Here is a 72089-nt window from a genome sequence, read left to right as displayed (position 1 = left end):
GAACCTTTGTTTAATGCTCTGAGTAACTAAAATAATAGCTATATCTGACAAATGAACTCTTCTGTTGTCCTAATAGCTGCTTTGTGAGATAACTGGGCTGTACCCTGCAGCTGCTGTTTATTCATTTATTGGGACAATTATCCTTTCATTTATGAAGATCAGGATTGGTCATTTGTCTGTATGTCGGCATGCTCTTATAAAGAAATGTCTGGAATGTTGTAGTCCTGGTGTTGGACTCGGTCCATTGGTAGTGTGCTTTCTTTTAATTTAAGGCTGGAACAGAATGTTAGTCTAGTTTATCACCCCCTGACACTTTGTATTTTAGTTCTAAGGTAGGCTGCCTGTTTTTGAAAGTCAGGCATTTTGTATGAGCCGATATGGACCATTCTATTCCAGGTGGGGGAAGCCCAGAACAGCAAATCAACTAAGATTCAATTATTGAAATAAAAATCACCATTCGCTACCATTGGTATCTGTAAAATGCAATGCGTTCATGTTACTGAGCCTTAACTACACACTTAAAACTAGATACACTGGATTTGGTCAATTCTTAACTATTAGATATAAGCAACAATTAATCTTAAAAACATTTCGTAGCGAATTTAAAAATGATTAGAAATCTCATATAGCTGCCCGTCATGTGTAAAAATGAACAGCATTTATTGGAGTGTAAAATAATCACACCTCTCTTAAAATGTCAGGATGAATATTAATCCAATGATTTCTGTGAACATTCAAATGAGAAGGGAACAGATGTTACCTGTGAGTGTTGGATAAGGAATCATTAATTAGTTTGTATTTGTGTTATCCTGGAATAAAAGAACTTTTTTAAAAATAATGACACTAAGAAATACTGGATTAAATTAAAATGTGAATTTGACGATGTTTGTAACAAAACCTAAACTGTGTGATTTTTGGAATGACAATGAATTGATAATTAATTTTAGAACTTTGGCAAAGTAAATGATTCAATATGTCTCAATGGGTTTGCTCTGATGTTGGATAGATATTTCTTAATCTGTCAGCCGAGAATGCAAATTCCGGCATGATGATATGGAAAGACATTAGACATTCAGTGAACATTGATCAGAAATGGTTTGTCATTCAAAATTCTCAGATCTTCACAATTTCTATACTTGGTTTCTCTACTTTTCTTCTGAAGAAATATATAATAAGAACAAATTCTGCATTGTACTTAATTCATGCAATTTTTCATCTCATCAATATTTAGACATTTGAGTCAGAATTATAAAGAAAGTAAGTCATAAGGGAGATTTATTTTCACAGAAGCATACAGTCAACAGCATTTATCAATGTATTTGTTTCGATGCTGTCTCTGAATAAACAGGTAAATACATTTAATGGGGATCTTTTGACAATGTAATGAGCCACAATTCAATTTTTATCATAATATTTGGCTTGGAAATCAGAAAAAAATCCTATATTCAGGACTTGCTTCATCTCGATACATGTTACGTGTAGTATCCTCAGTCATAAGAAATAAGGTGTCATCATGGGTCTGGGAAAGATATAGTGTGTAAATTATAATAAGGTTTCTCTTACGTATCTTTGGATCTGGTGAGACTGTGATGTTTGCTGTGATTATTCATCCTGAAAACAATAAGGCACGTACAAAACGTATTTCACCGAACAGTAATTTGGTGGTCTTGAAGACCATTACGAGTACTTTGATTTCAATAATGTTGAGCTGATTTCCATGATCTGGGAAATATTTTACAATATTTTACCAAAATTCTGGATTCTCAGCATTCAATGGGTTTCATGAAAACACTCTTCATTAGTCGTCATTATCAAGCGAGGTGTATAATGCTCAGGCACTGGCTGCAAGTCAAGGTGCCAGGAAGTCTGCATAAAACTCTTCAAAGCTCAACTCTCGGGCTGGTTGTGACTGGAACTCTCGAACCTTTGTGACCTCTTTGACTGGTCTTTCCACAATTTTCTGGAGCTGATTATTTTGTCTAATGTTTGCTTTAGTTTGGCCTTTTTAGCTCCGATTTCTCCAGCGGTCGGAATATTTAGAATGTTCAATTATGTGCGACAGGTCACTTGACGTTACTAGACAGGGAAAATATGATTGGGAGATGCCGGTGTTGGACTGTGGTGTACAAAGTTAAAAATCACACAACACCAGGTTATAGTCCAACAGGTTTAATTGGAAGCACACTAGCTTTTGGAGCGACGCTCCGTCATCAGGTGATCACCCGATGAAGGAGCATCGCTCCGAAAGCTAGTGTTTTTCCAATTAACCCTGTTGGACTATAAACTGGTGTTGTGTGATTTTTAAATTTGTACACCTCAGTCCAACACCAGGATTCCGAAATCAAATCAACCATGAGTTCATTGAATGGTTGAGCAGACTCCTTGCGCTGAATAGCATACTTCCACTTGGTTTAACATTTCGTCTAACGCCTTATTTTATTCATAAGTTCAGAATTGTGAGGAGATGGGATGAAGTGACATAAAAGGTTTATTGAACAGATCAGACACAGCAGGAACAAGGCTCATAAACTCAGGAAGAAGAAATATTCTGTGGCCTGGGGCAACAAATGACACTGGGCCCAGCACAGGTGGCTGTGTACAGAAGCTGTGATTGCTGAAGAAAGTTGCTAGATGTTATACAGTTGGCAAGTCAGTGATCACGCTGGATGATGGATCGTTGTATGATTCACACACAGCAGAAAGTTGTGAAAGAATGAAATGTTTGTTTCATTGGAGACATTTTCTGTGGTTCCAATTCCGATTGACTGTTTGAAATACTGATCAGATTTTTGTGTGAAGTGTTAGGTCAAAATACTCATGAACAACCCCACTAGATAAGCCTGTGCTCCCGATCTGTAGGTTTTTTTTCTTTCTTTCGATGTAAATTCATAGAAAGACAAGATGGAATGTAGGGCGGAAAGAAAAATGGGTTCTTTCTCATTTCACCAATTTCATCTACAATTGAATAGAACGGCTGCTCTCACTCTTCATTTCGACTTTAATGTGGTGTCGATTATTTGTGAATCTCCCGTGCAGTGAAGGGCAAGAACAAGATTCTCGATCCAGTGTATACCAGAGTGTGAGCTGCAAATAAAAACTGCCAGAGAGGTACATAAAGTTAGCAACCAGAGTGTGACTCGAACCTGTGAATGTAGAGCACAGCGGTATAATTACCCACCACCATAATCCCTCGGTCCCCACTGCACATTTTGTAGAGGGGTGACATATGACCACACCATTGTGATTCTGCCTTCACCAGAATTATAATAACAGCAAATTCCAATAAATAGCCATGCTGGTCAGAATGAATAACTGTCATTGATACATTCTGAGTCGCAAGAATCGCTGATTTGTTCGTTTCATTTTAATTTTGCTGAAACCTCACCATGTTCATTAATAATCAGAAGTGAATTAGATATATCTCATTGGAACGATTAATGTTGTATTCAAATTTGCTCGGACTTTATTTCAGCTTAAGGAAAATACTGCTAAGAAAAACAGAGGGTTAAAGTGCAACAGAAAACCCACCAGTTTTGTTGCTCGTTGCTTTGGCAAATTTCACAGAGAACTACATGGATCAAACATCATGGTGTTTGTTCTCACATCCTGACCGCATGTGATGAAAGCAGGAAGTCGTTCTCCAAGCAACTGGTCACTTCCTATTCATTATGTAATATCTTCCATTCACAATAAATTAAAAAATCCACTCAGTTCCATTTACAATGTTTTTGGAACCAAATCTTATTCAGCTGCACACATTAAAGGAATTTCTTTACATTTAAAGTCAATTAACTTAGACATTGTTTCCCCACAACGTCCGACCGACTACACCCCATCCCTACACCTTTACCTACCCACACGCTGTGTCTCTCCTTGTGAAATTTATTCCTTGCATGTCAACAAAAGTGCCTTTCCAAATATTTTGAAAACCAGATTCTCGGAGTGACAGCGATTCTGTTCTCATCATTTCTTTCTCCTTCAAAGGTTTGATTAAAGGTATTGAACACCTGATATCTAGATGTTTACTTACTTGAAAGATGGAATTTTCCACCTATTTACTCTGACCAAACATTTCATAACCTGCAAAAAAAAACATTAAGTCTTCCTTGGTTCAAGGCTAACTGTTCTCAGTTTTCCAAGAAGACAAGTGAATAAAATCTCATCTTCAGTACACCCCCATCAGCATCTTCTCTAATAGCTTTACACCCCAGTAAACCCCGTCATTATCAATTCATGGAATCACAGAACCCTACATTGCAGAAAGAGCATTTCAGTCAATCGGGCCGGTATCGACTCTCTGAAGAGCATCTCACCTAGACCCACCTCCCCTCCCTATTTCCATATATTTCACCTGAAGAAGGGGAATCCATCCCCCTTATGATTTCAAATCAACCTGTTGGAGTATAATCTGACGTCCAGTGATTTCTGACCTTATCCCACATTTCCCATGGCTAATTCACTTAACTTACTTAATTCACTCCCTGGACACGAGAGGGCAACTTAACTTTGCCAATCAACCCAACCCTCCCTCTGAAAACCAGTGCGAATTACTGAGAAAATGTTCCATCATACTGAGTAAATGCTGTATCATTTTGCAATGGTTTTATACCCTGGTAACAGTCTCATCAGAATAAATGAACCCAAATTCAATGTATCGAAATGGTACTCTGTCCTTTACAATTTCATTCGTGCTGCGGGAAATGTTTCTGCACTCATATTTGAATGTGTTTACGTTGTTTCTTCCTCAGCTTCCTGCTTCTAGTAAACACTTCAATCCGGAACAAGGCTGTCAAATACTTTTCATTCCAACACAGTCACAAGGTGAAGTTTGCAGAAGGCACATGTTTGGCCGTTCACTGACACACAGCCTTCCTGAGAGCTGCAGTCCTTTCCCACCTTTATTCAGGCAGCACTGTCCTTCCTGCGACATGCCCCATCTAGAATAGAAGGACAGGTATCAATACCCGCACTTGGGAATGGAGCGACAGTTTTAAAATATTTACACTGTCCCCAGTGGAGAATTGAGCCCTGTGACAGGCGGGGATACTCACTACTATACTACCGAGAACAAGAGTGTCAAAGGAGGCCCTTCAACCAATTGTGGCCACACTTCTCAAATACAAATGCCTAATGAACTGAATCACATTTCACAATTCTTACTCCACAGCCTTATATGTCTTGGCATCACAAGCTCACATCTGAATATTTATTCAGGTTGTAAGGGTTTCTGTCGCTCTGAACAATGCAGACAGTATATTCCAAATTCCAACCACCCACTGGCTGATAAAGCTTTTTCGTACATCTTCGCGACTGCGCCACTCAGTTCCTCTGATTCTGGGACTGGGAATTGGGACTATGTGGCAGCAGTGGTTACTGCCTTGTTTGGGGAAACTGGTGAAGTAGCCAATGTTAAATTGCATTACGATTGAAGCATACATTTCAACAACACCTGCACTGTCCCCGGAGTTTTTGATGTTTTGGAGAAATCTACTTATCTCAGCCTTCAGCATATTAATGATGGAATCACCACAGCCACTGGGGGAACTGATATTAAGCGGTCAGCCCATTCTGAGTTCCCACATATCTGCCACTATTCGCTTAGCACTGATATTGTGCATTTGGTGCGCTGCCTAATATGTCCTATGAGACTGTACTTATTACGCAGTGACAGCGCACTCATCTGTGCGATGCTGTGATCGTATAGTGGTTAGTACTCTGCGTTGTGGCCGCAGCAACCTCGGTTCGAATCCGAGTCACGGCAGTAATTGCTCTATCTACTCCAGCTCTTGGGAAACACAAAGGAATCATTTGTTTGGATAAGGTAACTTTTTCCAAGGTGATGATCTTTTCCCTTCAAATTCTGCTCGCTCACATCTCTGTATTTCATATGTCAGAATTCAAATCCACCCGTTCTCAAAGATTTCACTCCCCCCTACGATCACTAACTGAACTTTTCATCCCACACCCCCATTACATTAATTTAGAGATGCCGGTGTTGGACTATAGTGTAAAAAGTTAAAAACCACACAACACCAGGTTAGAGTCTAACAGATTTAACTGAGCACTGGTTTTCTGAGCGCTGCTCTTTCATCGTGTGGTTGTGGAGTCATTTCCTATTTCATTAATGCACTGCAGAATCCAACACAGACTCTCACATTGATACCATTCAGTCTGTGCTGCTGCGGTCACTGTTGCTGGGTGAACGTGTCCCAACCCCACCATCGGGACCTGCAGATCAGTTGATCCATTTGGTTACGGCTGTTGTGAGGCGAATCCTCAGGAAGCAGCTTTTACTGATATGGACTTGCGATTATGGGCGGTCAAGCTCAGGAAAATGATACAGGACAATATCAAGGAAAAGCGACTTCTTTCAGAAAGATTAGTTTCACGGGTTTTCTGCAATGGCCGAGCGCTTTTACCACTGGACTGTTAACTCAGATACCAAGCAAATTAACCAGGGACCCGGGTTTGACTCCAGCCATGCCAGGTGTTAGAATTGGGAGACAATACATATCTGGAATTACGAATCTAATAACACCTATAAATACATGGCCAATTGTTGAAAAAAACAAAACCATCGTGTTCACTGAGATCCTTTGAGGAAGGAACCTGCTATTCTTACCTGGTCAGGCCTCGATGTGACTCCAGACTCACTGCAATACGGTTGAGTCTCGACTACCCGCTGTGCAATTAGAAATCGCAATCAATACTCCCGAGACAGCGACGCCCTCATTCTGTAACAGAATAGGAAAAAAAGTTAATTTAGCTCTCGCTAGATTACTGTGTGCAGTTCTGCAATTCACAGTATAGCAATGATGTGATGGCACTGCGAACGTTGCAGGAGAGATTCAATGGGATATTGTCTGGGCTGAAGAGTTTCAGTTAAGAGGAGAGATTGGACAGACTGGGGTTGTTTGTCACCGAGCAGAGGAGATTGGAGAAGACATGACTGAGATGTACAAAATAATGAGGGATATGGACAGGATGGACTGAAAGAAGCATTTGTTATTGATGGAGGGATTGAACACCGGAGCCAACAGATTTTGGGAAAAGGCAGAAAGATTTGATTGTATGTGCGGAAACGGTCAGAGAGGCGGAAACTCTTTTCACCTGAAAAAAATTCAGATGTGAATTTGTGATGCCAAGACATATCAGACTATGGGCTAAATCATGGAAATCTTGTTTCAGGTCGTTAAGCAGTTGTGTTGGACAAGTGCGGCCACAACAGGCTGCAGGGCCTCCTTCGATGTTGTTCTCTTCCACAGTATCGGGATTAGTGTCCCCGCCTGTCACTGGGCTCAATTCTCTGCTGGGGGGATCGTGAATGTTTTAAACATGTTGCTCTGTTCCCCAGTGAAGGTTATTAATGCCTGGCCGTCCATTCTCGATTGGTTATGTCACAGGAAGGACAGTGCTGTCAGAATCAGCTGGGGAAGGACTGCAGCTCCTGGGGAGAGAATGTGTCAGTGAAAGTGCAAACACGTAACTTCTGCAAACTCCACATTGTGTTTGTGTTGCAATGAAAACCATCATATAGAGTTGTTCCTGACTGTGTGTTTATATAAAGCAGCAATCTGAGGAAGAAAACAGAGTAAACGCATTCAGATCTGAGTGCAGAAACATTTCCAGCAGCACTAATGAGGTTGTACAGCGCAGAACCGCGTTTGGATGCATTGAGCTCGGTTTGAGGTCGCAGCTTGCTTTCACTCGGCTGAGTTGCAAGTGTATAAAGCCATTAAACATGATACGGATAGTGTTCAATATGATGGTACCTTTGCTCATTGGTTCGCACTGCTGGTAAGTCTGTAGGTTAGTGGATTGGCCGTGTTAAATACGTTGATGTGTTCAGGGAGTGAATTCAGTAAGTTAAGTGAGTTTGCCATGGGTAACGCAGTGATAAGGTCAGCAGTCACATGATGCCAGGTTTCATTCCAACAGGTTTATTTGAAATCACAAGCCAGAGGCATGCCAGGATAGAGACGGGAGCTAGGTCTGTTTGAGATTCTGTTTCGACTGTCCCTACAGACCTGATCGGCTGAATTGTACTTTCTGCATTGTTGGGAATCTGTGATTCTATCAGAGAGGACACTGCCAGGTCTTACTGGGCTGCTAAGACATTAGAGACGATGCTGACGGCGTTTCGTGGGGATGTAATTTTATTTATTTGTGTGTTGAAAAATTTGAAACTGAACCAAGGAAAACCGAATGGAAGTTTTCCAGAGTATTTGAGGTTTGGAGAGAGTAAATAGGTGGTAAATTCTCTCTATCAATTTCGCAAATTTCTGAAAGTCAGGCTTTCAAAACCATCGATGTAGAGCAAAGAAATAATGAGAGCAGAATTTCTGTCACTCTGAAAATCCATTTCCAAATATTTGGAGAGACACATTTCGAGACACAGAAGCAGTGAGTTACACCAGGAGAGAGAAAGCCTGTGGCCAAGTAAAAGTTTAAATGTGGTGTGTGTGTGTGGGGGGGGGGGGGGGGGGCAGTTGGGGGGCAGTGGAAGGTGTGAGGAAACAATGTCTAATTTGGACGACTTTAGATGTAAAGAAATATCGGAAACGTATACAGCTGAATAATATTGAGCAAAGAACCATCGGAGTTTTGAAAGATTTATATTAATATTCTACATGAAACATTATAAATAGAACTGAGCAGATTTTGTATATTGTCAAGGAAAGATATTCCATAATGAATAGGAAGTGACCTGTCTCTTGGAGATCGATTTCTTGCTTTAATCCCACGCCTTAAAGATGGGAGGACAATCGGCATGATGTTGGGTTCATTTGATACCCACTGAAATCTGCCAACGTAACCGAGCATCAAAACTGGCATCTTGTTTTGTAGTTTAACTTTCTGTTTTTCTCAACAGTATTTTCTTTAAGCTGAAATAAATTCGGAGCAAAACTGAATGCAACATTAAACGTTCCAATGATATAAATCCAATTCACTTCCGATCACTGCAATGAACAGAGTGAAGTTGCAGCAAAATTAATAAAATGAAACGAAGAAAACTGCATTTCCGGAAATTTTACCCAGTTCAGGTTCAGCCATATGAGAAAGCCCATGGAGCTAAAATATCACCTTCACTTCTCTCTCCATATATACTTCTTCACGTGAGAGAGAAACTGTCTGAAGAAATTATGCGTCAAGACTAAATATGCGTGTGAATGTGACGGCAATTTCATGTTTGCTGTTTCATTCTGAGACAGTTCCGACTCGGAATGAATCAAGCACAGGTATTCCTTCCAAGGACGAGGTCAATTCTTTGGATTTTGCTGGTATTATTATTCGGTAAAAGCAGAAACATTATGGTGTGGATTCGATTCCTCTCAGGGAATTTCTTATCCCTTGGGTGCACCATATGTAATCTTGATGTGGTCACATGTGAGCCCCTTTGCAATGGGCTGAAGTGGCCCAGAGGTGAAGGCGACGGGTTGGTCTTTCATTGCGCATGTGTGGATTTGAATCCTACTCTGGCTGTTACTTCTATCAAAAACAGCTGTGGTTTTCGTTTGTGCCTCGTATCTTTAGTTTACATTGGATGGAGAATCTTGCTCTTGCCCTTCATTGCACCGGAGATTTGTGATAAATTGAAACCTCATCAAAGTCGAAATAAAGCAATTTGTTTCCGTTGTAAGTTTTATTGGGATAATGAAAAGGAGTGCAAACGTTTCTTTCCTCCTATCATTCCATCTTGACTTTCTATGAATTTACATCGAATGAAAGCAATACAAATAAGGAGAGATCAGGTCCAATATTTTATCCAGTTGGATTGTGAATTTCAATGTAACACACCACACAAACTTTTGATCAGTATTTTAAACAGTCAATTGAATTGGAACCGCAGAAAACTTTTCCAATGGAATGAGCCTTTCATTCTTTCACAACCTTTTGCTGTGTGCATCACACCGGCATCCGGCATCCAGCGTGATCACCAAGTTGGCAACAATATTAGATCCACCAATTTACTTTAGCAACCACAACTTCTGCACATACACATCTGTGGTGTGCGCAGTGCCATTTGTTGTCTCCAGGCCACAGCACATTTCTTGTTTATGAGCTGATGAGCCTAGTTCCTGATCTGTCTGATCAGTTTGAGAAACCTTTTCTCTCACTTCATCCCATCCCCTCAAAATTCGAAACTTATCAACAAAGTAAGGCATTAGACCAAATGATGCAGTTGTGGAATCGGCCATTCAGACCATCGAGTCTGTTCGAACATTCAATGGACTCATGGCAGATCTGATGATCTTCAACTCCATTCTCTTGCATTGCCTTGACAAAGCGTTATCGTCTTTCTGATCTGTCTGGCACAGTTTGAAAATACACAACAACTCAGCCTCAACAACAGCCTCGGTAAGGAGTTCCACTGATTCACTGGCCCTTGAGCAAAGAAATGACTCCTCATTTCTGAATTAAATAGGCAAAATCTAATCCTGAGTTCATGCCCTCTGGTGTTCTCCTCATACCAGAGGGTAAACCATCTGCCCATAACTGCCTTGTCAAGATCCCATGAATATTGAACGTTTATAAATGTTATCATGTGATTATACAGGTCCCTTCTGCCTCCTTTGTTTCAAAGAGGATAATCCCAGACGAACCAATCATTCCACGAAGCTCCGTTTTCTCCTGTGTTGACAATATAACAGAGGCGGAAAGATTACAGTGAATGCGTGGAAATACGTTTACAAGCAGTGGGTGGCTGAAATCTGAAACACAGTGTATGCAAGGATCGGAGAGGCTAAATCGACATAACTTTCCGAATTATTCAGATGTGAATTTGTGATGCCAAGACATACAAGGCTCTGTATCAAGTGATTTAAAAAGGAGTTCAGATAGCTAAGCGATTGTGTTTGAGCAATACAGATACTCAGTTACAAGAGTGGGTTATTAATACCTGTCTTTCCAATCTCGAACGGACATGTCAGAGTAAGAACTGTGCTGTCTGAATCAGCGTGGGGGAGTGCTGCTGCTCCCGGGGAGACACAATGACAGGGACTGTGCAAACACGTGACTTCTGTAAGCTGTACCTAGAGTCGGTGTTGGAATGAAAATCATTAGGTAGTTTTGATCGTAGTGAGGTGTTTACTTATAGATGGTAGCTCAGGAAAATATACATTCTACTGCCCTTTCCCCACTCGCTCATACCACTGAATACCGCCACTATGTAGGACAATTTCTCTCTGAGCACCATCATCCAGTCCTCCTTGGCCCCCAACACTTCCCCATATGGCACAATTACACGAAATCTCAGAAGATGCAATGCTACTTGTTTACGATGTCTCTCATCACTGTGTAAAGTTCCAGTGATTTATCTGCCTCTCACTCAATTTAGCAAACTGCATTTCCTGCTCACAGTGTGATCTCGTCAAGACTGGGGAGAGAAAAACAGAATGGGTGACAAATTCGAGTACACCTATATTCTGTCTGCAAACAGAAAAAAGAACTTGAGCTTCTAGATTCCTGTCACTGCAAATTCCCACTGTGTTCCTATGCCTCCATGTCAGTTTGGTCTGCTGCAGAGCTCCGCATGGCCTGTACAAGTTGGAAGAGTGGCACATCATTTCCGAATGAGAGACCGTGCAATCTTCAGTACCCAACATGGAGTTCAATCATTTTAGACCCTGCCCATCTTCTTTCACGTTCCTGCCCCATCTACACATACCATTCATTCCAAAGGCGGATGGTTTGGCTCGAAAATTTCTCCCCAGATGCACTAGACCTGCAGCTTTTGTTCCGATATTTCTACATTTCTTTTGATAACTTTATTCTGTTGTGATTGCCAGCCTTCAGGAAAAGTGCGTTTGGACGGGATTGTGGTCAGAGGAGATTTATCAACGTGGTGCCTGAGCTCGACCATTGCCCCTGCGAAGATAAGTGAAAGTGAGGGCTGCAGGTGCTGGAGCTCAGAGTCGAGAGTGTAGTGCTGGAAATGCACAGCACGTCAGACAGCATCTGAGGAGTAGGAAAATCGATGTTTCGGGGAAAAAAACACCGACATTCCATTGTCGGCCGATGCCTGGAGGAAGAAAATCTTTTGTTCCACCTTAGGACCCTGCAACCATACGGGATAAATGTGTATTTCAACAGCTTCCTTATTTCACCTCCCCCAACATTATCCCAATCCCAAGCCTCCAGCTAGCCACTGCTCTCTGGACCCGGCCATCATTGCCCCTCCGAACTACCACCTTCTACCTCTCTTCATCCATCTATCGGTTTCCCAGCTACCTGACCACCAACCCCATTCCCCTCCCTCAGCCCCGACTCAAAAGCCTCATTCCTGATGAAGGGCTTATACCCGGAACATCGATTCTCCTGCTCCTCGGATGCTGTCAGACGTTCTGTGCTTTTAATGTACTACACTCTCGCCAATGCAAAGATAGATGAGCTCGACTGGGGCTCTCTATCTGAGAGCGGAGAAAGCTGAGAGAGAAATTGATTAACGTACACAGGAATGGAATTGATATGTTTGACAGGAATAAACTTCTTATGGGAAGGGTAAATAACCAGGGTTATAGATGAAACGCTACAGGGAGGATGTTCAGTGAAGATTTAGGAAGAATATTTACATCCGGAGAGGGTTGTTTGTCTGGAACTCACTGTTTGAACGTGTGGTAAAGCTAAGAGTCATCCAAATACTTCAGGAGTATTTAGCTGAACACTTGAGGAGCTAGAGCATGCACGGATAAGGAGCAGGTACTGGAAGGTGGGGCGAGGATAAACAGATATTTATTGAAAGACTTGAATACTGTAACTTTTGGTGCAGTAAAATGGAGGCTAGCGCAGCTCAGTGGCACAATGAAAGACGTGGTGGACATCTACTGCATTGTTAAGATCGCGATTCACAGTTTGTGGGTTTGATTCCCGCCAGAATCGCAATTTTGTTCAGATTTCAGTTGATTCAATTATTGTTCTGCTGCTTCATCGTCAGTTCCCATCGTCTGCAGTTCTAGTCCCTGCTACTGACCAGAGAAGGTTCCTCACTTTCTTGGTGGTGAGTTTTAAGAAAATCATATCAGTTGAAATATGATCAGCCAGCAATCGGCTGCACATTCACAAAACCCACTGCAGATGCCCACTGTCTTTCAACACAGTTCCCTCCCACGGTTGCACAGAGTGTTTCGATTTATTCAGTGTCTTTTTCCCTTTGGGTGATAGGTTGATGTAGATGGCTGGGAAAAGACATTGACCTGTTCGATCAGCTGTAATTATGTCAAATGGCGGGGTAGCGCTAGCGGGTGACATGGTCCCCTCCTATTCCTCTCAGTCTGTGCTGTTTCTGACAGAGGGTTTTAAACCATAGCATGATGTGGACAATGTGAATCTACACCACGGAATACCAAGGTCCTCCCCTTTATCCCACCGCTCTCACAGCTGCTGTTGTAGCTTCAGATCAGACAGTGGAGGATTCTCCCAGGTGCTCTTTCAAGCTGCATCCTCCTCCACACAGGTTTCCAACTAGACACATGGAGCAAACTGCCGGTTACATATTGGGGATTCAGGGACAGATTTTCCCTTTTTCTGACTAGAGTTCTGACCACGATAATAAACATGAATTTCGGGCGTTCTGTATTTTAGTCTAGATTCTTATCCCTTTACAATTTAAACTGAAATTCAATTTACTCTTGCATGTCATTCTTATGTCTTCAGTATTAATGAAAACTGTGCATTATGTCCTTGGATGAAGCCATGGTGAAGATTAATGATGAGAGCAGTGTGTTTCATATTGTCTGTAGGATCTTACAGAAGCATGTTCATGAAGTGTGGTTGAATCGAATTCTGTGCTGAATTGAAGCCGACCGAGTGAGAAGACCTGTGATAATGTAACATTTTCTGTATACAACGCAGCGACCCTTGGAAACCCAATTTTCAATCAAGTCTATTTTCACAACATTTTTTCTGTATCCCATTAAATCAGTGAGTATTAAAAGGACTCAGTCCCGTTCCTGGTCATTGTGACCAAACGACCAAGGCAATCGATGGCAATGACAATGATGCTTGACATCTACAGGTGCATTACTACTCACTAGAGTCACATTGTATTACAGATCACGTAAGCAGAGGAGATGATAATCCTTCTGGCACCCTGAGACAGTGCGACAATTAATCCCATGTTGTTAATCTCACTCTAAACCAAAAACCAGTTAGCCAGCGGACTGAGCTAACCAGCTTCCATTTCATGTAAAGCTAAAACAAACAGCTCAGCACATCAACAATCTGTAGTAATTCACAATTGAGTGGGTTGGTTTCTGAAAATTAAACGTACCTTCTGAACAATGAGTGAGGCTATTCCAAGATTGCCTTCTCTGACTGCACTGGGACATGACTGATGTTCTCTATGCTATGGAACTGTCAGTGTTCGAATTGGATAGACAAAGTTAAAAATTACACAATATCAGGGCATAGTCCAGCAGGTTTGTTTGGAAACACTAGCTTTCAGAGAGCCGCTCCTTCATCAGGTGGGTGTCTTTCTGCAGAAACCTGATGTGTGTGTCAATATGCGCGATCTCTTGGAAGGTCATCTGTACTTTAACTGACCGTTCGTGGTGTCGATGGTATTCATGACTTAGATGTGTTGGTGTTGGACTGGGGTGGACAAATTTAAAAATCATACAAAGCCAGATTAGAGTCCAACAGTTGACAACCACCTGATGAAGAAACAGTGCACTGAACACTGGTGCTTCCAAACATGCTTGTTCGATACAATCTGATGCAATGTGATTTTTAACATTGAGAGCTCTTGGTAATGTTTAACTGATCGAAGACAGAAAACGAATTTTCGTTCGTGGAGATGAAAATTTCAAATATTTTCCACCTCAGTGTAACAAAAAAAAAGGTTTGGATGTGTGCTGAATCTCCACAATGCGCTTGCACCAAGCAAAAGTTGAACCAGCACCCGCCTGATCCGTAGCCAGCTATAAGAATGGCTGTACCACTGGCCAGATGCGTAGCTGAAATTTTACACGCTGCAGAGCTGTGGTGCTGACAATGACACGAGCAATAACAGTAACAGTCACAAGGTGAACAAAGAACAAAGATAATCACCATCAATGATCTATTTCAAATTGTCTTAAAAAAACTACCATTCACAATTTGAGCAGCCAATCAATGAGGTCGCAGCTGATCAAGAAAATTGCAACTTACTTTGATGCATTTTCACCATAATTAGAGGTAAACTCCAGTCTAATCATAACATCGCATATTCCCATTAATTTTCAGATTTAGATTACGTTAATGACCTGTCCGTATTTCCAGGAAACTGAACAACATGAAACGAGTGAAAACGTCCTTTCAGTGATATAATCCAATGCATAGTCGGCCAGAAAAGAAAAGACAAAGACATGAAACATTACTCCCATTTCTCTCTCTACCAATGCGTTTTCCTGAGTTGGATATTTGCAGGACTTGCCTTTAGTCTCGAAAGTATTAATTATTTTCTTGGGAAAGTTTCTTCATAAATCAATTAACATCTGAGTTTTGAAACCTGTTTTACTTCAGATTAAAATAGTTGAATATCCTTTCCCCAAGCCTAATGTCCCAATCCTCCCTTCTCTTCCATGTAAATACCAGCAGCTCCAGGTGAGGTTGGAGCCCCCAACCTGACGTTGCAATGCTCCTTGCTGCTCCATGTCAATAGGAGATTCTCCAATTTAAGTTGGAGCTCCCAGTCTGATGCCTTAATGCTCCCTGCTGCATGCCAATAGAAGCGGTCCAGTTGAGGTTGGATCTACCACTCTCATGCCCAAATGCTCCCAGGTGCTACGTGTCATTAAGAGCTGGTCCTTGTGAGGTTGGTGCTCCCACTCTGATGTCCAAATGCTCCTTCCTCCATGTCAATAAAAGCGGTCCAGTTGAGGTTGGATCTATCACTCTGATGTCCCAATGCTTCCCGCTGCTACTTGTCATTAAAAGCTGCTTCAGGTGAGAGTGGAGCTCCCAGACGGATCTCGCAAAGCTCCTTGCTCCATGTCGACTGAAGCTGCTTCAAATTAGGTAAGATCCCGCAGTCTGATGTTGCAATGCTCCCTGCTGCTTCATGTCAATACAGGCTGCTCCAGGTGAGGCTGGATTTCCCAGTCTGATATCTCAATGCTTCCTGCTGCTCCACGTCAATAGGAGCTGCTCCGGGTTAGGTTGGATCTCCCAGCCTGCAGCCCCAATGCTCCCTGCTACTCCAAGTAAATAAAAGCTGCTCCAGGTGTGGTTGGAACTCCCAGCCTGCTGCCCCAATGCTCCCTGTTCCATGTGAGCAGACGCTGCTCCAGATGAGGTGGGAGCTCCCAACCCTTGCAACTCACACACCTCTATACCAACTTAGAAATAGTGCCCATTGACCATTTCCACCAAAGTAGCCATTGGTGGAATATCCGCATCATGTGAATTTAATACTGGTTTTCGTCAGCACCGAATCATTACTTCCAAAAGACATTCTTTCTTAAATATTGTTTATCATGTGCATATTGCAGTCGATCCGAAGTTAGATAATGGTGCTAATTGATGTATGCTCAATAAACATTACATCATGTTTTTCATGTTTAGTAACTGCCAATTAGCAAGGGCAATGTTTGAAATGAAATCACACTTTTCATCCAGGTGAGGGAATGTGGTTTGTATTATTTAAAATGAACTTGTCCACTGTGTACAATGATGAAATAGATCTAACACTTTCAAAGCAAACTTGGTTACGTTGTCATCCGTCTTGACATGTGCTGTCCTCTTCTTTCAACCACACGGGTATTAGAACGAAACGTCTGTTAATGACATGCGTATAAAGACACACTAAATCATTTTTCATGCTAATGCTGCATGAATTTGCGATTATTGATCCACAGTTTAGGTTCAGTCCCTGCAGTGAACATGCTACTTCTCCAGTTGTTCATTGTTCAATGTGATGCATCCAGTGTGTGCATAACGTTTTGAAGCTTGCTTCCCACATCTTTTGTTTACCTGTGCCTTGTTCCCAGCCTTCATCAATGGCGAGAGCAACGGGCGAGGAAGAGACCAATGTGTAAGTCTCTCCGTATCCATGCATGGCACCCATATCTGCAAATCTCTTCTGTGCATTTACAGCCATTTCTCGGTGCCCCAACACCCACGCCCTGCCCCTTTTGAAATATTTCCATTATTTTGTGCTGTCTCTCTGTGCTTTTCTCACCACGATGAATAACTTCTACTCAACATGCTCCAGATTTCATTAAGAATCCCATTACATAAACATGCCCATCGCATATCTTGTATTTTGGTTTTCCTGGATCTCTTTCATATGATAAAAGGTCACAGCAGCTTGACTTGAAAAAGAAAATCGCGTTACTTTTCATTATCCCAATGCAATCTACGTTTCAATGCAGTTTAAGCAACTGACTCAAATTATTCTTTGAGATTTTATAATAGCGTCGATGCATATAAATTGACCAATGAAGTTCCAATTTCAATAAGACAGGAGTGAGCATGCAAGAATAGCAACAGTGAAAACATAGACGAGAGTGGGACTCGAACCCACACGTGTAGAGCACAAGAGGTTAGCATTCCATGGCCTTAACCTCTCGGCCACCGCGTCACATACGTAAACGCGTACATGAACTTATGAATAAGTGAATTGCGTAAATTTTGCCGAACAGCAGATATTTCTCCCTGGTCTGGTGAAATGTTAAATAGCACAGTACGGTCCCAAGACTATGGTCTGACCTCTGGGTTGTGGGGCAACGGCATTCCCACTGTGACACTCTGCTCACAGTGATCTGAACAAAAATGAAGAAAAGACTATGGAACAAAGTCTGTTGAACTTTGTGAAGATTTGAAGTCAACGGAATGAAGAACCCGAGAAAGCAGGATGTGTTCCTTCAAGAAAGAGTTGGATAGAGCTCATAAGGATAGTGGACTCAAGGGTTATGGGGATAAGGCAGGAACAGGATACTGATTGAGGATGATCAGCCATGATCATAATGAATGGTAGTGCTGGCTTCGAAGGGCAGAATGGCTTACTCCTGCACCTATTGTCTATTGTCTATTAAATTGCCTGTGAGGAATTGTTTTCCAGACTGGAGGAGAGAGCATAGTGATCAATGTCATTGTTTGGAACACCTTTCTTCTGCTCAGATGTTTTTGACACGCACCTCTGTACAGAACAGTCACTTTCAAAATCCTAAATAAGACTAAAGAGACAATTGAATTCAACAATGCAAAAACCTTGATCTGTATCATTTTCCTGGGTCATGCAACACCAAGTATGATCACAGCAACACAGTGAGCAAGTGTCAGAAGGAAAATGAGTGCAGTGCCAGAGAGAATGCTGGGAGCAGCAGTTGACACGCGGGGAAGTGCATTTCCCACAACAGGAACACGACCAAAAAGCGGACTGTGGTGGAAGAATTCAGAGCGGTTTTACACTTTGGAATTTGATACCAGAGACACAATGGAGATCTGCCATGGAGTCTGTTAAAGATGAAGATTTGAAGATTTCTACGGATGAAAAACAAAATAAAATGTTCATTGCTTAGTGAAGGCAAATGTTGCAATTATATATTTCAAAAATCTACCCATCTTTGCAATGAGTAGCTCACCATTTTCCCCACTCGGGGTCAGAACCATTGGTGAAGATGATCGTTTAATCCCCGTTACTAGCCATGGAATCAGAGAACTTCCGTTTCCCAAACGTTAAGGTACAACCAGGAATGTGGAGGTTAGCATTTATGTGTTGCTCCTGTGATGCAGGTGACAGTGCATGGTATCTCTGTGCCAGTATCGTGGGCTGTGCTGTGCCGAAGTTTTAAGTTTGAGCCTCACATGGAGCAGCTTCAATTATTCATTGTCTTGACGGGTCCGGATAGAAGGTGATATTGAGCAAAGCCAAGTTTATGGGAAAATACCCCTGTTTGTGGATTGAGAAATGAACTTTTTTGGATAATGACTCCTTGATCAACAAACATACCGCAAGTAGTTAAAACGTGAAGAGACATGTGTGGAGAGAGAGCCAAAGATGATTGTTCTGCAGGTGGATACCGTTTCCCATGTGCATTGCTTTAAATTTCGGTAAAATACATGTTGAACTGGTTTTATGTTACGCATTTTGTTGCAAAGTCACAAAGGTTATTGCAAAAATCAAAAAAGAAAAATCACATTGGACCGATTGAATATTGTATTGAATTGAATTTTGGCCTGAGCATATTTTATCTTCAATGGCGTGCTGCAGAGAAGTACAGAGGGTTAACAATACAATACGACAGAGTCTTCTTGGTGCATTTCTTGGGTGGAGTAAAGAATGTACGAAATATACATAACATCATGTGAATGTGATCGAATCTTTAAAGTAGGTGTTGCAAATCCAAGTGACGATTCAATTCCGTCTCATTCGGATATAACTTCTGTCTGCAGTTATTTTAGGACATCAGCTCCGTTTACAGAGTTTCACCTTGAATAACACGCCACACCTTACCAATCCATGAACTTTTTTACTCAAGCTTAATTAGTTCTCCGTGTTCATGAAATGTCTTTGTGTCTGAAGTCAACCAAATTCGAAATTGTTACGCAACCACACTGACTTTCTCTCAATGGTAAATGCCCTCCTTGTATGTTTGTTCGTGTATCTTTTAAAACATTGTGAAATCAGCTTCTACGTTTTATTTCTGAAAAGTCGTTCACGATTTAACTAACTCTATTGATGGGAAGAAACTCTCATTCAAACTTTTCTTAATCATTCACAAATGGTTTTGAAGCTCTAACTAAAGTTATTGATTCACTCGAAAGAGGGGATTTCCCTGATTTAGTCATTCAAACCTCACGTTATGTGAAAATCTCATTTGTTGACTTCAAACTTGGGTGTTTCTGCTCCAGCATTTCCAGATCTCGTGAATAAACTCCCTCATTCTTTCCATCATCCCGTTTGCATCCTTTCTGATATTTTTATGTCTCAGTAAACAACGTCACTTGGCTTTCTAATATCTTGCTATCCAGGAAACAGCGTCGGTGTCCTTTCTAACCTCTTTACATGTTTTTGGTGGAGCATGAGGACAAGGATTACACACAATGCTCCCACTGAGGGTGACCTGAAGATTTTACAGTTACACTATGAACTCTTTGCTTTTTAAATATGACGTCACTATGTATAAACTCCACTCAGGTAAATTATTATCTATCCAGTTCATGAACATCATCTCCGTAGGATCGAAAATTATCTATCACTCCCTTTATTCTTCCATGAAATGTTTGAAAGTTTTGTAAGGCCAGCATCTCTAACTCCCCGTGCCCTGAGTGAGCCTCAACTATTTCTAAAGGCGACTCAATTTCAAATACTTCATAGTGTGTCTCCAGTCATTCCAGTGCAGACTGGTTCTGGACAGTAAATGTCATCACCAAAGGCCACCGTGGATCTGAAATCAAAGTTTTTTCACATAGTAATTGTCTTAGCTGTTGTGTATCGCACGTCCATGTTATTTTTCAATGTGTTCATCATTTCATGGGTCCCTGTATTGAATTCTACTGAATGATTAATTTGTGAATGGAGACTTTCCCTTCACCACTCATTCGAAACTCCATGGAACATTGAAAGATTTTACTCATATGCTTCCAGAGGACAGTCCTGCCATCACTGGGATGAATCAGTGAACATTCCAGACGTATTCTTGAAGGCAAGGATTTCCTTCTCCAGTTTAGGGGATCATTACTGCACTGAATCCCATGTGTGCCTTCATTAAGATCAGAACAGTTGCAGCAAGATTTTAAAACTAAGATTTGGCAATCTGCTTGCATTGGCAAGAATAACATCGCATCCTTTTGGTTTTCTTTAAATCACTGACGAGAAGGAAAATGTAAACGGGGAGAGCGAGTGGGAAAGTGAGGCAGTTGCAGCTCTGGTGAAATTCCTTCTTTGTGAGTCTCTCAGCAACAAGAGATATGCAGGTGACTCATTCGTGAGAGCTCTTCACATCGAGAACAAAAAGCAACCAAGTGCAGTTAGCACCACTTCCGGAGTGGGGGTGGGGTGAGCAGTAACTTCTGTCACTATGTTCAGAAACTGCCTTTTCGATTTACTTGGACACAAACTGCATTTCTAAAAAGCACCATGGAGTTTAGCAAAATTTATTGAGTCGCTTCTTGTCGATTCCCACACAGGTTTCCAACTCAGTTGATATCCATGTGGCTCAAGTCCAGGTGTGAACATCTCTGCAGTAAATTGGACGGTTAAGGTAAAAGGCAAGGAAAGTGGCATCTCGAATAGAAACAGTTACTGAAACTATGCTGCACGGTATGATGTGGAACACGGCCTGCTCAGCTTTGTGCATTTTCCCTGTAGTCAACGAGCTATTGGAAAAAGAAAGGTGAAACGTAGAATGGCTTCAACTTTCAGTGCTGGATGCCACAGAGCCGCAACGCGCTCGGCTGAAGCTCGTTTCTGTAGTGTAGTGGTCATCACGTTCGCCTCACACGCGAAAAGTCCCCAGTTCAAAGCGGGGCAGAAACTGCTTTGTTCTTCAATTGCAGCCTTTTACACGGACAAGAACGGAGCTTTCTTGCTTGCTCTCCCATCTGCAAATCTGCCTTCGAAAATGCTCGAACAAATCTGCTCTCTTTGTGAAATGTGATGCACTTCCATTTAATTAGTGAGCAAAGCATTGTAAAGGCTTGTTCTGATCAGAACCATTGTAAAACCTGGTTCTGATCATAAGTCATTCTGTTTGAGAGTGTAGTTACCGCGTTCTGATCCCTTCCACGAAAAACTGTCCCGCATTTGCATTCCTTGCGCAGGCGGACCGGTTCAAAGACAGGGAAGAAGCTGATGCGCTGGTGCTACTGATCAGCGCACCACTGATTCCTGAACTAGTCTGTCTGTCAAATGTAAACCAAAGTCGTCTCTGCAAGGCCTCATTTGGAAACTCTGTGTCGTTATTCAACGTGCGAGAATTGGCAGCAGAGGTGCTGAATCATGGTTTGGATCAGTTCGCACGTTAGTGACTCATTCAATCAGCAACAGCAATGAAAGAAATTGCACTCCCAGAGGAACCTCTGGACTTGTGGTTTCATAGCGTCGCTAGTATTAAGGTGAGCCCCGAGATCTAAGCCATGTTGGAACTGAAACGGAGGAATTGACAGAGAGGCTGCAGAATAACATCGCAACCTTTTGGTTTTCTTTAAATCACTGACGAGCAGGAAACTGTAAACGGGCAGGGCGAGTGGGAAAGTGAGGCAGTTGCAGCTCTGGTGAAACTCCTTCTTTGTAAGTCACTCAGCACCAAGAGACGTGAAGGTGACTCATGCCTGAGAACTCTTCACATCGAGAACAAAAAGCAATCAAGTGCAGTTAGCACCTCTCCCGGAATTGGGGTGGGGTGAGATAATTAGCTTTTGATTTCAGTTACTATGTTCAGAAACTGCCTTTTAAATTGAGGTGAACAGAAACTGCATTTCTAATGAGCACCATGGAATTTAGCAAGATTTATTGAGTCGCTTCTCGTCGCTTCCCACACAGGTTTCCAAGTCAGTCGGTATCGATGTGGCTCATGTCCAGGTGTGAATATCCCTGCAGCCAATTGCACGGTTAAGGTAAAAGGCAAGGAAAGTGGCATCTCGAACCAGCCCCGAGGTCATATCATCCTCACAAGGTGATCTGTCGTTCTCGGATTGTAATGCTACCTCCGGTTTTAGGGTGGAGAACATTCTTTGCAAAACAGACACAGTGACTGAAAATATAGTGCACGGTATGATGTGGAACACGGCCTGCTCAGCTTTGTGCATTTTCCCTGTAGTCCGGTGTGTTTCGTGTTCCGTGTAAACGTGAAAGTTGTCCTGTTTCGAGCAATCGGTGAAATCATTCAGCAAAGCAAGAATCGAAATTGAAGTAATGTCAAGCAGCTCATGGTGATTTGACCAAATCATTACCGAACATATATTCTCACGCAGTCAAAGATACATTTCTGGCTGAAAAGAGTCTGAGAAGATAGACACAGCTTACCATTGCTTTTTGTCTGGATTGATGGGCTTTCATTATCTGCTGCGAAATAGACATTGTAGCCGGGCACATACCAGCTGCTGTGCGAGTCGGACAGGGACCATGGAACCCTTTTCATGTGACTTTGCATGTGTGGTTATGCAGGAACACAATTCGAAATGCAAGAAAATGGGCGCTCAGGCTGTCTGGTAGTGTGGCCGAGCGGTCTAAGGCGCTGGATTTAGATTCCAGTGGTGAAAAGGGCGTGTGTTCGAATCCCACCGCTGCCATTTCAGCTGGTCAACTCGAATGCTGCTTTGATCCCCGCTGCATTGATGTTCTCAGAGAATTAACTGTGGACAGGTGCCGAGTGTTGTCAAGTCTCTCAGCTACCATGATGTTATTCGACTCCCCTGCAGAAAATCGCAAGCAGCTCAGCAATTGGTTTATGTTCCAGGCAAGTTGAGGTTTTACTGGAACCGAATGGCGACTGCTATTTCATCGCTGTTGTGAAACAAAGTCCGGCGGTGAGTCGATTCATCGGCGAATGGGAAAATCTTTCCACTGCATATGTTATTGAATTTCTCCCATTTCCTGCATTTCCATCCTGGAGACACCGGAAGGGAAAGGTAATCTAATCGAGACTGTGATTGGTGAAATTCACTTTCTTATGGCCCATACTTATTATATTCTTTCTTTCTCTCTTTTCAGCATTGTCTGGGAAGTGGTGGTGCACTAAGGCTGCAGTATGTTTGAAAGAGTAGTTTGGAATTGCCCTGTTGTTAGTTGTGAGATTACTTTATGCCTCATGCCCTCGGACTGTCTCACATTTAGCATTCATGCTTCGCTGTGTCTGAACATGCATTAGGTATGCCAGTTTTGTTTGTGTTCCGTGTTAAATGCTTTCTGTTTGCGATTCGCTCAATACATTACGAGTTAACAGGGGTTCTGAGGTAACTTGCAGCAGCAAAAATCCTCAACTGAGGATCTGGGAAAGTTTCACGAAGCATGGTCAGTCGGAGCAAAAGTAAGGAAGTCGTTCGTTTCTGCAGTGTTTCACAATACTACCTTTCCCGTCAGCAGTCGAACAGACTTAATGATTGTGCTACAGACTGCGACGACAAGCTCCGCTGAAAAGTAATCCTTTAAAACCGGTGTAAGCAACGCAAGGTTATTGGGGTACACCGCGTGGAAACAGAGACTTCGGTGTATCTCATCCATGCTCACCACATCACCAAAATTAAACAAGTCCCATTCCACAGCATTTCTCCTCAATCCCTCTAAACCCATCCTATCCAGAAACTCATCCGATTACCATTGCAATTTTCTGAGTGCAATAGCCTCCTCCACTCCCTCTGGTAGCTCATTCCATACACCCACAACCTTGTGAGTGGAAAGTGTGCGTCGGGGTCCTTTGTCAATTTCAGACCACTCACCTTAAACCTATGCTCTCGAGTTTCCAACTCACCCTAGCTTGTGTGAAACACGTAAATACTCAGTTTACAACCCTTCCATAAAACCATGTCGCAGCCGTTATGCTGCCGGGAAAGTTGTCCCAGCTTATTCCACTTCACACTCCAGTCCAAACATTGTCGACATCCTTGTCTATATTTTGTCACTAATTTCAGTCTATATTTTTTGACTTTTTCAAGATGTCAATTTCCCTGTAGTCAACGAGCTATTGGAAAAAGAAAGGTGAAACGTAGAATGGCTTCAACTTTCAGTGCTGGATGCCACAGAGCCGCAACGCGCTCGGCTGAAGCTCGTTTCTGTAGTGTAGTGGTCATCACGTTCGCCTCACACGCGAAAAGTCCCCAGTTCAAAGCGGGGCAGAAACTGCTTTGTTCTTCAATTGCAGCCTTTTACACGGACAAGAACGGAGCTTTCTTGCTTGCTCTCCCATCTGCAAATCTGCCTTCGAAAATGCTCGAACAAATCTGCTCTCTTTGTGAAATGTGATGCACTTCCATTTAATTAGTGAGCAAAGCATTGTAAAGGCTTGTTCTGATCAGAACCATTGTAAAACCTGGTTCTGATCATAAGTCATTCTGTTTGAGAGTGTAGTTACCGCGTTCTGATCCCTTCCACGAAAAACTGTCCCGCATTTGCATTCCTTGCGCAGGCGGACCGGTTCAAAGACAGGGAAGAAGCTGATGCGCTGGTGCTACTGATCAGCGCACCACTGATTCCTGAACTAGTCTGTCTGTCAAATGTAAACCAAAGTCGTCTCTGCAAGGCCTCATTTGGAAACTCTGTGTCGTTATTCAACGTGCGAGAATTGGCAGCAGAGGTGCTGAATCATGGTTTGGATCAGTTCGCACGTTAGTGACTCATTCAATCAGCAACAGCAATGAAAGAAATTGCACTCCCAGAGGAACCTCTGGACTTGTGGTTTCATAGCGTCGCTAGTATTAAGGTGAGCCCCGAGATCTAAGCCATGTTGGAACTGAAACGGAGGAATTGACAGAGAGGCTGCAGAATAACATCGCAACCTTTTGGTTTTCTTTAAATCACTGACGAGCAGGAAACTGTAAACGGGCAGGGCGAGTGGGAAAGTGAGGCAGTTGCAGCTCTGGTGAAACTCCTTCTTTGTAAGTCACTCAGCACCAAGAGACGTGAAGGTGACTCATGCCTGAGAACTCTTCACATCGAGAACAAAAAGCAATCAAGTGCAGTTAGCACCTCTCCCGGAATTGGGGTGGGGTGAGATAATTAGCTTTTGATTTCAGTTACTATGTTCAGAAACTGCCTTTTAAATTGAGGTGAACAGAAACTGCATTTCTAATGAGCACCATGGAATTTAGCAAGATTTATTGAGTCGCTTCTCGTCGCTTCCCACACAGGTTTCCAAGTCAGTCGGTATCGATGTGGCTCATGTCCAGGTGTGAATATCCCTGCAGCCAATTGCACGGTTAAGGTAAAAGGCAAGGAAAGTGGCATCTCGAACCAGCCCCGAGGTCATATCATCCTCACAAGGTGATCTGTCGTTCTCGGATTGTAATGCTACCTCCGGTTTTAGGGTGGAGAACATTCTTTGCAAAACAGACACAGTGACTGAAAATATAGTGCACGGTATGATGTGGAACACGGCCTGCTCAGCTTTGTGCATTTTCCCTGTAGTCCGGTGTGTTTCGTGTTCCGTGTAAACGTGAAAGTTGTCCTGTTTCGAGCAATCGGTGAAATCATTCAGCAAAGCAAGAATCGAAATTGAAGTAATGTCAAGCAGCTCATGGTGATTTGACCAAATCATTACCGAACATATATTCTCACGCAGTCAAAGATACATTTCTGGCTGAAAAGAGTCTGAGAAGATAGACACAGCTTACCATTGCTTTTTGTCTGGATTGATGGGCTTTCATTATCTGCTGCGAAATAGACATTGTAGCCGGGCACATACCAGCTGCTGTGCGAGTCGGACAGGGACCATGGAACCCTTTTCATGTGACTTTGCATGTGTGGTTATGCAGGAACACAATTCGAAATGCAAGAAAATGGGCGCTCAGGCTGTCTGGTAGTGTGGCCGAGCGGTCTAAGGCGCTGGATTTAGATTCCAGTGGTGAAAAGGGCGTGTGTTCGAATCCCACCGCTGCCATTTCAGCTGGTCAACTCGAATGCTGCTTTGATCCCCGCTGCATTGATGTTCTCAGAGAATTAACTGTGGACAGGTGCCGAGTGTTGTCAAGTCTCTCAGCTACCATGATGTTATTCGACTCCCCTGCAGAAAATCGCAAGCAGCTCAGCAATTGGTTTATGTTCCAGGCAAGTTGAGGTTTTACTGGAACCGAATGGCGACTGCTATTTCATCGCTGTTGTGAAACAAAGTCCGGCGGTGAGTCGATTCATCGGCGAATGGGAAAATCTTTCCACTGCATATGTTATTGAATTTCTCCCATTTCCTGCATTTCCATCCTGGAGACACCGGAAGGGAAAGGTAATCTAATCGAGACTGTGATTGGTGAAATTCACTTTCTTATGGCCCATACTTATTATATTCTTTCTTTCTCTCTTTTCAGCATTGTCTGGGAAGTGGTGGTGCACTAAGGCTGCAGTATGTTTGAAAGAGTAGTTTGGAATTGCCCTGTTGTTAGTTGTGAGATTACTTTATGCCTCATGCCCTCGGACTGTCTCACATTTAGCATTCATGCTTCGCTGTGTCTGAACATGCATTAGGTATGCCAGTTTTGTTTGTGTTCCGTGTTAAATGCTTTCTGTTTGCGATTCGCTCAATACATTACGAGTTAACAGGGGTTCTGAGGTAACTTGCAGCAGCAAAAATCCTCAACTGAGGATCTGGGAAAGTTTCACGAAGCATGGTCAGTCGGAGCAAAAGTAAGGAAGTCGTTCGTTTCTGCAGTGTTTCACAATACTACCTTTCCCGTCAGCAGTCGAACAGACTTAATGATTGTGCTACAGACTGCGACGACAAGCTCCGCTGAAAAGTAATCCTTTAAAACCGGTGTAAGCAACGCAAGGTTATTGGGGTACACCGCGTGGAAACAGAGACTTCGGTGTATCTCATCCATGCTCACCACATCACCAAAATTAAACAAGTCCCATTCCACAGCATTTCTCCTCAATCCCTCTAAACCCATCCTATCCAGAAACTCATCCGATTACCATTGCAATTTTCTGAGTGCAATAGCCTCCTCCACTCCCTCTGGTAGCTCATTCCATACACCCACAACCTTGTGAGTGGAAAGTGTGCGTCGGGGTCCTTTGTCAATTTCAGACCACTCACCTTAAACCTATGCTCTCGAGTTTCCAACTCACCCTAGCTTGTGTGAAACACGTAAATACTCAGTTTACAACCCTTCCATAAAACCATGTCGCAGCCGTTATGCTGCCGGGAAAGTTGTCCCAGCTTATTCCACTTCACACTCCAGTCCAAACATTGTCGACATCCTTGTCTATATTTTGTCACTAATTTCAGTCTATATTTTTTGACTTTTTCAAGATGTCAATTTCCCTGTAGTCAACGAGCTATTGGAAAAAGAAAGGTGAAACGTAGAATGGCTTCAACTTTCAGTGCTGGATGCCACAGAGCCGCAACGCGCTCGGCTGAAGCTCGTTTCTGTAGTGTAGTGGTCATCACGTTCGCCTCACACGCGAAAAGTCCCCAGTTCAAAGCGGGGCAGAAACTGCTTTGTTCTTCAATTGCAGCCTTTTACACGGACAAGAACGGAGCTTTCTTGCTTGCTCTCCCATCTGCAAATCTGCCTTCGAAAATGCTCGAACAAATCTGCTCTCTTTGTGAAATGTGATGCACTTCCATTTAATTAGTGAGCAAAGCATTGTAAAGGCTTGTTCTGATCAGAACCATTGTAAAACCTGGTTCTGATCATAAGTCATTCTGTTTGAGAGTGTAGTTACCGCGTTCTGATCCCTTCCACGAAAAACTGTCCCGCATTTGCATTCCTTGCGCAGGCGGACCGGTTCAAAGACAGGGAAGAAGCTGATGCGCTGGTGCTACTGATCAGCGCACCACTGATTCCTGAACTAGTCTGTCTGTCAAATGTAAACCAAAGTCGTCTCTGCAAGGCCTCATTTGGAAACTCTGTGTCGTTATTCAACGTGCGAGAATTGGCAGCAGAGGTGCTGAATCATGGTTTGGATCAGTTCGCACGTTAGTGACTCATTCAATCAGCAACAGCAATGAAAGAAATTGCACTCCCAGAGGAACCTCTGGACTTGTGGTTTCATAGCGTCGCTAGTATTAAGGTGAGCCCCGAGATCTAAGCCATGTTGGAACTGAAACGGAGGAATTGACAGAGAGGCTGCAGAATAACATCGCAACCTTTTGGTTTTCTTTAAATCACTGACGAGCAGGAAACTGTAAACGGGCAGGGCGAGTGGGAAAGTGAGGCAGTTGCAGCTCTGGTGAAACTCCTTCTTTGTAAGTCACTCAGCACCAAGAGACGTGAAGGTGACTCATGCCTGAGAACTCTTCACATCGAGAACAAAAAGCAATCAAGTGCAGTTAGCACCTCTCCCGGAATTGGGGTGGGGTGAGATAATTAGCTTTTGATTTCAGTTACTATGTTCAGAAACTGCCTTTTAAATTGAGGTGAACAGAAACTGCATTTCTAATGAGCACCATGGAATTTAGCAAGATTTATTGAGTCGCTTCTCGTCGCTTCCCACACAGGTTTCCAAGTCAGTCGGTATCGATGTGGCTCATGTCCAGGTGTGAATATCCCTGCAGCCAATTGCACGGTTAAGGTAAAAGGCAAGGAAAGTGGCATCTCGAACCAGCCCCGAGGTCATATCATCCTCACAAGGTGATCTGTCGTTCTCGGATTGTAATGCTACCTCCGGTTTTAGGGTGGAGAACATTCTTTGCAAAACAGACACAGTGACTGAAAATATAGTGCACGGTATGATGTGGAACACGGCCTGCTCAGCTTTGTGCATTTTCCCTGTAGTCCGGTGTGTTTCGTGTTCCGTGTAAACGTGAAAGTTGTCCTGTTTCGAGCAATCGGTGAAATCATTCAGCAAAGCAAGAATCGAAATTGAAGTAATGTCAAGCAGCTCATGGTGATTTGACCAAATCATTACCGAACATATATTCTCACGCAGTCAAAGATACATTTCTGGCTGAAAAGAGTCTGAGAAGATAGACACAGCTTACCATTGCTTTTTGTCTGGATTGATGGGCTTTCATTATCTGCTGCGAAATAGACATTGTAGCCGGGCACATACCAGCTGCTGTGCGAGTCGGACAGGGACCATGGAACCCTTTTCATGCGACTTTGCATGTGTGGTTATGCAGGAGCACAATTCGAAATGCAAGAAAATGGGAACGCAGGTTGTCTGGTAGTGTGGCCGAGCGGTCTAAGGCGCTGAATCCATGTTCCAGCCCTGAAAAGGGCGTGGGTTCGATTCCCACCACTGCCATTTCAGCTGATCCACTTGAGTGCTGCATTGATGTTCTCAGAGGCTGCTTGGGTGTGACGGTTTCAATTTCGCAACAAACGATGCTGGCTCATCAATCCGGATAAAAATCAATGGTAAGCTGAGGCTATCTTCTCAGACTCATTTCAGCTACAAATGTATCTGTGAGTGCGTGAGCATACATGTTCGCTTATGATTTGTTCAAATATCCATGAACTGCTTGACATTACTGCAATTTCGGTTCTTGCTTTGCTAATTGATTTCACCCATTGCTCGAAACAGGACAACTATCACGTTTACACGGAACATGAAACACACCGGACTACAGGGAAAATGCACAAAGCTGAGCAGGCCGTGTTCCACATCATACCGTGCAGCATAGTTTCAGTCACTGTGTCTGTTTTGCAGGATAAGAGTCCCAAAGAATGTTCTCCAGCCTAAAACCGGAGGTAGCATTACAATCCGAGAACGACAGATCACAGTGTGAGGATGCTCTGACCTCGGGGCCAGTTCGAGATGCCACTTTCCTTGCCTTTTACCTGAACCGTGCAATTGGCTGCAGCGATGTTCACACCAGGACATGAGCCACATCGATACCAATTGAGTTGGAAACCTGCTTGCGAATCGACGAGAAGCGACTCAATAAATCTTGCTAAATTCCATGGTGCTTATTAGAAATGCAGTTTCTGTTCACCTCAATTTAAAAGGCAGTTTTTGAACATAGTAACTGAAATCAAAAGCTAATTATCTCACCCCACCCCCACTCCGGGAGTGGTGCTAACTGCACTTGATTGCTTTTTGTTCTCGATGTGAAGAGCTCTCACGCCTGAGTCACCTTCACGCCTCTTGTTGCTGAGTGACTCAAAAAGAAGGAGTTTCACCAGAGCTGTGACTGCCTCACTTTCCCAGTCGCTCTCCCCGTTTACATTTTCCTGCTCATCAGTAGTTTAAAGAAAACCAAAAGGATGCGATGTTATTCTGCAGCCTCTTTGTCGATTCCTCCGTTTAAATTCCAACATGGCTGAGATCTCGGGGCGCACCTTAATACTAGCTTTGAAAGCACAGGTCCAGAGCTTCCTCTGAGAGTGCAATTTCTTTCATTGCTGTTGCTGATTGAATGAGCCACTAACGTGCGAAATGCTCCAAAACATGATTCAGGACTTCTGGTGACAATTCTCGCACTTTGAATAACGACAGACAGCTTCCAAATGAGGCCTTTCAGATACGACTTTGGGGTACATTTGGCAGACAGAATAGTTCAGGAATCCGTGGTGCACTGTGACACCAGCGCATCACCTTCTTCCCTGTCTTTGAACCGGGCCGCCTCAGCAAGGAATGCAAATGCAGTATTGCTCTTCGTGGAAGGATCGGTAACTACACGCTCAAACTGAATGGCACATGATCAGAAGCAGTTTGTAGAATATCTTTACAATGCTCTGCACAGTAATCAAATGGAAATGCATTGCATTTCACTATGAGAGCAGATTTGTTCAAGCAAATTCGAAGGCAGGTTTGCGGATGGGAAAGCAAGCAGGAAAGCTCCGTTCTTGTCCATGTAAAAGGCTGCAGATGAAGAACAAAACAGTTTCGACCGCGGGAACCTATCTTGCGGAAGGTGAACGTGCTGATCACTATGCTACAGAAACAAGCCCACAGCCGCCCCTGCTGCAGCTCAGTGGTATCCGACACTGAAAGTTGAAGACATTCTACCTTTCACCTTTCTGTTTCCAAATGCTCGTTGTTTCATGGGAGTTGTTTAATTTTGGCTGTGTGGTATGCATGGACGAGATACACCGAAGTATCTGTTTTCACGCGGTGTAGCCCAATAACGTTGTGTTGCTTACACCGGCTTTAAAAGGATAACTTTTTAGCCGAGCTGGCCGTCGCAGTCTGTGACACAATCATTTAGTCTGTTCGACTGCTCACTGGAAAGGTAGTATTGTGAAACACTGCAGAAACGAAGGACTTCCTTACTTTTGCTCCGACTGACCATACTCTGTGAAATTTTCCCAGATTCTCAGTTGAGGAGTTTTTGCAGCTGGAAATTACCTCAGAAAACCTGTTAATTCGTAATGTATTGAACGAATCGCAAAACAGAAAACATTTGACACGCAACACAAACAAAACTGGCAGACCAAATGCATTTTCAGATACAGTGAGCATGAATGCTAAATGTGAGACACTCCGAGGGCATGAGCCATAAAGTAATCTCACAACTAACAACAGGGCAATTCCAAACTACTCTTTCAATGATACTTGAGCCTCAGTGCACCACCATATCACAGACAATGCTGAAAAGAGAGAAAGAAATAGGCCACAAAAAGTGAATTTCACCAATCACAGTCTCGATTAGATTACCTTTCCCTTCCGGTGTCTCCGGGACGGAAACGAAGGAAATTGGAGAAATTCAATAACATATGACATCAAAATTCATCGGAACGATTTTCCTATTCGCCAGAAAGCCAAATAACGATGAATCGACTCACCGCAGGACTTTGTTTCACAACAGCGATGAAATAGCAGTCTCCATTCGGTTCCAGTAAAATCTCAACATGCTTGGGCCATAAAGCAACAGTAGAGCTGTTTGCAATTTTCCACGCGGGAGGCGAACACGGTCACATAGACAATTTGGCACTTTCCCACTCCACAGTTAATTCCCTGGGAAGTAAACCAAATTTTTTAGTGAACAGAAGTACAGCGGGAGCGGAAACAGCATTTTCACAAGCTGTGACGTTGCAGCTGATCACCAGAAATGGCAGTGGTGGGATTCGAACCCACGCCACTGTCGAGACTGGAGCCTTAATCCAGCGCCTTAGACCACTCGGCCACACTACCAGGCGTGCAGAACCCCCATTTTCTTGCATTTCCAATTGAGCTCATGCATGACAACAGATGGAAAGTCACGTGAAATGGGTTCCATGATCCCTCTCCGACTCGCACGGCTGCTTGGATGTGACGGCTACAATATCAATTTCGCAACAAATAATGCTGGCTCATCAATCCGGATAAAAATCAATGGTAAGCTGAGGCTATCTTCTCAGACTCTTTTCAACCAGAAATGTATCTGTGAGTGCGTGAGCATACATGTTCGCTTATGATTTGGTCAAATAACCATGAACTGCTTGACATTACTGCAATTTCGATTCTTGCTTTGCTAAATGATTTCACCCATTGCTCGAAACAGGACAACTATCACGTTTACACGGAACATGAAACACACCGGACTACAGGGAAAATGCACAAAGCTGAGCAGGCCGTGTTCCACATCATACCGTGCAGCATAGTTTCAGTCACTGTGTCTGTTTTGCAGAATAAGAGTCCCAAAGAATGTTCTCCATCCTAAAACCGGAGGTAGCATTACAATCCGAGAACGACAGATCACAGTGTGAGTATGTTCTGACCTCGGGGCCAGTTCGAGATGCCACTTTCCTTGCCTTTTACCTTAACCATGCAATTGGCTGCAGGGATGTTCATACCTGGACATGAGCCACATGGATACCAACTGAGTTGGAAACCTGTGTGCGAATCGACGAGAAGCGAATCAATAAATTTTGCTAAATTCCATGATGCTTATTAGAAATGCAGTTTCTGTTCACGTCAGTTCAAAAGGCAGTTTCTGAACATAGTAACAGAAGGTCCTACTCACCCCACCCCCACTCCGGGAGTGGTGCTAACTGCACTTGATTGCTTTTTGTTCTCGATGTGAAGAGCTCTCCCGCATGAGTCACCTTCACGTCTCTTGTTGCTGAGTGACTCACAAAGCAGGAGATTCACCAGAGCTGCAACTGCCTCACTTTCCCACTCGCCCTCCCGTTTACATTTTCCTGCTCGTCAGTGATTTAAAGAAAACCAAAAGGTTGCGATGTCATTCTGTAGCCTCTCTGTCAATTCCTCCGTTTCAGTTCCAACTTGGCTTAGATCTCGGGGCTCACCTTAATACTAGCGACGCTATGAAATCACAAGTCCAGAGGTTCCTCTGAGAGTGTAATTTCTTTCATTGCTGTTGCTGATTGAATGAGTCACTATAACGTGCGAACTGATCCAAACCATGATTCAGCACCTCTGCTGCCAATTCTCGCACGTTGAATAACGACAGACAGCTTCCAAATGAGGCCTTGCAGAGACGACTTTGGGGTACATTTGTCAGACAGACCAGTTGAGGAATCCGTGGTGCACTGTGACACCAGCTCATCAGCTTCTTTGCTGTCTTTGAACCGGCCCGCCTGCGCAAGGAATGCAAATGCGGTACTGCTTTTTGTGGAAGATTCATAACGCGGTAACTACACTCTGAAACAGAATGGCATATGATCAGACCCAGCTTGGAGAAAACCTTTACAATGCTTTGCAAACTAATTTAATGGAATTGCATTACATTTCACAAAGAGAGCAGATTTGTTCGAGCGATTTCGAAGGCAGGTTTGCAGATGGGAAAGCAAGCAAGAATGCTCCGTTCTTGTCCGTGTAAAAGGCTGCAATTGAAGAACAAAGCAGTTTCTGCCCAGTTTCGAACTGAGGACCTTTCGCGTGTTAGGCGAATGTGATGACCACTACACTACAGAAACAAGCCTGTGCCGGCCGCGCTGCGGCTCTGTGGCATCCAGCACTGAAAGTTGAAGCCATTCTCCGTTTCACCTTTCTTTTTCCAACAGCTCGTTGTTATCCAGGGTAATTGACATCTTGAAAAAGTTAAAAAAAGAAACAGACGTGAAATTGGTGACAAAATATAGACAAGGATGTGGTCAATGTTCGGACTGTAGAGAGAGGTGGAATAGGCTGGGACAACTTTCCCGGCAGCATAACGGCTGCGACATGATTTTATGGAAGGGTTTTGAACTGAGTATTTACGTGTTTTACCCAAGCTGGGGTGAGTTGGAAACTCGGGAGCATAGGTTTAAGGTGAGTGCTCTGAAATTGACAAAGGACCTGAGGCACATTTCCCACACACAAGGTTGTGCGTGTATGGAATGAGCTACCAGAGGAAGTGGAGGAGGCTATTGCACTCAGAAAATTGCAATGGTAATCGGATCAGTTTCTGGATAGGATGGGTTTAGAGGGATGGAGGCCAAATGCTGTGGAACGGGACTTGTTTAATTTTGGATATGTGGTGAGCATGGATGAGATACACCGAAGTATCTGTTTCCACGCGGTGTACCCCAATAACGTTGTGTTTGAAAGGATTACTTTTTAGCGGAGCTTGCCATCGCAGTCTGTATAACAATCATTTAGTCTGTTCGACTGCTCACGGGAAAGGTAGTATTGTGAAACACTGCAGAAACGAACGACTTCCTTACTTTTGCTGTGACTGACCATACTTCGTGAAATTTTTCCAGATTCCCAGTTGAGGATTTTTGCTGCTGGAAGTTACCTCAGAACCCCTGTTAACTCGTAATGTATTGAGCGAATCGCAAACAGAAAGCATTTAACACGGAACACAAACAAAACTGGCATACCTAATGCATGTTCAGACACAGCGAAGTATGAATGCTAAATGTGAGACAGTCCGGGGCATGAGGCATAAAGTAACCTCACAACTAACAACTGGGCAATTCCAAACTACTCTTTCAAACATACTGCAGCCTTAGTGCACCACCACTTCCCGGACAATGCTGAAAAGAGAGAAAGAAAGAATATAATAAGTATGGGCCATAAAAAAAGTGAATTTCACCAATCACAGTCTCGATTAGATTACCTTTCCCTTCCGGTGTCTCCAAGACGGAAATGGAGGAAATGGGAGAAATTCAATAACACATTCAGTGGAAAGAATTTCCCATTCGCCAGAAAGCGAAATAACGATGAATCGATTCAGCGCAGGACTTTGTTTCACAACAGCGATGAAATAACAGTCTCTATTCGGTTCCAGTAAAAACTCAACTTGCCTGGAACGTAAACCAAGCGTTGAGCTGTTTGCGATTTTCGGCAGGGGAGGCGAGCACCATCGTGACAGCAGCGAGACTTCACAATATTCACCACAGTTAATTCCCTTGGAATATCAACGCAGTGGGGATTTTAACAATGCTGCAGCGGTGGAGTTGACCAGCTGAAAGGGCTGTGGTGGGATTCGAACCCACGCCCCTTTCAGGAATGGAACCTGAATCCAGCGCCTCAGACTGCTCGGCCACACTACCAAACAGCGCAACCACGCATTTTCTTGCATTTCGAATTGTGCTCCTGCATAACCACACATGCTAAGTTTCATGAAAAGGGTTCCATGGTCCCACTCCGACTCGCACAGCTGCTGGGATGTGCCCAGCTACAATGACAATTTCGCAGCAGATAATGAAATCCCATCAATCCAGGCAAAAATCAATGGTAAGCTGAGTCTATCTTCTCAGACTCTTTTCAACCAGAAATGTATCTTTGACTGCATGAGAATATATGTTCGGTTATGATTGGGTCAAATCACCATGAGCTGCTTGACATTACTTCAATTTCGATTCTTGCTTTGCTGAATGATTTCACCCATTGCTGGAAACAGGACAACTTCCACATTTACACGGAACACAAAACACACCGGACTACAGAGAAAATGCACAAAGCTGAGCAGGCCGTGTTCCACATTATACCGTGCATCATCGTTTCAGTCACTGTGTCTGTTTTGCAGAATAAGAGTTCCAAAGAATGTTCTCCACTCTAAAACCGGAGGTAGCATTACAACCTGAGAACGACAGATCACATTGGGAGGATGCTCTGACCTCGGGGCCAGTTCGAGATGCCACTTTCCTTGCCTTTTACCTTAACCGTGCAATTGGCTGCAGGGATGTTCACACCTGGACATGAGCCACATCGATACCAACTGAATAGGAAACCTGTGTGGGAATCGACAAGAAGCGACTCAAAAAATTTAGCTAAACTCCATGATGCTTATTAGAAATGAAGTTTCTGCTCACGTCAATTTAAAAGGCAGTTTCTGAACATGGTAACAGAAGTTCCTACTCACCCCACCCCCACTGCGGAAGAGGTGCTAACTGCCCTTGAGTGCTTTTTGTTCTCAATGTGAAGAGCTCTCCCGCATGAGTCACCTTCACGTCTCTTGTTGCTGAGTGACTCACAAAGAAGGAGTTTCACCAGAGCTGCAACTGCCTCACTTTCCCACTCGCCCTCCCGTTTACATTTTCCTGCTCGTCAGTGATTTAAAGAAAACCAAAAGGTTGCGATGTCATTCTGTAGCCTCTCTGTCAATTCCTCCGTTACAGTTCCAACTTGGCTTAGATCTCGGGGCTCACCTTAATACTAGCGACGCTATGAAATCACAAGTCCAGAGGTTCCTCTGAGAGTGTAATTTCTTTCATTGCTGTTGCTGATTGAATGAGTCACTATAACGTGCGAACTGATCCAAACCATGATTCAGCACCTCTGCTGCCAATTCTCGCACGTTGAATAACGACAGGCAGCTTCCAAATGAGGCCTTGCAGAGACGACTTTGGGGTACATTTGTCAGACAGACCAGTTGAGGAATCCGTGGTGCACTGTGACACCAGCTCATCAGCTTCTTCGCTGTCTTTGAACCGGCCCGCCTGCGCAAGGAATGCAAATGCGGTACTGCTTTTTGTGGAAGATTCAGAACGCGGTAACTACACTCTCAAACAGAATGGCATATGATCAGACCCAGCTTGGAGAAAACCTTTACAATGCTTTGCAAACGAATTTAATGGAATTGCCTTACATTTCACAAAGAGAGCAGATTTGTTCCAGCGATTTCGAAGGCAGGTTTGCAGATGGGAAAGCAAGCAAGAAAGCTCCGTTCTTGTCCGTGTAAAAGGCTGCAATTGAAGAACAAAGCAGTTTCTGCCCAGTTTCGAACTGGTGACCGTTCGCGTGTTAGGCAAATGTGATGACCACTACACTACAGAAACAAACCTGTGCCGACCGCGCCGCGGCTCTGTGGCATCCAGCACTGAAAGTTGAAGCCATTCTACGTTTCACCTTTCTTTTTCCAATAGCGCGTTGTTGTCCAGGGTAATTGACATCTTGAAAAATTTTTAAAAAACAAACGTGAAATTGGTGACAAAATATAGACAAGAATGTGGTCAATGTTTGGACTGTAGAGTGAGGTGGAATAGGCTGGGACAAGTTTCCCGGCAGCATAACGGCTGCGACATGATTTTATGGAAGGGTTTTGAACTGAGTATTTACGTGTTTTACCCAAGCTAGGGTGAGTTGGAAACTCGGGAGCATAGGTTTAAGGTGAGTGCTCTGAAATTGACAAAGGAACTGAGGCACATTTCCCACACACAAGGTTGTGCGTGTATGGAATGAGCTACCAGAGGAAGTGGAGGAGGCTATTGCACTCAGAAAATTGCAATGGTAATCGGATCAGTTTCTGGATAGGATGGGTTCAGAGGGATTGAGGCCAAATGCTGGGGAACGGGACTTGTTTAACTTTGGATATGTGGTGAGCATGGATGAGATACACCGAAGTATCTGTTTCCACGCGGTGTACCCCAATAACGTTGTGTTTGAAAGGATTACACCGGTTTTAAAGGATTAAGTTTTAGCGGAGCTTGCCGTCGCAGTCTGTAGCACAATCATTTAGACTGTTCGACTGCTCACGGGAAAGGTAGTATTGTGAAACACTGCAGAAACGAACGACTTCCTTACTTTTGCTGTGACTGACCATACTTCGTGAAGTTTTCCCAGATCCTCAGTTGAGGATTTTTGCTGCTGGAAGTTACCTCAGAAAGCATTTAACACGGAACACAAACAAAACTGGCATACCTAATGCATGTTCAGACACAGCGAAGCATGAATGCTAAATGTGAGACAGTCCGAGGGCATGAGGCATAAAGTAACCTCGCAACTAACAACTGGGCAATTCCAAACTACTCTTTCAAACATACTGCAGCCTTAGTGCACCACCACTTCCCAGACAATGCTGAAAAGAGAGAAAGAAAGAATATAATAAGTATGAGCCATAAAAAAGTGAATTTCACCAATCACAGTCTCGATTAGATTACCTTTCCCTTCCGGTGTCTCCAAGACGGAAATGAAGGAAATGGGAGAAATTCAATAACATATTCAGTGGAAAGAATTTCCCATTCGCCAGAAAGCCAAATAACGATGAATCGACTCAGCGCTGGACTTTGTTTCACAACAGCGATGAAATAACAGTCTCCATTCGGTTCCAGTAAAAACTCAACTTGCCTGGAACGTAAACCAAGCGCTGAGCTGTTTGCGATTTGCTGCAGCGAGCACCATCATGACAGCGGAGAGACTCCACAACATTCACCACAGTTAATTCCCCTAGAATATCAATGCAGCGGGGATTTTAACAAAGCTGCAGCGGTGGAGTTGACCAGTGGAAATGGCAGTGGTGGGATTCGAACCCACGCCTTCTTCAGGATTGGAATTTGGATCCAGTGCCTTAGACCGCTCGGCCACACTACCAGACAGCGCGACCGCGCATTTTCTTGCATTTCGAATTGTGCTCCTGCATAACCACACATGCTCAGTCACATGAAAAGGGTTCCATGATCCCTCTCCGACTCGCACAGCTGCTGGGATGTGCCCAGCTACAATGACAATTTCGCAGCAGATCATGAAAGCCCATCAATCCGGACAAAAATCAATGGTAAGCTGTGTCTATCTTCTCAGACCCTTTTCAACCAGAAATGTATCTTTGACTGCGTGAGAATATATGTTCGGTTATGATTGGGTCAAATCACCATGAGCTGCTTGACATTACTTCAATTTCGATTCTTGCTTTGCTGAATGATTTCACCCATTGCTCGAAACAGGACAACTTTCACGTTTACAGGGAACATGAAACACACCGGACTACAGGGAAAATGCACAAAGCTCAGCAGGCCGTGTTCCACATTATACCGTGCAGCAACGTTTCAATCACTGTGTCACTTCCAGCAGCAAATATCCTCAGCTGAGGATCTGGGAAAATTTCACCAAGTATGGTCAGTCGGAGCAAAAGTAAGGAAGTCGTTCGTTTCTGCAGTGTTTCACAATACTACCTTTCCCGTGAGCTGTCGACCAGACTAAATGATTGTGGCACAGACTGCGACGGCAAACTCCGCTAAAACTTAATCCTTTAAAACCGGTGTAAGCAACACAACGTAATTGGGGTACACCGCGTGGAAAGTGATATTTCTGTGTATCTCATCCATGTTCACCACATAGCCAAAGTTAAACAAGTCCCGTTCCCCAGCATTTGGCCTCAATCCCTCTGAACCCATCCTATCCAGAAACTCATCCGATTACCATTGCAGTTTTCTGAGTGCCATAGCCTCCTCCACTTCCTCTGGTAGCTCATTCCATACATGTATAACCTTGTGTGTGAGAAATGTGCCTCGGGTCCTTTGTCAATTTCAGATCACTCACCTTAAACTTATGATCTCGAGTTTCCAACTCACCCCATGTGACTTTGCACCTTTTCTTATGCAGCAGACAATTGCTGACGCTGGAAAAGTGTGATCGAGCAGTCTATCGCGCTACATCCAGGTTCCCGTTTCGACAGTGGCGTGGTTTTGTGTCCCGCTGCTGCCGTTTCTGCTGGTCTCCTCCAACAGTTTGTTGAAATGTTGGTTTGATCCCCGTTATGTTGATGTTCAACGCAAATGGAAAATGTGTTTGGTTCCCGGGAAATTAACTGTGGTGTGGGAAAGTGCCGAGCTTCTCAAAATGTCTGTGCTGGTACTCTAAGGCTGCAGCATGTTTGAAAGAGTAGGTTGGAATTGCCCTGCTATTGGTTGTGAGATTACTTTATAACTCATGCCCTCGGACTGTCTCACGTTTAGCATCGAGAACAAAGAGCACTCAGATACAGTTAGCACCTCTTTGACGTCTTCTGGTTTGTGGGGGGGGGGGGCGGAATCACCTTTTGACATCTGTTAATACACTCTGAAACTGCCTTTTAGATTGAAGTGAACAGAAACTGCATGTCTAATAAGGAGGAGAGAATTTCATAAACTTTCTGAGTCGCTTCCCATCGATTCCCACATTGCTTTCCACCTCAACTGGCCGCCGTGTGGTTCATGCACAGGTGTAGACATCTCTGCAGCAAGCCGCATGGTTCAGGTCAAAGACAAGGAAAACGCCAACTCGTACTGGCACCGAGGTGTGTGCATCCTCACAATGTGATCTGTCCTTCTCGGATAGTAATGCTACCTCCACTTTTCACGTCGAGAACATTCTTTGGGACGTTTAATCTTCAAAACAGACGTCGAAGCCGTAAGTATGCTGCACGGTCTGATGTGGAACACGATCTGTTCGGCTTTGTGCATTTTCCCTGTAGTCCGTGTGTTTCATGTTCCGTGTAAACGTGAAAACTGTTCTGTATCGAGCAACAGGTGCAATCATTTACCAAGGCAAGTATCGCAATCCCAGTCATGTCACGCAGATCTTGGTTTCTTTGTTGAATCAGAATCGAATTTCCATTCTCTCGCACAGACCTTAGATTTGTGGCTCAAACGAGTCTCAGAAGGTAGATCAGCTTCCCATTGATTTTTGTGTGGATTGAAGCGGTATCATTATCTGCTGCAAAATTGATATTGTAGCTGGGCAGATCCCAGCAGCAGTGCGAACAGGGCAGGGATCTGGAACTCTTTCCCCGGGACTTTGATGCTGTTGTTTTGTAGACGCGCCATTGAAAGTGTAAAAAAAAACCCAACTGCAGAGGCTTGTCTTGTGGCCGAGTTGTCGGAGGCACTGTGTTGTGTTTAAATTTCTAATGAGGGTTGTGTTCGAATTTCACCATTTGTGTGCTTTGCTGGTTTTACTGCAGAGTGTTAATGTTCAGTGTTTAAATTCCAACCCGACCATCTTACTTTGCTTATAGCAAATGTATCTTCGATTTGAGAGAATGCACCCTCTCCAATGTGCCAGTGTCCATGCTGGAGTGATCACATTCGCCTCCCACACGAAAAGCCCGGACCTCAAGCGGTTCCACTGCTGCATCATGTTCCGGCCAAGTTGTGTTGTTCACTATTTCCACTGAAGCCGAACGGAGATTGGGATTTCATCGCTGGTGTGAAACAAAATCCTGCAGTGACTTTAGTTATCATTATTTGGTGTTCTAGTGAATGGAAAAATAATTCCAGTTAATTGCAATGTCATATGGTCTTAAATTTCTCTAATTTCCTTCACTTCTGTCCTGGAAACGTGAGCTGCAAGCACTGCCACATAGTTGATCGGACGAGCAAACTAATGTAATCGAAACTGTGTTTGGGAATCTTCAATTTTCATGGCTCGTTCATGTTCGGTTCTTTGTTTTCCCTCATTTCAGAGTTTTTCGGGAGGTGGAGGTACACTAAGTTTCCACGATATGTTGGGAGTAAAAAGTGAGTTCTGTAGATGCTGGAGATCAGAGCTGAAAATGTGTTGCTGGTTAAAGCGCAGCAGGTCAGGCAGCATCCAAGGAACAGGAAATTCGACGTTTCGGGCATGAACTAGATTCCTGATGAAGGGCTTATGCCCGAAACGTCGAATTTCCTGTTCAACATATGATGGGAGCGCAGTTTGGAATTGTTCTGCTGAAGGATCTGGGAACCGTTTATGGCTTATTGCCCCGGACTGCACCCAGAACAGCATTTATGCTTCGAAATGTCTGGAAATGCATTTTAAACAAACTCCCATTTCCCAGCATCTGGCCCCTATCTCACTAAACCCTTCCTATCCAGAAACTCATCCGGTTGCCTTTGAAATCTTCTGAGTGTACGAGCCTCCTCCACTTCCTCTGGTCGCTGATTCCATCCCGCACAACTTTCTGTGTGGGAAAGGTGCCTCAATCCCTTTTATATTTTACCCATCTCACCTTACACCTATGCTCTCCAGCTTTCAACTCACCCCACATGGCCGAAAACAAAAACTTAAGTACTCATTTTATGAAACATCCTTAAGGTCATGCCCACGTTCAGACTTGCCCTATATTCCAAAGTGTGCCCCCCGACAGCATCTTTATCTATATTTTGTGAACAATTTCACATGATTTTCTTAATTTTTCAATGATGTCAATTACGCTGGAGAATAACCAGCTCCTGGAAACGGAAAGGTGAAGTGTTGAACTCTAAATTTTAGTGCTGGCCGACTCTGAACACCAGCTGCTCGCGGGGATGCTTCCTGTATTGTATTGTGGATTGGCGTCTCCTCATACACGAAAACTCCCCGCTTCAAAATCCGTCAAGAACAGCCCTTATTCCCGATGGCAGCCTTTCAGACTGACACGAGCAGAGTTTTATAACTATCTGTTCATATCAACAAACCTGGCTTTGAATTTGCTCGCTCATACACACTGGAGTGGTGAAAAGGAATACAATCCAGTTTCATTACTGTGTGAAACATTGTTACGGTTTTCTCCAACCTGGTTCTGAATATGCACAGATGTGGACAGCACTGATAGCCATTCTGTTTCAGAGTGGGGTTACCGTGCTCTGATCCTTCCACTTAAACCAGTACCACATTTGCTTTCCTTGGGCAGGCGGCCCGGATCAAAGCCAAGGAGCAAAGGTTCCCAGCAGGAATCCTCAGCTGAGAACCTGGGCCTGTTTCATGGGGAATAGTCATTGGGGGCAACATTATGGAAGTCCTCGGTTCTGCAGTGTTTCTAAACACTAAGTCAAAGCGCGGTTGGATTTTAGTATTCTAAAGCATAATTTAAATTGATTGGTAAAATTGGAATTGTTTCTTAATTAACAAACAAAACTGGCTTGTTTCACAGCCAACCGTTACATCTTTCCAATTTTCCAGTCCACGCTGAGACTGCGAGCTGGTCATCACAGGTATTTGTCAGCTCTCAGTTCCGAACAGCATTCACTCTCATTTAAAAGTGGAGGACAGGTCTTCAACTTCATAACACTGTTCTAATCACAAAATCCTGCAGCTTCTAATCTTGGGGACAGAGGTTGGATTGCAGGCGTTACCGTATTAAATGTAAAGACTTTCACATGAGAAGCACCATTCATGAGGGGGTGAGGGGGCGGGGTTTCTGTAAGCTGTGTCCCAGGGCTGTGCAGGGAGCTGCAGTGGCCACTTTCTGTTGACAGCGGGGGTCTGGAGAGAACAATGTTTGTCCCTGTCTTACTCCATGTGGGGTCATGGAACACAGAATCATCAATGGTTTGGGCTGCAATTCAACCTTGCCATGGATTTTCCGGTTTAAATGGAGCTAGGGTGGTATTCCCATCGTCTGATCTAGAAAAACCAAGGTCTCAAACTACCAACCATTATCTTGCAGCCTCCTGCTGCCCATTTGAGTCACACAGCCTGTCACCAACCAGGCGTGCCGATTTCCCTAAAGCAGGAAGGTTAGCGGGGATCTGAAGGGCGGTGGAACAGCTGGAGCTCTCACTGCTTTCAGAGTCTGTCACTGATTTCCATGCTTTCATCATCGAGAGCGTCAGAGAGCGTGAGGGGTCTGCAGCCACCCAGAGGGAAAGGAACCATCACAAATTGGAAGTTACCTAGACCCTTCATTGTGACTGCCTGAGCTACATCACTCTGACTCTGGTACTGGGATAATTCAAGCCCACGGCTTGACAGAATCTGGAAATTAAATACAGAACGTCAGGCTGCTCAGTCCAAAAGCAATCCCTTAAGATACAGTGGATATTGTATCTCTTCCATATAAGCACTTCATCAAATCCTCCCTGTCAATCTATCCACAAACTTAATTTTTGTATTTCTTCGTCCTTTTCCCCCAACTAATGTGAACATCTTGTTTTCATCTTCCTTATCTATACCAAGTATAAGCCAATAAGCTCCGTCGCATCTCGCTTCAACTCCAGTTGCTCCATTGCATCATAAATCACTCCTGAAACTTTCTGGGAAATGAATGAGCCTATCCCCTTTCTGGACCCTCCCATCCTTCACAATGTATGATGATCTCTGTTGTGAGTATACTGATCACCCTCGACCTGAAGGAGGGATAATGTGAGTTTCTGAAATTATAGAGAGGGTGCAGGAGGACCCCAATAGGACTGACACCTTTAGTGAGAGAGAAATAATGTTCATGTTGAGAGACAATTTCTTACTTTATTTTGATTATTCTTTTCTCTCTGTGATGGATAGTGATGGATCTTGTAAGCTTCTTTCTCTGAGAATTTCAAGAAAGGATATATACACAAAAGTATCAAACAAAGGGAATTATTTGTCTGTCTGATTTCTCGCCTAGACTGACACTGCCTTTGTTAAACTTCTTTGAATATTTGAAGAAGATTCACAGACAGGAAACGCCAAAAAAGCATTTAATCAAAATTTGACATGATCAATCGATTAATCAGATACTGGAAATAATTGGCGTTTGAGTGTTGCATCCTCAGTCATTATCAACCACTGCATACAATTTCTCCATCATATCCTCCCTGACGATCTGTACCAAAGTCTGAGGTGATTGTTGGTGTATCCCACACCTGGGGGAGGTGTGTTCCATGTAGAGGAAGTTGGGAGCTGACAGGATGAACTAGGTTCGGGAGTAGATGGGGTTTGGGTGATAGACTCTGGGAGTATTTGAACCGAGCTCAGTCAGCCATTACCCTCACGCCATGCGGGCTGACCGGGCGAGTATTGACCTATTACTGTCTCTGTCTGTGACAGTGTGTGGGCTGGAGTTCACTTGTTCCCTTTTTGCCTTTTCTATCTCTCTCACTCTCGCTCTCTCTTTCTCTTCTTTCTCCTCTCTCGTTTTCTCTCACACACTCTCATTCTGCTCTTTTTTCTCCACCTCTTCTTCATCTATCTTCTCCTCCTCCCCTCTTCTCCCTCTCTCTCCTCCCTTCTCTCTTCTCTCTCCCCTCTCTCTTCCCTCACTCTTCTCTCTCCCTCTCTCCTCTCCCCCCCGACTCTCACTTCATCTCTCTCTCATTAGTTTCGCACGGTGGATCAGTGGTTACCACTGCTGCTTCACAGTGCCAGGGACCCTGTTCAAATCCTGCCCAAGGCGACTGTCTGTGTGGAGTGTGCACATTCTCCCCAGTGTCTGCGTGGATTTCCTCACCCGGCCCAATGGTGTACAGGTCAGGGTGGACTGGCCATGGGGGAGTTGCCCAAAAGGTTAGGTGAACTGTTCAGACGGAGAAAGGTCTGGGTGGGTTACTCTCCTACCCATCTTCCCACCCCTCTCTTTCCCCCAGTCTCCTACTCCCCTCTCCCCTACCACCCTGCCCTCAGCCATCTTCACGATTCTCTCCTCTCTTTCCTCCCCCACTTTCACCGTCCTACCCATCTGCACTTCTGTCTTTCACCCAATCTCCTCCTCCCCACCTCCAACCGCTCTGTCCTCCCGAACTCTCCTCGCCATCTCCTTCTGCTCCCACGCCTCCTGCTTTCTACGCCATCTTTCCACGCCACCACATCCTCCCCCTCACCTCTTCTCTCCCCGCTAACATCACCCCCGCTCTCCTCCTCATCGATCCCACACCTCACCCACTCTCCTCCTCCCCCTCTCTGACACCCTCCTTTGCCCCTGCTGCTCTCTGCCTCCTTCTCCCTCCAGCTCTCTCTCCTCTCCCTCTCTCTCTTCCACCCCTCTTTTCCGTGCCCTCGCTCCTCCCCCTCTCTCTACTCCCCCTCTCCATCCTCCCACTCTCCTCCCCTCTCTCCTCCCCCTCTCTCTCCTCCCCTCTCTCCTCCCACTCCCTCCCTCCCCTGTCTCTCGTCCCCCTCTCTCATCCCCCTCTCACTCCTCGCCCCTCACTCTCCTACACCTCTCTCTCCTCCCCTCTTCGTCCTCCCCCAAACCTTCCCTCTCTCTCCTTCCCGTCTCCATCCTCCCCCTCTCCACCCACTCTCTCTCCTCTCCCTCTCTCCTCTCCTCTCTCTCCTCTCTCTCCGCCCCATCTCTCTCATCCCCCTCTCTCCTCCCACTCTCTCCTCCCCATGCTCTCCACCTCCCATCTCCCCTCTCCCCCTCTCTTCTCCCCCACCTCTCTCTCTTATCCCCCTCCCCCCTCATTCTCCTCCCCTTCTCCTCCTTCTCTCCTCTCCCCTCTTCCCTCTCTCCTCTCTCCCTCCTATCACTCCTCATTACTCTCTCTTCTCTCTCCTCATCACTGTCTCCTCTCCCCTCTCTCCTTCCCCTCTCCTCCTCTCCTCACCACTGTCCCCTCTCTCCTCTCTCTCCTCCCCCTCACCTTTCCCTTCTCCTCTTTCTCTCCTCTCCCGCTCATCTCTCCACTCTCCCCTATCTCCTCATACCCTCTCTCCTCATCCCCTCTCCTCTGCCTTCTCTTCTTCCACCCTCTCCTTTCTTCACCTCCCTCCTCTCCTCTCCCCCTTTCCCGCCCACTTGTCCCCCTCTTCTCCACACTCACTTCTTCCTCTCTCCCGTGCCCCTCTTCTTCATCCCTTCTCCTGAACTCCTTCTCTATACCCTCGTATCCTCTCCTCCCACCTGTCCTCCCTTCTACTCTCCCATCTCTCCTGCCCCCTCCTCCCTGGCTCTCCTCCCTGTCTCTGCTCCATTTCCCTGCTCACCTTGCCCCTCCTTCCCCCACTTCTGCCTCTCCTCCCCACTCTCTCCTCCCCTTCACCTCCCACCGTCCTCCCCTCATCCTCAACTTCACCTCTTTTCTCCCCAATCCTCCACACATCCTCCACCCCTCATGTCCCTCTCTCATCCACCTCCCACTCCCTCTCTCCTACTCCACCCCAAACTACCCCTCACCTCACAACCCAAACTCCCCCTACGTCATCGCTTCCTCCTCTCTCTCCTTCCCCTCCCTCCTAACCCCTCTCCTCCCCCTTTTCCCCATCACTCGTCCCTCCACTTCATTCACTGTCTCCTTCCCGTTCTCCACCTTCCACTTTCTCCCCACTTCTACTCCTCTCCTTCATTCCTCTCCTTCTCTCCTACAACCCCTTCCCATCCACCCTCCACCCCTCTAGTCCCCCTCACGCCATCCACCCCTCGCTCCTCACCCTTTGTCATTCTGTTCCCTCTCCTATCCAACTCCTCCTACCCTATCCTCCCATCTCACTTCCTACTCTCACCCATCGTTCCCAGCTCTCTCTCGTACCCCCTCTCCTACAGCCCTCTCTCCACCCCTTCTTTCCTCTGCCCTGCCTCTTTTCCCAATCCATTTATCCCCGCGCCTCCCCTTCGCCCACCCACTCTTCTCCCCTCCCTCCTCGCCTCTCCATCCCGTCCCCTCCCCACTCTCCCTCCCCATCTCTCACATTGACCGATGAGGCATACAAAGTGATCAAAACCATCATGAAACTGGAAGATTGGGAAAGTGTTAAAGATCAGAAGGAAGTCACAAAAAGTGTGATAAAGAACCGTAGGAAAGAACAGGAGAGGTAAGATGTACCACAGAATTTAAGACAGATAGCAGAAGTGTCTATGATACCTTTAAATGAAAAAGAGTGGCTAAGGTAAATGTTGGTCCTTCAGAGGATGAGGAGGGACATTTAGTTATGTGATGTGATAAAATGGCTGAGGCACTGAACAGGTATTTTGCATCGGTCTTCACAGTGGAGGGCGCTAATAACATGTCAGTGATTGACAAAGAGTTGGAGTCGGTGAGGACCTGAAAACAAACATTATTATGGAACGCTAGTGTTGGGCAAGCTCATGGTGCTAAGGATAGTCAAGTCTCCTGGTCCTGGTGTAATGCATCCCAGCGTGCTAAAAGAGACAGCGGGTGATAGAACAGTTACACTGTCAGTAATTTTCCCAATTTGCTGAACTCTGGGCAGTTCCAGCAGATTGGAATACAATGGCGCCGCTGTTTAAAAAGCAAGGTAGACGAATGATGGGGAAGTATAGATCAGTTAGTGTAACATCTGTAGTGGGGAAAATGCTTTAGTCTCTTATCAAGGAAGAAAAAGCAAGGCATTGCTGGATCCCCAAATGAATACCTTCCCTCACATGGAACAGCTGAACGACTTCTCCCCCATGTGAATAGGGTGATGTTAAATAAAGACCATTGAATTTAAGACCTTTGCAGATCTTAAAGATTTTTTTCCCCCATCGTCAGGGGAAAGCTCTTTTGTCAGTGTAAAGCCACTGGTGTGACATGAAGCTGGATGACAAAATAAATCTCTTCACACAGAATGTCTGTGTCAGTGAGTCTCCAGGAGGTCTGTGAATTTTCAATCCTTCTCACAATCCAAATATTTCCATGGTGCTGATCTCTTCGCATATCTCCAGGTTGGATGATCTGTTGAATCCGTTCCCATAAACACAAGATATTTATGGCTTCTCTGTCTGTGAATGTTTTTAGGTTGTTAACTGGATAATGTTAAATAATTTCTGCAGTCAGTTCACTGAAACACTCACATTCCTATATGTGTGTGTGTGTGTGTGTGTGTGTCTGTGTCTGTGTGTGTGTGTGTGTGTGTGTGTGTGTGTGTGTGTGTGTGTGTGTGTGTGTGTCTGTCTGTCTGTGTTGGTGCTTGACCACACACAATGTTGTTTGAAACCTTTGCTCACTGACATACAAGATAATCATGTCCCTTTATGTCCAAATGAATTTAGTGACTCTGTTAGATCTTTATATCATGTTTGATTTCTCTCACTTCTTGCGAGAGGTGCAAGTGGAGTTCAATGCAGCTAAATGTGAGGTGATGCACTTTGGGAAGGATAACAGGAAGGCAGAATACTGGGTCAATGGAAAGATTTTGGTAGTGTGGATGTGCAGAGGGATCTTGGAGTCTATGTACAAAGATCCTTGAAATTTGCCACCCAGGTGGATAGTTCTGTTAAGGTGGCATACAGCATGTTAGGTTTCATTGGGAGAGGGATTGAGTTCTGGAACCACAATATCATACTGCAACTATACAAAATGATGGTGCAGCCACAGTTGGAATATTGTGAACAGCTGTGGTTGCCCCATTACAAGAAGGATGTGGAAGTTTTGGAAAAGGTGCAGAGGAGATTTATCAGGATGGTGCCTGGTCTGGAGGGAAGGTCTTATAAGGAAAGGCTGAGAGACTTGAATTTGTTCTCATTGGAAAGAAGGCGGCTAAGGGGGGATTTCATAGAGACATATAAGATAATCAGAGGATTAGATATGGTGGACAGTGAAAGTCTTTTCCTAGGATGATGATGTCAGCTAGTACGAGAGAGAACAACTATAAATTGAGGGGTGATAGATTTAAGACAGATGTCAGAGGCAAATTCTTTACACAGAGAGAGTGGTAAGTGTGTGGAATGCTCTACCAGCTCAGGTGGTCAACTCAGCCTCATTAGGGAGTTTTAATCAATCCTTAGATAAACACATGGATGATTTTGGGATAGTGTAGGGGGACGAGTTGAGAAAATTCCACAGGTCGGTGCAACATTGAGGGCTGAAGGGCCTGTTCTGCGCTTTATTGTTCTATGTTCTATAATCTGAATCTTTTTCCAAGGTAGAAATGACAAATTCTAGAGGCCATAGATTTCAGGGGATGGGGAAATTTAAAGAAAATAAAAACTGAAACAACACAAGATGTGGTTGATCAGAAACAAAAACAGAAGTTTCTGGAAATGCTCAACAAGTGTGGAAGCATCTGTGAAGAGAAATCAGAGTTCATGTTTCTGAGACAGGACCTGAAACATTAACGGATTTTTATTTTCTCAGATGCTGCAAGACCTGCTGATCATTTCCAACAGCATATGAAAGTTTAAAGGGAGTTATGTCAGGCAAGTGTCTAATGCAAAAGGTGGTAGATGACTGGAATGTACTCTGCTGGGAGGTGGTAAAAGCAGAAACAATCACAATGCTTAAGAGGCATTTGGGCCGGCACATAAGAAGGCAAGGGGTTGGCAGGGATATGGATCATGTCCAGGCAGGTGGAATTAGTTTGGAATGGCAGCATGGTCCGCACAGACATGTTGGGCCGATTACTCCGGTGCTGTAGTGTTCTGTTTTCCAGGGGATACAATGTGTGGAGGGAGAGTTAATGTTTTTTAGAACACACAGTGAGTTGATACATTTTGAGAGAAGCAATGTAGAAAGGAAATATATATTTGCATGGCACAGACACAAAGAGTAGAGACTGGGGTAGGGGGCAATGTGTACAATTCTTTAAAGGAGAGAGGACATAATCAAAGTATATTGATCAAAACATATGGGACCCTGGGTTTCATTAAACAATTTCATTGACTAGTTAGGTCACAGTCAATCATTGTATCCAATTCAGGTCAACAGAGTCCTGCTCAGGAAGGATCGGAGTGACCTTTAGGGTGTGGAGTGCAGACTTACTGATGTGTGCACTGATCACTGATAATGGATAAGATTATAACATCTTATAATCTTATAAGATAGATAGAGCAGACAATAAAATAAATTGCACTTGATGGCACAAAATTTAAGATTAGATATAACGTTTTGAGAAAGTGGGAGGTGAGCAAGTGTTCCCGTTGACTGTATTGGCTGGAAATATGCAGAACATGCTGCCTGTTATGGTGTTGCAAGTAGAGATAATCAATGATTAACGAATACAATTATATCAGATCTGAGGGAAATAAACTTTCAGGGTTTTGGGGACAGTTGGAGAATGAGAATAAGGGATTCTGCTACAGAGAGCCAGCTTGGATTTGATGGGCCCCATTCTGTGCCATAACACTTTTTTTGTACTTACTTAACTTGTTCCGGTTGATTGTCTTCAGAGGTTAAATTATCATAAAGGTAAATCTGCTCTGTGTTTATGCTCAGACCAACACAGGTTATCCTTCCACAGCAGGAGATGATGTTTACTGCTTTATACTTTGTTCTGGGGGAGTGCCCAGGTAGGGTACACAGAACTGAAAATCTGCTCTAGGGTGTTTTAACCAGGATTGTGAATATCTTGAAACATCTGGTGCCACACCAATGTCTGGAATGCTTTTTGACTGACTGATTAAATGAAATATGTTCCTTCCACTGCATGCTGCTGGCTGGAGTTCTGTGGTCAGTGTTATTACACAAGGATCCGAATCGGAACATCTATTGTCTGCAACATATATCAATGACTAGCATGGAAATGTAAACGATTTAATTAGCAAGTTTCTAGATGGTACAAATTGCTGAAGTTGTGAATCGTGAAGAATGTTGTCAAAGGACACAGCAAGAAAGAGATCAGTTGGAAAACCTATACGGAGATAGATTTTAATCCAGACAAGTGTGAGGTGATGTATTTTGGGAGGCTCATTGCAAGAGGAATGTATTCACTAAGCCAAAGGGCTCTCAGCAGCATTGATGTACACAGGGATCTTCAGGTGCAAGTTCACAGCTCCCTGAAAGTGGTGAAGGAGGTGGATGGCAGGCTTGCCTTCTTCTTTCAGGGGGGTGAATATAAAACTGTCATTAGGCCACCTTTGGAGTATTGTGTGCTGTTTTGATCACCATATAAAAAGGAGGATCTGGAGGCTTTGGACAGCGTGATAACAGGTTTACCAGGATGTTGCCTGGATTGGGAGAGGTTGGAAAGACTTGGACTTTAGTCTTGGGAAAGTCAGTGGCTGCGGGTGATCCGAAAGACTCAGACAGAGTGAAAAATCTGAATCTTTTTCCAAGATGAAAATGGCAAATTCTACAGGCCATAGATTTAAGGGGAGTGGGGGCAAGTTTAAAGGAAATGAAAACTGAAACAACTGCAGATGCTGTAAACCAGAAACAAAAACATTTTCGGGAAAAGTTCAGCAGGTCTAGAAGCTTCTATGAAGATAAATTAAAGTTAACGTTTCTGAGGAAGGGTGACCAGACCCGAAACATTAACTGATTTTTCTTCAGAGATGCTGCATGATCTGCTGAACATTTCCAACAACATGAGCAAGTTTAAAGGGAGTTGTGTCAGACAAGTTTCTTATGCAGAAGGTGGTAAGTGACAAGAATGTACTTTCTTGAGAGATGGGAAAAGCAGAAAAAAAATCGCAACTTTTAAGAAGCATTTGGGCAGACACATAATCAGGCATGGGTTGGCAGGGATATGGACCATGTCCAGGCAGATGGAATTAGTTTGGAATAGCATCATGATCCGCACAGACTTTTTGGGCCGATTATTCCGGTGTTGTACTGTTCAGTTTTCCAGGGGGTAGAATGTGTGGAGCGAGAGATAATATTTTCAGTGGAATATGTCTCTTCTTTCGAACACACAGTAAGTTGGTGCATTTTGAGAGAAACAATGTCGAGAGGGAACATATATTTGAATGGCACAGATATAGAGAGCAGGACAGCAGGAATGGGGGCAATGTGTACCAATCATTAAAGGAGAGAAATCATAAAGTGTTTTGAGTAAAACAATTGGGATACAGGGCTTCATTAATGGGGGAATGATAATAAACTCACGGAAAAGATGCTGACCCTTGACAAGACTCTAGTTAGGACACAGTCAATCATTGCATTCAATTGTGGTCAACAGATTCCTGGTCAGAAGGAGGAAGTTAAAATACCATAGAGGGACCAATTCCATACTTATTGCTTCTCTTTCAGGACACCATGGGGTCTCAAAGGTTAAACATTCCCATGCCAAAGGCCTTATTTGATCAACTGAAGGCCTGTACTCTTACATTACAGACAGAACACCTCAGAAGGGGGGAGGCTGACAGTATCTCAAAATAGAACCTCTTGCAGCCACACCTGGGGATTGCCCCATAACCCCAGACAGAGGAATTTGCCCTTTACAGACAAGACTGAGAGCCCTGGGCACAACCCTGTTAAACTGCCTCCCGCTCCCATTGTCTTACCTCCCATCCATATTAGCGTAGGTATGTGAATCCCCCATTTACTGAAGGAAGGACCCTTCTGCCTTAATCTCTTCCTATCAACACATAATCATGAACAATATGACAATCAATTTCTGTAATCCATTCACACGTTATCACAGGACATCGTCATTCATCAAGCTTTGCAAGGTCATAATTACCTACTTTAAACTATGTAATGACAATCGCCCATGTGACTGATATGCCTTTGTCTAATTCCTATTAAATATACTGTCTCTGTGGGTAAGGCAGAGATTCGTGAAGAACAGTCTCTACAAGTAGACACTCGGCTACTTTAGACACGCTTTGCAACTCTCGCCGGCTGTCCAATAATAAAGCTACTGCTGTTGTTCAGAAAACTTGCATCGTCTGGATTTGTGGAACAAAATAGTCATCAACAATGAAGGATATGAGTGATCTTCAGGGTGTGGAGTACAGACTTACTGGAGTGGTTCACTGATGAAGACAATGCAGTCACTGGATTGATTTGAAGAAATTGCGATTATCTTTGAAGTGAAGAAGTTGGATATAGTTTTGATAGAGCTGTATAAGATTATAGCTGCAAATGTGTTGCTGGTCAAAGCACAGCAGGTTAGGCAGCATCTCAGGAACAGAGAATTCGACGTTTCGAGCATAAGCCCTTCATCAGGAATAAGAGAGAGAGCCAAGCAGGCTGAGATAAAAGGTAGGGAGGAGGGACTAGGGGGAGGGGCGATGGAGGTGGGATAGGTGGAAGGAGGTCAAGGTGAGGGTGATAGGCCGGAGTGGGGTGGGGGCGGAGAGGTCAGGAAGAGGATTGCAGGTTAGGAGGGCGGTGCTGAGTTGAGGGAACCGACTGAGACAAGGTGGGGGGAGGGGAAATGAGGAAGCTGGAGAAATCTGAATTCATACCTTGTGGTTGGAGGGTTCCCAGGCGGAAGATGAGGCGCTCCTCCTCCAGCCGTCGTGTAGTTGTGTTCTGTCTCACCTTGACCTCCTTCCACCTATCCCACCTCCATCGCCCCTCCCCCTAGTCCCTCCTCCCTACCTTTTATCTCAGCCTGCTTGGCTCTCTCTCTTATTCCTGATGAAGGGCTTATGCTCGAAACGTCGAATTCTCTGTTCCTGAGATGCTGCCTAACCTGCTGTGCTTTGACCAGCAACACATTTGCAGCTGTGATCTCCAGCATCTGCAGACCTCATTTTTTACTGTATAAGATTATAACAGACCTAGATATAGCAGACAGAAATATCTGTATTCGATAGGTGATGGCACAAGAATTAAGGTCAGATGTAAGATTTTGAGACAGCCGGAGATAAGCAAGTGTTTCTACTGACTGTATTGGCTGGAAATATGCAAAACATGCTGCCTATTATGGTGGTGCAAGTAGAGAAGATCAATGATTGTTAAAAAGAATTAGGGCAGTTCTGAGGGAAATAAACTTGCAGAGTTTGGGGACGTATGGGGAATGAGAATATGGGATTCTGCTACAGAGAGCCAGCTTGGATTTGATGGGCCTCTCTCTGTGCTATAATGCAATTTATTCCGACTTGCCTAACTTGCTCTGGTCACCGATTAAATTGTCATTGATGGCAATCTGCTCAGTGTTCCTGCACAGACCAATACAGGCTGTCCCTCCACAGCAGGAGATAATATTTACTGCCTTATACTGGATTCTGGGGGGTTGGAGGGCAGTGAGGGCTAACGGTGTGTGTAACAGTCTGCCAGCATTTATCTGAAATGGCAGAACACCAGTGCAGCCACACTAGGGACAGACTCTGGTAATGTGGGAAAGGCCAGAAGGGAATTCTTTACCCATCCCACCTGGAAACTGGCCAAACCAGTCAGACTGGGGATCTGTTCACCTGCTCTGTGTGTGTGTGTGGGGGGGAAGGGATTCACTCAGGCATCCATCCTGCTGGGACACCAGTCAATTTACTGATAGCCACAGTTTTTTTTTTCTCTTTCTCACGCCAAGTAATCAACAATGGTTTTGGCAGCTCATAAAGTTTTGATCACAGAGAACTTAGTTTTGGAAATGTTCACAACATAGTGGAACATGTACAGATTCACACTGGGTAGAGACTTTTATTTTCCTTTATTCATTCACAGGAGGAGGGTGTCCCTGGCCCAGCAGCATTTCCTGCCCATCCCTAATTGCCCAGAGGGCAAGTAAGAGTCAACCATATTGCTGTGGGTCTGAAGTCACAACGTAGGCCAGACCAGGTAAGAATGGCAGCTTCCTTCCTGAAAGGGCATTAGTGAACTAGATGGGTTTTCCTGACAATCGATTAATGTTCATCATGAGATTCTAAATTCACAAGTTTTTTTAATTGAATTCAAATTCTCCCATCTGCTGCAGCAGGCTTTGAACCCAGGTCTCCAGAACACTATTTGGGGTTTTAGATTAACTGTCTCACGACAATGCCACTCGGCCAATCCTTCCCCACATCGCTGTCCATCTGCACAGAGTCAATAGTGATTTTCTGGTTCATCAGAACTGGTTCATCACATGTAAGTTTGATCAATAATTGCAGGAGTTGGATGTTGATTGGCAATTGACATCCATCTCCGATCCATGTATTCTGGGGTTAGTTTTTGGTGACGATTGGAAGCATCATCCGTCTTGTTATCTTTTGGGGATAAAAAGAGTTTCAATTAGTTTTCTGTTAAATGCATGACAATCAATTCTATTTCACAACTCTCAGGCAGATTAGTTTCTTTAGAAGGGCTCTCCATCTCCCCAACCTCCTCCATCCTTACCCCCAAGAGTGCAATATTCTCATCGAGTCTCTTTATGAGAATGAATGAGACAATTTGATCAGTTGCTTCTTTCCCCACTCCTATGTCAAGTTGGATCTCAAACTCCCCTTGCTACAGTTGTGATCCTGCATCATTGTACAGTGTTGCTCGTATTTCATGTCTTGGCCTATCAGTGTTCATGATACTGCATGGAGTATATGGGGCCGACAGTGTAAGAGTTTAGCTCTTTCCTTCCAACAACAGCAGTAGAATTGTACTCCCAACAAAACTTACAGAATCATGGCCCAGCATATCCCCCAATTTATTTCTTACCATCGAATCAGAGGATCACTCCTCGTTCAACTGAGATAATTCAGGAGGGCATGCCAGTAACCGCAGCATGAATACCTAAAAATGAGGTGTTAACCGGATGAAGTTACCAAAGGGGACTACCTGTGTTCCAAACAGCATAAGCGGCAAGTGATAGACAGAGCGAAGCAACCCGGTAAACAATGGAACAGATCAAAGATTTGCAGTCCAGTCACACCCTTTTGTGAATGAAATCAGAGCACAGCTGGAGTTCTGAGGACAGTTCTCTTCAGGATAGTAACCAACAAGAACATCAGACTGGATGAATTATCATAAGACTCAAGTACATTTGATATTCATATATTTACAATCAATGTTGAATTCACCAATGTAGCTGAAGGTAAAGACAATCTTCAATTGATTGTAACAGTGGAGACATCTGAATACTTGATCAGCAAATTAAAGCCTGTTGTGTTTAGATAGTAATAATTTTAAATAGATTTTAAAAAAGTAAGATGACTTGAGTATAATGGAAGAAATTGGTTGGTGGGTAGCTGATAATCTTGTTTAAATCTGAAATTAATTTAGGATTAGTTAACAAATAAACACATGGGAGGGAATCCAAGCCCTATGGAGTGCACATCCAGTTCCATGTGGGAAAACCAGGACACGTCTTGTGTGAGCAACAACCACAAGAACACGGAGGTGACACGGGAAATGTCAGGAACACTCATTTGACTGCGGTTAAAGTACTGCACACACTTCTGATCCCCTTATTCCAGGGTTGATGTGATCACACCAGAGAGGGGACAGAGGAGATTGATCAGACTGTTTCTACAATTGGAGAATTTCTGCTCAGAGGAAAGGTTGGATAGGCTGGGGATGATTTCCGAGGAGGATGAGCTGAGATTTAATTAAAGTGATAAGATGCTGAGGAATCCAGATCGAGTGGATAGGAAGGAGCTATTCATTAACAGAGAGATCAGAAACTGGAGGATTTCGATTGAAACTAATTCTCAGAAAGGGGCGGGGAGAATTAATTTCACTCAGAGATGGTGGGGAACTGGAACTCACTGATGGGGTGGCAGAGGCAGTAACCAGCATCACATGAAAATAAAAGGACATGGATGTAACTGAGATGCTGGAACATGCAGGGCTGCGGACGAAAGTCTTCAGAATGGGATCATTGTGATTTATTTAACATTTCTCCAGAATATTAAACTCCAGTCCAATTTGAGAATTTATGAACATCATCCGACCTGAATTCCAAATGTCAGAATATATTTATTAGAAGTTACAGCACAGATCGAGGACACTTGGCCTATCCTGCATGTCTTGGCTGTAATAGAATGACCCAGGCTTTATAGCGTTCTGTACTCACCAATGAGAGCAACAATTTCAGACTGCGTACTCTGCCCTCTATGTTGTTATAATCTGTTTTTTCAATGTATTTCTTTGACAGCGGGTCACCTTGTTTCCTGGTTTCTTTCCCAGCTCTAACTCCATTCCTCATGGCCTTGAGGGACTACGATTTCTGCAATTTAATCTCTCCTGCCTTTGCCCGTGTGACACTGTCTTTTTGTCCTTGTCTCACCCCCACCTTGCTCACAACCTGTTATATTTCTGATTGTTCCCAGACCTCTGTGACTTCACTGCACCTCCTGGGTCAGTGACATGAGTTTTGAATTCTCTTCCTCATGAGCCAATCGGAAATCTTTTTGACTGCAGTTTCCCCCAGATTTCATTTTGAAAAAAAAAGAGGATTTGCGTTAGAGTCAAGTATTTGTGAGCCTTCATCCACAATCCTGAGCACTTAGACATAATCTATGACCCTCCCACAGATGTGCAGTGTTGATGGATTGGCCGTGCTAACATGGCCTGTAGTGTGTAGGTTAGGTGGGTTGGTTTAGCCATGCTAAATGTGGGGTTATGGAGGTAGGGTGAGACAGCAGGTCATTGCAGACTCAATGGACCGAATAGTCTCTTTGTGTGCCTAAGGGATTCTGTAATTCTAACTAGTTGTGATTGTTGTCACATTTTCCTAAGGCCAGGTTCATTCAGCTCAAGTACACATGCTGCCTTTTGTGTTTCTGTGGGGGCTCACTCAATCCTTTACTTCTGTTTTACATCAGTTTCACACTTAATGCGAGGGTGGGAATGAACGTGTAAATATAAATACTCCAACCGAAACCCCTCACAAGTTAGGAACTGTTTCTGCTACTAGCATCATTCACAAGGAACAGAAAAATAATGGTTCAGTCACAAATCTGACAGAAACAGAGGTTATAATCACCAGGAAAGGCTTAACAGCTTAAAACTCTTTTCTTAAGAAAAGAGGAGGCTCAGAGACAACCTGGTAGAAGTAGGAAGCGTTGTGTCTGTATTTTCAGAGATTTGAGTTTGAAATCATTGTGTTGGAAGCATGCTTCATTGCCCCAGGTCAACAAAGGTGCTATCTAAATGTGCCTCTTTCTTTCTGCCTATCAGTCTGAGTCAACAATCATATGGATATGTCATTGTCTGAGTGTTTTCCCGAATTCCTGATTGAATCTGCCTCCCCCCCACAATCTCAGGTGCCAGTTGCCTGTATTCCACATGGGCATGTTAAAGAGCATGACAGGAGAATGGATTGAAACCGAGAGTTCAATAGCCAGAATGAAATAGGAAGAAGGAAATAAATAGGGTTTTTGGATTCCAGGGGATACGGACTCCAGGATTAGTCCTTGTCGCATTCCTGCAGTTAAGCCAGACACCATTCCATGATGAGAGTAAAATCCGGGTGGCAGTAGAGGGAGCCACAGAACATTAGCAGGTTTAGTTCAAACACAGGAGGTTTGTTCAGTCAGTAACAGTGTGTTAGACATGGATGTGAAGTGAGCAGTGAGGGGAAATGTTACCACAAGCTGCAGATGGATAACTTTCATTGGAACAGGAGGACGCCATTCAGCCCTTCAACCCTGATCTGCCATTCAATAGATCAGTTACAATGTTCAACACTCTCCAAACTCATCAATAATCTCCTCTGCAACAGACAAGATCAATATTCAAAATCGAAACATCTGCAAATGCTGGGAAATTAGGAACTAAAACAGAAATTGCTGGAAAAGTCAGCAGACCTGGCAGCATCTGTGGAGAGCGAACCTTTTGGGACCAGTGACCGGTCAGGTGACCAGCTGCAGCTGACCATTCTACCTTTTCTGTAACACTCTCTGGAACAGGTTCTGGTGCGGGGGGAATGAGACTGTCAACAATAACTGAGAATACAGGAGGACATACTCAATCAGAATAAAACCCATTTTGGTCTTTCACTTTTAATTCAAAGGCAAACATTTTTCATTATTATTTCTGAAATAGGCCAGAAAACAACTCTTCATCTCATTGGGCCTGGGAAACTGTGTTAATGCTGATCTGGTCCAGCCGACATGTGAATCCAGACACTGAATAATGGGGTTGACTCTGAACCCTCTCCTGCGCAGTCAGAATGGATGACAAATGCTGCCCCAACAAGTGATGCCGTGATCCCATGAACAAACAAAACAAATCCAATCGCTGTGGTTAGTTGTGACCTCGCCGGTGTTACTGGATGAGGATGAATGGCAAGGTTTATGTGGTAAAGGGAGAAGAATGGCATTCAGTGAGGTGATCCTTTGGAGAGCTGATAAGCCAATCAGCCTCCTTTTGTACAGTAACAATTCTGTGAATAATTAATTCTGAGTCCTCTAAGGAAATATCAGAGCAGGGTTTGTAAAGAGGTCAGATTGAATGAGTGTCTCGGTGAACACAAGTGAGACATAGGTACAGAGAGGCTTTGGGATGGATTAAATTAAATTTTATACATTTGCACAGTCATCAACATTACAGCAGTTAAAAATGGGAGTGATGAAGAGAGTGGAATTAGAGCAGCAAATAAATCTTAAACATTGATGCAGCTAAAGGGGATGCTGGGTAAAGATACTGTAGTTAGTACTTATTTTATTCCAGGCACACCAGTCAGGGAGCACATCCTTCCTGTATCTGTCGTCTCGAGCTCTTGAAGATTTTTGTTCATTTGATGTATTTCGTGTTTAGATACTCCAGAGAAGACAGCTTCAAGCTCCTCAATCTCTCCTGCCAGGGCAATGCTGCTGTTAGAATTCAATTCACTGGCATGTTACTGGCTGCTTCATGGACTGGAACTGGCAATTGAGACCGAAAGGTTACTGTATAAAATACCTTCAATGGTATTGCCAGATGTGAGTGGTTTTAGGAAAATGACCATGACTTATGGGCATTGAGTGTCAGAGCACTTCCTGTTGTGGGGCATCCTGTTTAGATTCAATCTATTGATAACTATGAGAACTGACCAGCACTGGCTCTGTCAAAGTGATCAGAGCATTATGGCTGTCATCGAAGCTGGTAACAAACTTCCCACGGGTTAAAAATCGTAAATGATAGAGTAGGTACGAGGTCTGATGATACTGTTGGAGTATTGATGTTGTTGTTAATCACATTAACTCGACAAGAGTTGACTGAACTCATATTGTCTCTTTCTGAATCTCAGGATGTCTCTCTGGGCAATGAGTCTCCACAAACGGCAATGAACAGGGGTCATCTGTTTTGATTTAAATTGCTCTATAGCACTGCTGCTTCACAGCACTAGGTACAAGGTTGGAGTCCAGCCTTGGTCAACAGCCTGTGTGGAGTTTGCACATTCTCCCCAGGATAGTGTGGGTGCACTCCAGGTGCTCCGGTTTCCTCCCACAGTCCAAAGACTTGTGGGTTCGGTGGATCAGTCGTGCTAAATTGCCCACAGTGTCCAGGATTGTGCAGACTCGGTGGATCAGCCACGGGAAATGCAGTGTTACAGGGGTGGAGTGCTCCAGATGGGATGCTCTTTGGATAGTTGGTGAGGTTTGATGGGCCAATGCTCTCCTTCCACACTGTCGCGTTTCTATTCTATCATTGAGAATAAAGGCGATACAACAGGGTATCCTTGGAGAAGGAGCACGCAGTGTGTATCAATTCTCGGAATGCCTTTACATAGAGATGGGCACTGCAGTGGATACAGTGCTTTATCTCCATCGCTGCCTCCTCACCCCGAACTCTACTTTGATTTGATCCCTTCCCACTTTGTCATTTGGAATGGTTTGCTTTGCCTGTACGGGGCGTTGTTTATAAATATTCAATTGGTTACATGGGTGGTTTACTGCTGGTGATTATATGTGAACCAAAACCCAAATGGCGTAATGATGATGTTGATGGTGGGAAGGTTGCTCAGCTGTGTGTGTGATAACATTTCTGGGTAGGAGAAATGGGGAATAAAGAACGCTTCACAGCTCACAGAACCAGAACTGAAAAGTAGTTAAATCAAACCAAAGGTTCAGACAGGGAGGGAATATTTCCCTGGAGCTTGAGTAACTGGGAAGTGATGGTGTCCAGGAGTAGATAGGATTTGTTTTACAGGGCGTTTGAAATTTTAAAAACTGTTATATTCAGATAGTTTCATTTCTTTTAGTTTTACTTATTGTGGAATAAATAGCTGCAATATTTTAAAACCAAATTCACAAACCTTGTGTTCAAGACAAATGTCAAATAAAATCCATCTAAACGTCCCTCACTGAAAACTGATGTGGAAGTGCATTCGCCTGGAGAATCCCTGCCCTGCCTACTTCTTCCTACTGTTGGGGTTAATTCATAACTGGGGTGCCTCGGTGGGGGCTAGGGAATGTACTATTATTGCTATAACAGGCATTGCCAGATTCAGTCCTAAACAGTAAATCACAGCCATGCGGGAGGAAGCGAACAACTGCAAGGCTACCTGACTGAAGCCACATTCCCCATTGATTAGATCATGTCAAAACTAACAAACGAACCGGTAACTGTCGGATAGTGTAAATTGGAACACATTATCGATGGAGTAACTGTTAATGCCCCCCCTGACGTAAATCCCCATCGAAACCGGTGATAAATTATAATGCCTGTTAAACCCCCTATGGAGAACTATTGATTCAGTAGAGGAAAACGCCTAGCCAGGTAGAATTTGGGGTTTTAGATTAACTGTCTCACGACAATGCCACTCGGCCAATCCTTCCCCACATCGCTGTCCATCTGCACAGAGTCAATAGTGATTTTCTGGTTCATCAGAACTGGTTCATCACATGTAAGTTTGATCAATAATTGCAGGAGTTGGATGTTGATTGGCAATTGACATCCATCTCCGATCCATGTATTCTGGGGTTAGTTTTTGGTGACGATTGGAAGCATCATCCGTCTTGTTATCTTTTGGGGATAAAAAGAGTTTCAATTAGTTTTCTGTTAAATGCATGACAATCAATTCTATTTCACAACTCTCAGGCAGATTAGTTTCTTTAGAAGGGCTCTCCATCTCCCCAACCTCCTCCATCCTTACCCCCAAGAGTGCAATATTCTCATCGAGTCTCTTTATGAGAATGAATGAGACAATTTGATCAGTTGCTTCTTTCCCCACTCCTATGTCAAGTTGGATCTCAAACTCCCCTTGCTACAGTTGTGATCCTGCATCATTGTACAGTGTTGCTCGTATTTCATGTCTTGGCCTATCAGTGTTCATGATACTGCATGGAGTATATGGGGCCGACAGTGTAAGAGTTTAGCTCTTTCCTTCCAACAACAGCAGTAGAATTGTACTCCCAACAAAACTTACAGAATCATGGCCCAGCATATCCCCCAATTTATTTCTTACCATCGAATCAGAGGATCACTCCTCGTTCAACTGAGATAATTCAGGAGGGCATGCCAGTAACCGCAGCATGAATACCTAAAAATGAGGTGTTAACCGGATGAAGTTACCAAAGGGGACTACCTGTGTTCCAAACAGCATAAGCGGCAAGTGATAGACAGAGCGAAGCAACCCGGTAAACAATGGAACAGATCAAAGATTTGCAGTCCAGTCACACCCTTTTGTGAATGAAATCAGAGCACAGCTGGAGTTCTGAGGACAGTTCTCTTCAGGATAGTAACCAACAAGAACATCAGACTGGATGAATTATCATAAGACTCAAGTACATTTGATATTCATATATTTACAATCAATGTTGAATTCACCAATGTAGCTGAAGGTAAAGACAATCTTCAATTGATTGTAACAGTGGAGACATCTGAATACTTGATCAGCAAATTAAAGCCTGTTGTGTTTAGATAGTAATAATTTTAAATAGATTTTAAAAAAGTAAGATGACTTGAGTATAATGGAAGAAATTGGTTGGTGGGTAGCTGATAATCTTGTTTAAATCTGAAATTAATTTAGGATTAGTTAACAAATAAACACATGGGAGGGAATCCAAGCCCTATGGAGTGCACATCCAGTTCCATGTGGGAAAACCAGGACACGTCTTGTGTGAGCAACAACCACAAGAACACGGAGGTGACACGGGAAATGTCAGGAACACTCATTTGACTGCGGTTAAAGTACTGCACACACTTCTGATCCCCTTATTCCAGGGTTGATGTGATCACACCAGAGAGGGGACAGAGGAGATTGATCAGACTGTTTCTACAATTGGAGAATTTCTGCTCAGAGGAAAGGTTGGATAGGCTGGGGATGATTTCCGAGGAGGATGAGCTGAGATTTAATTAAAGTGATAAGATGCTGAGGAATCCAGATCGAGTGGATAGGAAGGAGCTATTCATTAACAGAGAGATCAGAAACTGGAGGATTTCGATTGAAACTAATTCTCAGAAAGGGGCGGGGAGAATTAATTTCACTCAGAGATGGTGGGGAACTGGAACTCACTGATGGGGTGGCAGAGGCAGTAACCAGCATCACATGAAAATAAAAGGACATGGATGTAACTGAGATGCTGGAACATGCAGGGCTGCGGACGAAAGTCTTCAGAATGGGATCATTGTGATTTATTTAACATTTCTCCAGAATATTAAACTCCAGTCCAATTTGAGAATTTATGAACATCATCCGACCTGAATTCCAAATGTCAGAATATATTTATTAGAAGTTACAGCACAGATCGAGGACACTTGGCCTATCCTGCATGTCTTGGCTGTAATAGAATGACCCAGGCTTTATAGCGTTCTGTACTCACCAATGAGAGCAACAATTTCAGACTGCGTACTCTGCCCTCTATGTTGTTATAATCTGTTTTTTCAATGTATTTCTTTGACAGCGGGTCACCTTGTTTCCTGGTTTCTTTCCCAGCTCTAACTCCATTCCTCATGGCCTTGAGGGACTACGATTTCTGCAATTTAATCTCTCCTGCCTTTGCCCGTGTGACACTGTCTTTTTGTCCTTGTCTCACCCCCACCTTGCTCACAACCTGTTATATTTCTGATTGTTCCCAGACCTCTGTGACTTCACTGCACCTCCTGGGTCAGTGACATGAGTTTTGAATTCTCTTCCTCATGAGCCAATCGGAAATCTTTTTGACTGCAGTTTCCCCCAGATTTCATTTTGAAAAAAAAAGAGGATTTGCGTTAGAGTCAAGTATTTGTGAGCCTTCATCCACAATCCTGAGCACTTAGACATAATCTATGACCCTCCCACAGATGTGCAGTGTTGATGGATTGGCCGTGCTAACATGGCCTGTAGTGTGTAGGTTAGGTGGGTTGGTTTAGCCATGCTAAATGTGGGGTTATGGAGGTAGGGTGAGACAGCAGGTCATTGCAGACTCAATGGACCGAATAGTCTCTTTGTGTGCCTAAGGGATTCTGTAATTCTAACTAGTTGTGATTGTTGTCACATTTTCCTAAGGCCAGGTTCATTCAGCTCAAGTACACATGCTGCCTTTTGTGTTTCTGTGGGGGCTCACTCAATCCTTTACTTCTGTTTTACATCAGTTTCACACTTAATGCGAGGGTGGGAATGAACGTGTAAATATAAATACTCCAACCGAAACCCCTCACAAGTTAGGAACTGTTTCTGCTACTAGCATCATTCACAAGGAACAGAAAAATAATGGTTCAGTCACAAATCTGACAGAAACAGAGGTTATAATCACCAGGAAAGGCTTAACAGCTTAAAACTCTTTTCTTAAGAAAAGAGGAGGCTCAGAGACAACCTGGTAGAAGTAGGAAGCGTTGTGTCTGTATTTTCAGAGATTTGAGTTTGAAATCATTGTGTTGGAAGCATGCTTCATTGCCCCAGGTCAACAAAGGTGCTATCTAAATGTGCCTCTTTCTTTCTGCCTATCAGTCTGAGTCAACAATCATATGGATATGTCATTGTCTGAGTGTTTTCCCGAATTCCTGATTGAATCTGCCTCCCCCCCACAATCTCAGGTGCCAGTTGCCTGTATTCCACATGGGCATGTTAAAGAGCATGACAGGAGAATGGATTGAAACCGAGAGTTCAATAGCCAGAATGAAATAGGAAGAAGGAAATAAATAGGGTTTTTGGATTCCAGGGGATACGGACTCCAGGATTAGTCCTTGTCGCATTCCTGCAGTTAAGCCAGACACCATTCCATGATGAGAGTAAAATCCGGGTGGCAGTAGAGGGAGCCACAGAACATTAGCAGGTTTAGTTCAAACACAGGAGGTTTGTTCAGTCAGTAACAGTGTGTTAGACATGGATGTGAAGTGAGCAGTGAGGGGAAATGTTACCACAAGCTGCAGATGGATAACTTTCATTGGAACAGGAGGACGCCATTCAGCCCTTCAACCCTGATCTGCCATTCAATAGATCAGTTACAATGTTCAACACTCTCCAAACTCATCAATAATCTCCTCTGCAACAGACAAGATCAATATTCAAAATCGAAACATCTGCAAATGCTGGGAAATTAGGAACTAAAACAGAAATTGCTGGAAAAGTCAGCAGACCTGGCAGCATCTGTGGAGAGCGAACCTTTTGGGACCAGTGACCGGTCAGGTGACCAGCTGCAGCTGACCATTCTACCTTTTCTGTAACACTCTCTGGAACAGGTTCTGGTGCGGGGGGAATGAGACTGTCAACAATAACTGAGAATACAGGAGGACATACTCAATCAGAATAAAACCCATTTTGGTCTTTCACTTTTAATTCAAAGGCAAACATTTTTCATTATTATTTCTGAAATAGGCCAGAAAACAACTCTTCATCTCATTGGGCCTGGGAAACTGTGTTAATGCTGATCTGGTCCAGCCGACATGTGAATCCAGACACTGAATAATGGGGTTGACTCTGAACCCTCTCCTGCGCAGTCAGAATGGATGACAAATGCTGCCCCAACAAGTGATGCCGTGATCCCATGAACAAACAAAACAAATCCAATCGCTGTGGTTAGTTGTGACCTCGCCGGTGTTACTGGATGAGGATGAATGGCAAGGTTTATGTGGTAAAGGGAGAAGAATGGCATTCAGTGAGGTGATCCTTTGGAGAGCTGATAAGCCAATCAGCCTCCTTTTGTACAGTAACAATTCTGTGAATAATTAATTCTGAGTCCTCTAAGGAAATATCAGAGCAGGGTTTGTAAAGAGGTCAGATTGAATGAGTGTCTCGGTGAACACAAGTGAGACATAGGTACAGAGAGGCTTTGGGATGGATTAAATTAAATTTTATACATTTGCACAGTCATCAACATTACAGCAGTTAAAAATGGGAGTGATGAAGAGAGTGGAATTAGAGCAGCAAATAAATCTTAAACATTGATGCAGCTAAAGGGGATGCTGGGTAAAGATACTGTAGTTAGTACTTATTTTATTCCAGGCACACCAGTCAGGGAGCACATCCTTCCTGTATCTGTCGTCTCGAGCTCTTGAAGATTTTTGTTCATTTGAAGTATTTCGTGTTTAGATACTCCAGAGAAGACAGCTTCAAGCTCCTCAATCTCTCCTGCCAGGGCAATGCTGCTGTTAGAATTCAATTCACTGGCATGTTACTGGCTGCTTCATGGACTGGAACTGGCAATTGAGACCGAAAGGTTACTGTATAAAATACCTTCAATGGTATTGTCAGATGTGAGTGGTTTTAGGAAAATGACCATGACTTATGGGCATTGAGTGTCAGAGCACTTCCTGTTGTGGGGCATCCTGTTTAGATTCAATCTATTGATAACTATGAGAACTGACCAGCACTGGCTCTGTCAAAGTGATCAGAGCATTATGGCTGTCATCGAAGCTGGTAACAAACTTCCCACGGGTTAAAAATCGTAAATGATAGAGTAGGTACGAGGTCTGATGATACTGTTGGAGTATTGATGTTGTTGTTAATCACATTAACTCGACAAGAGTTGACTGAACTCATATTGTCTCTTTCTGAATCTCAGGATGTCTCTCTGGGCAATGAGTCTCCACAAACGGCAATGAACAGGGGTCATCTGTTTTGATTTAAATTGCTCTATAGCACTGCTGCTTCACAGCACTAGGTACAAGGTTGGAGTCCAGCCTTGGTCAACAGCCTGTGTGGAGTTTGCACATTCTCCCCAGGATAGTGTGGGTGCACTCCAGGTGCTCCGGTTTCCTCCCACAGTCCAAAGACTTGTGGGTTCGGTGGATCAGTCGTGCTAAATTGCCCACAGTGTCCAGGATTGTGCAGACTCGGTGGATCAGCCACGGGAAATGCAGTGTTACAGGGGTGGAGTGCTCCAGATGGGATGCTCTTTGGATAGTTGGTGAGGTTTGATGGGCCAATGCTCTCCTTCCACACTGTCGCGTTTCTATTCTATCATTGAGAATAAAGGCGATACAACAGGGTATCCTTGGAGAAGGAGCACGCAGTGTGTATCAATTCTCGGAATGCCTTTACATAGAGATGGGCACTGCAGTGGATACAGTGCTTTATCTCCATCGCTGCCTCCTCACCCCCAACTCTACTTTGATTTGATCCCTTCCCACTTTGTCATTTGGAATGGTTTGCTTTGCCTGTACGGGGCGTTGTTTATAAATATTCAATTGGTTACATGGGTGGTTTACTGCTGGTGATTATATGTGAACCAAAACCCAAATGGCGTAATGATGATGTTGATGGTGGGAAGGTTGCTCAGCTGTGTGTGTGATAACATTTCTGGGTAGGAGAAATGGGGAATAAAGAACGCTTCACAGCTCACAGAACCAGAACTGAAAAGTAGTTAAATCAAACCAAAGGTTCAGACAGGGAGGGAATATTTCCCTGGAGCTTGAGTAACTGGGAAGTGATGGTGTCCAGGAGTAGATAGGATTTGTTTTACAGGGCGTTTGAAATTTTAAAAACTGTTATATTCAGATAGTTTCATTTCTTTTAGTTTTACTTATTGTGGAATAAATAGCTGCAATATTTTAAAACCAAATTCACAAACCTTGTGTTCAAGACAAATGTCAAATAAAATCCATCTAAACGTCCCTCACTGAAAACTGATGTGGAAGTGCATTCGCCTGGAGAATCCCTGCCCTGCCTACTTCTTCCTACTGTTGGGGTTAATTCATAACTGGGGTGCCTCGGTGGGGGCTAGGGAATGTACTATTATTGCTATAACAGGCATTGCCAGATTCAGTCCTAAACAGTAAATCACAGCCATGCGGGAGGAAGCGAACAACTGCAAGGCTACCTGACTGAAGCCACATTCCCCATTGATTAGATCATGTCAAAACTAACAAACGAACCGGTAACTGTCGGATAGTGTAAATTGGAACACATTATCGATGGAGTAACTGTTAATGCCCCCCCTGACGTAAATCCCCATCGAAACCGGTGATAAATTATAATGCCTGTTAAACCCCCTATGGAGAACTATTGATTCAGTAGAGGAAAACGCCTAGCCAGGTAGACACACAGCAATTAGATTGATCGACCAAACAATGGACTACTGATTACAGAGTCAGAACTGCCGGACCCAGGATGGCTGAACTATTGTTCAGCACAGCAGGGGTTAGACAGGCACCTCAGTGCGGCCAATGGAGACACAGATCCCCTCGCACACAACAGAACGGACCAATGAGAGGAACGATCAAGGGAGAACGGACCGGGGACTCGAAGAACCGGGAAATATAATTTCGCCGGGTCCAAAGAGAAAGTCGGAACGCGCCTTCTCCAGCAAGCCTGAAAGCTTGCTGTTACACGGACGTCTCTCTCTCTCTTTTCAAATAAAGCAGTTTTGTGCTTTTGAATCTGGCCTGGTGTCTCACTCTTTTCGGTATGAACACGGAGACGGGAGCCCCGTCTCAACAGATGGTGAGCCTGAACGTGCCGGAGAGTAGAGACATGCTTGTTCGCAGAGACTGGGAGCTGCCGATCGGCCGGCCACTTTAAATCGGGTTCGGAGGCGCCCTTTTGTGTAAAGGTCTCCAGTAGGGTTTGGATATTCTAAATTCTTAGTTTGATCTGGCATCTCACAGGTCTTTGCCAAGCCAAATTTGGGAGAGGGAGTAGAGCCGTTTTATTTTTATTACTCAGGTGCAGACGTTTGAAACTCCGGGGTCCGACGACTCAAGCCGTTGACAGCTGCGGACAGCAGCCGAATCCGCGGGTTCGAGCGATCGCTTGAAGAAATAGAAGTGCTATTATTGGTGAGTGTTTATGTTGCAGATCGTGAGTGGTGAGTATTAAAGAGAAATCGTGAGAGTACATTGGGAAAACGAAGCTTTTTTTATTTTTACGAAGGGGCCAGCGAAAGCTCCCCCTGCACTGACTGCCCGTGAGCTCGATAGCACACACTGCGCTGACTGCCCGTGAGCTCGATAGCACACACTGCGCTGACTGGCCGTGAGCTCGATAGCACACACCGCGCTGACTGCCCGTGAGCTCGATAGCACACACCGCGCTGACTGGCCGTGAGCTCGATAGCACACACTGCGCTGACTGCCCGTGAGCTCGATAGCACACACCGCGCTGACTACCCGTGAGCTCGATAGCACACCCCGCGCTGGTGACCCGGTGGACTCGACAGTCCGACAGAATCACACACTTAATACGACGGACAGGGAGTGTAGTTTCCTAGACAGACAGACATATTAATCCGGACTGTGCCCCTACAAGAAAAAGCAAAAAAAAAGTGACAGACAGAAGGGAATAGGACGCTGACTTACAATTAAGTTTGAAACTATCTGCAGCAAGGATGGAAGCGTTTAATTACGGACCGCCCAAGCTGCTGGCCATGCGCACACGTCGCCCCGGCCTGCCATGGTGGCGACTAAATCTGACTACCAACCTGGCCCTAACAAATCAATTACTGCTCGATTGCATGACGGTGGACAGGAGTAATCTCCTCCAGATCCTTGACCGCGCCCCAGCGCAGAGGGCAGAGATATTGGTGAAACTGACTGCTACGTTCACTGACCCCTCGATCATGGTCAAGACCTTAGACTCCTTATGCGCTTATCCCACGAGTACCGCTAAACAACGGGTGGACTTGGGGAACCTGCCACCGGAGTGGAAAGAGATAGGGGACTCTCCCATGTCGTGGAAGTCCTTCCTTCTTGCCATTTTTTACCCGATCTGGGAGAGGGAACGGGGGCGGAGAGGATTGAGGGGGACCCTTCATTGACCTCGGGGGCCCTATTGGGGACGGCCCGCCCGGCTCAGGAGTGCACGGTCCTGACCGGACTGGCTGCATACCTTACTTTCCCACCCGAGGCGGACATGGGTACTATTGCGCCTATCCCGGGTGCAACACTCCCCGCAGCTGCAGGTCCCAAGACGGGCGAGGTCATAAAGTCCGTTCAGACCCTTATTACACAGAACAACACAACAACGGAGGGGAGGCTTAAGTTGTTAGCCCTACAGAGGGCGATCTCAGAGTGGAGAATAAAGGGGTGGTTCCCGGAGGACGACAGGGAATTTTTAACGGCACCCGAGCTTGAGGTCCTGAAGACCAGGGTAGCTGATAGGGTGGCCGCCGACAGGAGGGCAGCCCAGAAAAAACGATTTCATAAAGACAAGGCAGTTACGAAGACGGCGGACGATGAGGTTTACTTCAGAGTGTTTCTCACTCGGTTTGGGAATAAGATCCCTAAACCTACTTGCCCGAGCACAGATGGGAAAGAGACAGATCGTTTGGGGTGGGAGCTGGACCACACCCCGTCCCATTATCCTTTCCCGTCCCCGTGTGACAGCACCACCGCGTACCACATAGGTAGTGAGGGTAAGACACTGCCACCAGGGGGGCCACCTCTACCTCCGCCTTATGTTAGGGAGCCTACGGCCCCTGCGGAGGCCAGAGGACACCCAACGGTGCAGGCCCCGGTGGTCGAAGTAGTAGGGGGAATGGTCGAAATAAAAGACCCCGGTAGAGAGGTCGTAACGGGCCACCTCAATGTCCACAGGGAACAGATTGACATATTGCAGAAACAAGTAAACGAGTTGTGGGGGAGACAACTCCATGAGGACCGTACTACCCTCAAGCAAGAATGCATGAATGACACGATTATTAAAGGGGCGGACGAGCACGGGGAAACGGACTCTCCCTGTAGTGATACTGGGCGGGCTCCCTCGCCGACTAAGACTAGGGGGAGGCACGCGGGACTGACTCTCTTTCGCAACCAGGGTGACGGGGCGCTACCTTTCGGTTCTACCTCGGACAGCGACAACGAGGATGCTGTGGTGGTTGTAGGCAGGGACTTAAAGCCTACACTCACTTCATCAGTGAACAAGGGAGGTCACACTAGGATAATCAAGCCCAACATTGACCTAGAGGGGGGTTACGGAGGCACTCAGCTGTCCATGCCCCTACTGGCCACAAGCCAGGGGAATAGTAAGTATGTCCCGAGTCCAG

The 72089-nt window shown here is 44.3% G+C and overlaps 7 non-coding genes across 7 annotated transcripts; 3 read left to right on the top strand and 4 right to left on the bottom strand.

Annotated features, from left to right (window-relative positions):
* Positions 1–5689: 5689 nt before the first annotated feature.
* Positions 5690–5761, top strand: trnah-gug (transfer RNA histidin (anticodon GUG)). The gene has a single exon. It is a non-coding gene; the product is annotated as a tRNA-His (tRNA).
* Positions 5762–23132: 17371 nt separating this feature from the next.
* Positions 23133–23214, top strand: trnal-uag (transfer RNA leucine (anticodon UAG)). The gene has a single exon. It is a non-coding gene; the product is annotated as a tRNA-Leu (tRNA).
* Positions 23215–26434: 3220 nt separating this feature from the next.
* On the top strand, positions 26435–26516 carry trnal-uag (transfer RNA leucine (anticodon UAG)). The gene has a single exon. It is a non-coding gene; the product is annotated as a tRNA-Leu (tRNA).
* A 6052-nt stretch (positions 26517–32568) lies between these two features.
* On the bottom strand, positions 32569–32650 carry trnal-aag (transfer RNA leucine (anticodon AAG)). The gene has a single exon. It is a non-coding gene; the product is annotated as a tRNA-Leu (tRNA).
* Positions 32651–34304: 1654 nt separating this feature from the next.
* Positions 34305–34377, bottom strand: trnav-aac (transfer RNA valine (anticodon AAC)). Its single transcript has one exon. It is a non-coding gene; the product is annotated as a tRNA-Val (tRNA).
* Positions 34378–37595: 3218 nt separating this feature from the next.
* trnav-aac (transfer RNA valine (anticodon AAC)) lies at positions 37596–37668 on the bottom strand. Its single transcript has one exon. It is a non-coding gene; the product is annotated as a tRNA-Val (tRNA).
* A 1449-nt stretch (positions 37669–39117) lies between these two features.
* On the bottom strand, positions 39118–39199 carry trnal-caa (transfer RNA leucine (anticodon CAA)). Its single transcript has one exon. It is a non-coding gene; the product is annotated as a tRNA-Leu (tRNA).
* Between the last annotated feature and the right edge of the window lie 32890 nt (positions 39200–72089).

This window comes from Hemiscyllium ocellatum, unplaced genomic scaffold, assembly GCF_020745735.1.
Source record: "Hemiscyllium ocellatum isolate sHemOce1 unplaced genomic scaffold, sHemOce1.pat.X.cur. scaffold_148_pat_ctg1, whole genome shotgun sequence".
Taxonomy (NCBI): Eukaryota; Metazoa; Chordata; class Chondrichthyes; order Orectolobiformes; family Hemiscylliidae; genus Hemiscyllium; species Hemiscyllium ocellatum.
This window is presented reverse-complemented; position numbering and strand designations above follow the sequence as displayed.